We start from the raw sequence: 55979 nt of genomic DNA on the forward strand, positions 1-55979 counted from the left end.
ACTTCTTCTCTATTAGTAAGAATTAAGTCCAGTATAGCTTTACACCTAGTCCCCTCCTTCACCTTTTGAGTGACAAAGTTGTTGGCTAGGTTGGTGAGGAATCTGTTTGATTTCCCACTCATTGCAGAGTTTGTTTTCCAGTTGATATCTGGATAACTGAAGTCTCCTATTATTACTGTGGTATGCTTCCTACATATAATAATAATAATAATAATAATAATAATAATAATAATAATAATAATAATAATAATAATAATAATAATAATAATAATAATAATTATTATTATTATTATTATTATTATTATTATTATTATTATTATTATTATTATTATTATATTTATATACCGCCCTTCTCCCGGAGGACTCAGGGCGGTGAACAGGGCAAGCGTCAAAATACAGAGATACAAAAGTTAAAATGGATTAAATATATGCCCAACTAAAAACATATATTTGTTAACTGGTTGGCAAAGAGTTCATCTATTTCTTCTGATTGGTTGGGTGGCCTGTAAGATACACCTATGGCAATGTCACTTTTTATTTCTTTTATATTGACCTATTTCTTTTGAACAATTTGTATCCATCCATCAGTCTGTTCCATTCATGAGTTTTATCCTACCAGGTTCCGGTAATGCCTACTATGTCGTACGCTCCCTTGTGTACCATTGCTTCTAGTTTGCTCATTATTATTCATTTATAGTTCGCCCATACACAACTCCTAGCTATACCTAAAATGGTATAGGGTCTTCTGCTTGAGCATGGGGTTGGACTAGAAGACCTCCAACGTCCTTTCCAGCTCTATTCTGATTGATTAATTACTCCTTATTTCACTAGCATAACCAACTTGCCAAATAGTTTATACTGAAATTTATAAATTCATGTTACCACTGAGCATTGTACCTGAGCAGGGAATTGGAATTAAGTTCACAGTTCAACAATCTACCTAAAGTCCTTCAGAGAAATTGAACTACATCAGGGATGGGTCATAAAGTGCCCTCCAGGGATATTAACACAGAACTGACATAAACTGTATACCTGTAATTCTTTAAAATCTACCTTCTTTATCTGCAAAATGTATAACATGCAAAAGATTTCTGCTTCTGCATTACACTATGCATGACTTTATGTAATCCCTTACAGAAGGGAAAACAGATTTCATTATCTTAAGAAAGCATTCTTGTTGTAGCTGATGTGCTCTATAAACTTTTCATGTGATTTTTCATCAATCATCTTACATAGTCAAATGTTACAGAACCAGATATCCAATAGCCAAACTTTGTTTCCATGCTTGCCTGCAGTTTATCTAGATGCATCAGGAAAAAACAAACCTTTAAATCTTTTTTTGATATTTTATTTTATTGCCCTCTGGATATTACAGCTTTCACGCACATCTGATTCTATTCTATTCTATTTTATTTATTGAGCCTATGTGTATGTATATGATCAACGTGATGCAGTTCTCCAAGGAAGAAACTCCAAACATCTCAATCTAAAGGATATGGATGAAACTTCTTCTACTTCTTATGCATTTCCACTAACAATTAAATTTGTTTAAGGTCAATTCAGCTTGTTCTCAGCTAAGTGGGTATTAAATAGCAGTACTGCTTTCCTTCTTTCAGTCCTTTCCGCATCATCCTTTTTTTCCTACTTTAATAAGGTCAGTTGATCCTCTTCTCTGGAATGGATTTTTGAGAAGAAACCAACCCATTGAAACAATAAGAAAAATAATAATAAAAATATTATACAATTGCAACATGACTGAAAACTAGTCTTTTCAATTTAATGAAAATTATTCTCTACCAGTGCCAAACTAAAATATTGAAATCTATGGACAACAAATAAAAACTAGAATATAGAGCTCAAAAATTACAAATATGAATTTCCAGTCATAATTATAAAGATTTTTCAGGGGTAGCAGGATTTGATTATATTAAGATTCTGGACTTGTAGTTAGTCAAATTAATGATTAAGATATTTATGATTATATTAGTTTTGATGAACAAAGGAAAAATAGGGATCATATATTGTAAATAAAATATTTATTTTTCATAAGAATCTTTTTTTTAAAAAATGTAATAGATGAACTTAACAAACTGTCTGACATTATGTTATGCTTGTTAAATCCATCTACTACAGCTTACCACTATAGTTAAATCTATGTACTAAAGTTACATCTGTACTTTATATCTTGGAATAAACAGAAAAATACACCTGAACGTCTTTGGACTATATTATGATAATATTTTACTGCAAACTTTCTTTTCTGAAGATATTTTTTTCTGTAAAACTTAGTAGCAATTTTCTTTTCACTTGCTTTCTAAAAATCACAATATATCCTTTTGCCTAAATAATGTCCAATGAAAGCATGGTAACATATTTTGTATTGGTTGGTTTCTTTGATGTTCCAGAGTGGCAGAATTTCTATGCTTTGGTATTTTTTCTAATTTATATTTCAGGTGTGATGGGGAATCTACTTATCATGATCATAGTAATTCTCAATATTCATCTTCATACCCCAATGTATTTTTTATCCTAAATCTATCAATTATTGACCTGGGATATATCACAGTCACCATCCCCAAAGCCATAGCCAATTCCTTAATGAGAACAAGGATAATCCTCTATTCTCACTGTGCTGCCCAAATGTTCTCCTTGGTTCTCTTTGCAGCATCTGAATTCCTTCTACTGACAGTTATGGCCTATGATCGTTATGTTGCTATTTGTCATCCACTTCAATATGAAACTTTAATGGACACACACAGATGTATCCAAATGGCAAGCTGTGCATGGATGGTTGGCATTCTAACAGCAAACATTGCACACTGGTGCCACATTTGCAAGCACCTTTTGCTCCAATGTGATCAACCAGTTCTTTTGTGAAATCCCACAACTGCTCAGGCTCTCGTATTCTGATATGTATCTCATTGAAATTGGGGCTATTGTTCTCACTGGCTCCTTATATTTTGCCTGTTTTGTTTTCATTGTTAATTCTTATGGACAGATCTTCAAAGCCACAGTAAGAATTCTCTCTGTACAAGGTAGGCAGAAGGCCTTGTCTACCTGTTTGCCTCACCTTGTTGTGGTTTCCATGTTCTTTTTCTTTGGCATCTTTGCTTACTTACGGCCAATCAACAGGACTCCATCCCAGATGGATTTAGTGGCTGCTATAGCCTACTGTGTGGTGCCACCATGCATGAATCCAGTGATATATAGCATGAAGAATACGGATATCAAGCAGGGCCTGTGCAAACTCATTGCCTGGAGATAATGGGACATTTTTAAAGAGTTTGTTTAAATGCAGTTTACTGATAGCATGTGCATAGTTATGTATATATTTAAAGGCTAAAAGAAACATCCCAATATTGTTTCTGAAAGAGTGTAATCCATTTAAGGCAATGAAATGTGTTAGATGAAAATCTGCAAGGAGTTCAGTTCTGTATTAGAATTGTATTAATGCAACTCTATAAATAAGTGTTCTAATATAATGAGAGTCTTCTTCAGAACTGTATAGCCTGTATATGATTCTGCTATATATGGATTTCTTTGATGACCTTGTTCACATGTAGTTTTGGTAGTCTTATGTGATATTTATAATTATTCTTCATTTTTCACAATTAAAAAAAAACACTAAACGTATCTGAACTTATGTGTCACATTTGCTTTGACATTTGAAAATGAATGTTGCTATGTTCTTAATATAAACAAAGAAATTGAATGCTTTGGGCATATCCAGACATGCCAGAGGTAAATCTCTAAAGTCTTTCTAGTGCATTCATACTGTATTAGTTAGGCTCCACTATGAAATATTAAAAAAATTGAAATAATAATAATAATAATAATAATAATAATAATAATAATAATGATGATGATGATGATGATGATGATGATGATGTTGGAAGGGACCTTGGAGGTCATCTAGTCCAACCCCCTGCTAAGGCAGGAAACCCTATACCATTTCAGACAAATGGCTGTCCAGTCTCTTCTTAAAAACTTCCAGTATTGGAGCATTCACCACTTCTGGAGGCAGGTTATTCCACTGATTAATTGTTCTATCAGGAAATTTCTCCTTAGTCCTCACCCTTCTCTTCATTAAACTACACATACCCAATTCCAGCAACCGTGGTAACCAAAACTGGATGCAGTATTCCAGGGGTGGCCTTACCAAGGCATTGTAAAGTGGTATTAGTACTTCACTTGATCTTGATTCTATCCCTCTGTTAATGCAGCCTAGCACTGTGTTGGCTTTTTTGGCAGCTGCAGCACACTGCTGGCTTATATTTAAGTGATTTTCCACTAGGACTCCGAGATCACTCTCATAGTTACTACTATCGAGCAAGGTACCACCTATACTATACCTGTGCATTTGATTTTTCCTGCCTAAATGCAGAACCTTACTTTTTTCACCATTGAATTTCATTTTGTTAGATAGTGCCCAGTGTTCCAGTCTGTCCAGATCCTCCTGTATCTTAAGCCTATCTTCTGGAGTATTGGCTATTCCTGCCAGCTTGGTGTCATCTGCAAATTTGATGAGTTCCCCATCTATCCCCTCATCCAAATCGTTGATGAAGATGTTGAAGAACACTGGGCCCAGAACAGAGCCCTGGGACACCCCACTACACACTACCTTCCATGTAGATGCAGTTCCATTGAGGACCACATGCTGAGTACAGCCTGTCAGCCAGCTACGAATCAATCTGGTGGTGATGCCATCTAACCCACATTTTTCTATCTTATCAAGTAGTAGCTTGTGATCTACTTTATCAAATGCCTTACTGAAATCCAAGTAAATTATATCTACAGCATTACTCTGGTCCACTAGTTTTATCACTTGGTCAAAGAATGTAATAAGGTTTGTCTGGCACGATCTGTTTTTGACAAACCCATGTTGGCTTTTAGTGATAACTTTGTTCGCATCAAGGTGTTCACTGATTTGTTGTTTGATTATCTTTTCCAGAATCTTCCCAGGTATTGAGGTCAGGCTGATAGGTCTGTAGTTTCCTGGATCTATTTTTTTCCCTTTTGTGAAGATGGGAACTACCTCAGCTCTCTTTCAGTCCTCTGGTAGTTCCCCAGTGCTCCAGGATCTTTGAAAAATATAGTTCAGTGTTTCTGAGATCACGTCTGCCAGTTCCTTGAGAACCTTGGGGTGTAATCCATCTGGTCCTGGTGATTTGAACTCGTCTCACTTTTCAAAATTTCCCAAGCTTCTTGAGTTGTTTTCCCTTTTAGGATTCTCATCCATGGAATTCTTCCCAAGGTCTCTCTAAGTTTATTGAAATTAGCTCTTTTAAAGTCCAAGATTCTAGTTTGGCTGTATTCTATTGTTTGTGCTTCCATTATGTTGAACTCCAATATTGCATGATCACTTCCCCCCAAGGTTCCTGTGGCTTTGACACTTTCTACCATTTCATCTCTGTTAGTGAGAATTAAATCCAATATGGATAATCCCCTAGTTCCCTTCTCTACTTTTTGGGAGAGAAAGTTGTCTGCTAGGTTTGTCAGGAATCTGTTAGATCTTCCACTTGGTGCAGAATTTGTCTCCCAGTTGATATCAGGGTAATTAAAGTCCCCCATTACTATTGTGATGCGCTTCCTACATACCTTAGTTAACTGACTAGCAAAAAGTTCATCTATTTCCTCTGTTTGGTTGGGCGGCCTATAGTATACACCTATGGCAATGTCATTTTTTCCTCTTTTATATTAACCCAAACACACTCAAGTTTACAGTTTTCATCATTGTTGTGCTCTATTTCTGTAGAGATAAAGTTATTTCTTATATATGGAGCAACTCCACCTCCTCTTTTGTTTAGTCTATTTCTTTTAAATAATTTAAATCCCTCTAGCTGTGTGTTCCATTTGTGGGTTTCGTCCCACCATGTTTCTGTAATGGCAACAATATCATATCCGCCCTCATTCACCCTGCTTACTGTTCATACTCTGCGCATTGGTGTACAGACATTTGAGTCCTTTATGACTGACCCTGTGTTTACTTGCTACATAACTTGTGTGGTGCCTAAGTTCCCCTATTTTCTTAGATTGCCAAGGACAGTGATGTTCTGTATCAATTAACTCACTGTCCCCATTGTTTAGTTTAAAATTTCCTTCAGAAAAGCTGTGAATTTATTGCCAAGTAACTCAGTCCCTTTCTTGGATGGATGCAGACCATCTCTTTTGTACATTTTTTTATTGGACCAGCTACAGACATCGTGACTAATATAACCAAAGACTTCTCCTTTACACCACTCCTTTAGCCACATATCAAATTCTGCTATATGCTGGCCTTTTCCATTTTGCTCCTTATACACTGGTAAGACCTCTGAAAAAGTGATCCTACAGCCTGTTCTGCTGAGTTCCTGCCCCAAGCTCTGGAAATCATTCTGCATAGAGAGTACATCATTTTGGGACAGATCGTTAGTGCCAAGATGTACAATGGCATCCACATCACAGTCTTTGCTGGCATTGTTGACTATTTTAAAAATACGCTTCTTGTCCCTACTGGCAGTATTACCTGGAAGACACCTGACCTCTTTTGAAATCTCTGTATCCTTTCCTAAATTAACATCCCTTATAACTGAGTCACCAACCAGAAGGTGGCTTCTCTTTTGGGGTACCTTTCTTTTCTTGCATGACTGATTCACACTTCTCCCTGTCAGAAACAAGTTCATCTTGGACCATGGTCTCCTGCTTATTTGAGTTATCACAATTACCTTGATCTGTTTCCTTAATGTCCCTGTTAAGGTCAGCAAGGGCACTGTATCTGTTATGCAGGGACACAGCTAAAGCTTTGGGTTTATGGTTCACAGCTCTCACCCTGCCAGATCCCACAGTTGTCCACACTGCCCTTCTCCTGCAGGATCTTTGTGGTAGAGGGGGCTGATAGCGTGGAGGCTCAGTAGAGTAGGAGGGCTGAACTGAACACCTATTTTCTGCCTGAAGAGCGCAGATTACAGACCCTAGATGAATAATCTGTCCTTGTAGACTAGTAATTTGTGTACATATAGGACAGTTTCCCAGTTTATGCATGCATTCCCCTTTTTAGGTCCCTTTACATTAAATCTCCATGTTTTGTATGATCATTTCCCTAATATGTGCTTTTTAAAAAACACAACTACTCCATACATTTTTTTTCTATATCTCTTTCTATGGTGTGTCATCTTTTTCTTTTCAGAGTATTCCAAAATAGATTATTTTATTGTATGTATTTTATCTGAAAATGTGCGATCACCTGGAACTGGACAATACACAATTTATGAAAAACAAATGCTAAAATAAAGATACAAAATGCTAAAATAAAGATATAAAATAAAGATACAAAGATACAATACTTAAGAAGTAGCATCACTTATATAGAGTAGTTTTTTGCAAGTGGGGTGGCCTTGTACATTCAAACAAATGAACAAAGATCAATCCTCAGAGGATATGGAAGAGCCATGTGTTTCATTAGCTTCCAGAAGGCCATGAAAGTGAGCCTAAATGTACTTCAGGCAAACTGTTCTAGAGAAGGGGCCTCATATAGAGAATTAAACTAGATGGGGACCCTCACTCAACCACTCTTCCCTAATTTTTTTTATTAAAGAGTTTTACAAAAACAAGATTTTACAATACATCCCAAAATCCCACCCACCCCAAACCACCCCACTTCCTCCCCCATTTCCCAGAGCTAAATACAGGGCATAGTTAAAATAATCATATTCTAGCTAAAGATTGTCCATAATATAAAATTAACCAAATTCATAATGTGCTTTAACATATACATACAAAATACTAACACTAAAATTAATAACAATATCCCTCTAAAATCTACTCATAAGCTAAATGGAACTTTTTAGTCCCATATTTATTCTGAATATAATATATCCATCTCCTCCAAACTGAAATATATCTTTCTTGTGAATGATCCTTCAAATAAGCAGAAATCTTAGACATTTCTGCAAGATTCAAAACTTTAAACATCCCTTCTTCTTTTGTAGGCAAAATATCTTTCTTCCAGTATTGTCCCACCAGTAACCGTGCTGCTGTTATCAAATTCAACATCAAATTGGTTTCTTTAACATCACAATCTACAACAATACCCAATAGAAACAATTGCGGAGAGAACTTTATCTTTCTCTTAAAAATCTTTTGAATGTTCCACCAAATTTTAACCCAAAAAGCTTTTATATTTCTGCAAGTCCACCACATATGAAAATAGGTGGCTTCTAAACTACCACATCTCCAGCATTTAGACTGTAAGTTAGGATACATGTTAGACAACTTTTTGGGATCCAGATGCCATCTATAAAACATTTTATAAAAATTTTCTCTTAAATTTTGAGCCTGAGTAAATTTAACATTTCTAACCCAAATTACCTCCCAAGTATCCAGCGAAATTTGTTCCTGAATATTTTGTGCCCACTTTATCATACAATCTTTAACTAATTCCATTTCTGAGTCCAGTTCGATTAAAACATTATATATCCTCTTTATATGTGCACAATTTAAATCTCTAATTTGTTTTACTAAATTTTCATCTGTAATTGTGATGCCAACCTTCTGATCCAATTCCCACCTAGCTTTCAATTGAGTATATTAAAACCAAGAGTAACTTATGTTTTCTTGTCTTAACTCATCTAATGATTTAAGTTGCCAATCATTCCCTTGCAGTCTAAGTAATTCCTTATAAGAAACCATATCCAAACTCACTCCCATAGATACGCCCTCTATCGCGTGTCCAAGAATTCCCCAAATCGGTATTTTATAATTTAACTTATAATAATATTTTTCCAGACACGCAATAAAGCACTTCTAAGAATATGGGATTTAAAAGCCCTGTCCACCTTCTTATCGTAAAGCAAATATGCATGCCATCCATATACCAAATCCCAACCCTCAAGATGAAGTATTCTCTTATTAGTTAAATTAAGCCAATCACTAACCCACGGCAAGGCAACCGCATCATAATACAATTTCAAATTCGGCGCCTTAAGTCCCCCTCTTTCCCTAGCATCTTGTAAAATCTTAAATTTAACTCTTGGTTTTTTCCCCGCCCAAATAAATTTATTAATACCCTTCTGCCATTGATCAAGGTTGGCATCCTTTTTCAATATAGGTATCATTTGAAACAAAAAGAGAAACTTTGGCAGAACATTCATTTTAACAAATGCAATTCTTCCCAATAAAGATAATTGTATTTTTTTCCAATTATTTAAATCCCTTTGTACCTTCAACCATAGTGTTTCATAATTATTCTTATACAATTTTACATTTGAAGGGCGGTCCTGTCAATGTTATCTGGGAGGAGTTTGATTCTGTGACCCCTGATGAAGTGGACAGGATTATGGGGAGGCTGAGTTCCACCACGTTTATTGGATCCGTGCCCTTCTTGGCTGGTTTATGCAGTTAGGGAGAGGACACGAGGCTGGCTCCAGGAGGTTATATCTGCTTCTTTGAGTGAGGGTTATTTCTCCACCATCTTGAAGGAGGCGGTGGTGAGACCTCTCCTCAAGAAGCCTGCCTTGGACCCAGCTGTATTGAACAACTTTCGTCCAGTCTCCAACCTTCGCTTTCTTGCGAAGGTTGTTGAGAGTGTGGTGGCGCATCAGCTCCCTCTGGTCCTGGATGAAGCGGATTATCTGGACCCTTACCAATCAAGTTTCTGGCCCGGGTACAGCACGGAGACGGCATTGGTCGCTCTGGTGAATGATCTCTGGAGGGCTGGGGATAGGGGATATTCCTCTGTCCTAGTCCTATTAGACCTCTCGGCGGCTTTCGATACCATCAACCATGGTATCCTGCTGCAGCGTCTCAGGGGATTGGGAGTGGGAGGCACAGTTTTTCAGTGGTTCTCCTCCTATCTCCTGGGACGCTCGCAGTCGGTGTTGGCAGGGGGGCAGAGGTCGACCCCTAGGACTCTCGCTTGTGGAGTTCCTCAGGGACCGGTCCTCTCACCTCTCGTGTTCAACATCTACATGAAACCACTGGGTGAGATCATTCGTGGTTTTGGAGTTGGGTATCATCAATATGCCGATGATACCCAACTTTTCATTTCGACCCCAAACCACCCCAGTGATGCCCTCGCTGTGATGTCCCGTTGCCTGGAGGCGGTTCGGGTCTGCATGGGGAGGAACAGACTTCAACTCAACCCTGACAAGACTGAGTGGCTGTACATTCCGGCATCCCGGGACATTCAAAATGTTCCATCGCTTTCTATGGGGGGTGAGCTTTTACCCCCTGTGGATAGGGCTCGCAACTTGGGAGTCCTCCTAGATTCACGACTCACTCTGGATGATCATATAGTGGCCGTGACTAGGGGGGCTTTTGCCCAGGTTCGCCTGGTGCGCCAGTTGCGGCCCTATCTGGACCGGGATGCCTTGTGTATGGTCACTCATGCGCTCGTGACCTCTCACCTAGACTATTGTAATGCTCTCTACATGGGGCTTCCCTTGAAGACTACTCGGAGGCTCCAACTGGTACAGAATGCAGCCGCGAGAGTTGTCTTGGGAGTTTCCCGGTACTCCCATGTTACACCTTTGCTCCGCGAGCTGCATTGGTTACCAGTTGTCTTCCGGGTAAGGTTCAAGGTCTTGGTTATGATCTTTAAGTCCCTACATGGCATGGGTCCGTGATACCTCGAGGACCACCTGCTGCCGGCATCAACTCCCCTCCGCCCTGTGCGTGCCCACAGAGAGGGCCTCCTCAGGGTGCCTCCGGTCAAGGAATGTTGACTGGTGGCCCCCAGGGGGAGGGCCTTCTCTGTGGGTGCTCCGGCATTATGGAACCAACTGCCGGTTGAGCTCCGGACGGCATCGGACCTTCGATCCTTCTGTCGCAGGTTGAAGACCCATTTATTTGAATTAGCGGGTCTGGCCTGATAGGGGTATATGGGTTTTTTATAGGTTTTTATTATTTTATCATTCTTGTATTTTAATTGGGCATTGGTTTAATTTTCTTTTAATTTTTGTACTGTTATTTATATATGCCCTGTGAACCGCCCTGAGTCCCTTAGGGAGAAGGGCGGTATAGAAATCTCAATTATATATATATACTCCTAAATATTTAACCTTTTTCACTATTTCAAAACCTGTTAATTTAGATAACATATCCCTTTCACTCGTAGATAAGTTCTTAGATAATATCTTAGTCTTATTACTATTCACCTTGAACCTAGAAACCTTACCATACTGAGTTATAATTTCCATCAAATCTATAACCGACTGTAACGGTTGAGATACTATCACAACCAAGTCATCAGCAAAAGCTCTCAATCTATAATCATTCTGTTTTATTTTAATTCCCTTTATCATAGAGGACTCTCGAATTTTAATTAATAAAATCTCTAAAGTTAGAACAAACAATAATGGTGATAGGGGGCATCCCTGTCTTGTACCTTTTTCAATTTTAAACGTCTCTGTTAGCCCCCCATTAATTATAATTTGTGCAGTTGGTTGTTGGTATATAGCTTTAATAGAATGTAGAAATCCTTCTCCAAAATTCATCTCCTCAACAACTCTCAATAAGAATTGACAATTCAATTGATCAAAAGCTTTCTCTGCATCCAAAAATATCAATGCTGCAGGGAATTGGTTGTTCTTATCCAAATATTCAAGCAAATTTACAATTTGTCTTACATTATATTCATATACCTTCCTGATATGAATCCCGATTGATCACTATGAATCAATTGTTTCAAAACCTGCATTAATCTATTAGCCAATACTTTAGCAAAAATCTTATAATCTGTATTCAAAAGCGATATAGGTCTATAATTTTTAGGTTGAGTAAGGTCTTGATCCTCCTTTGGAATCAATGATACAAAAGCTGTCCTCCAAGATGGAGGAACTGCTCCTCCAGTCTGAATTTCATTAAACAAGATCCTTAAAGTTTCAATCATTTCAACCAACAACCTTTTATAATAAATTGCTGTTAATCCATCTGTTCCTGGGGCCTTGCCCACTTTCAACTGTTTAATAGCTAAAGAAATTTCCTCTGATGTTATTAGGCGATTCATCTCAAGTTATTGTTCTTTTGAAAGTCTCAGAAAATGAGCTTCCTGTAAATACTTATCTATATCTAAAACTTGTATATTTTCTCTAGAATATAATTTCGAATAAAAATCTAAAAAACTCCTCTTAATCAGCTTTTGTTGATAGACTTCTTTTCCATTATATTCTATTCCATCTATAGTACGTGATTTCTGTTTTTTCCTTAATTGGTAAGCCAACCACCCACCAGGCTTATTAGCATTACAAAAAGTGCTATGTCTAGCATAACGCAAATTAGTTGCTACTTGGTCAGCCAATAGCATACTAAATTGTTCTTTCAATAAATGTATCGAAATCCTTAAATTATCATCCAATGGATTCAAAATAAAACCTTTCTCTTTAGATTTAATCTCTTCCTCAAGATCTATACGTTTTTGCATTTGCTTACGCCTATAAGCATTATTCATATAAATCAAGACCCCTCTAATATAAGCTTTACTGGCATCCCAAACCATTCCCATCGATGTACCTTTATGCATATTCATAACAAAAAATTCTTTCACATGTTCTCTACATTTCTGCAAGAACGCCTCATTTGTAAATAAATTTTCATTCAGTCTCCAGGATCTTCTACTACCATCTTCAGCAAAAAAACTCCAACCAAACAGGACTGTGATCTGACAATGTCTTAGGAAAAATCTTAACGTTCTTAACCCTAGAGAAAAGATCAGTAGTAATTAAAATAAAGTCAATCCTAGAGAAAGATTTATGTCTATCCGAAAAAAAAGTAAAATCTCTGTCTTTCATATTCCTTTCCCGCCATATGTCTCTTAATTCCAGATCCTCCTTCAAATTAAAAAAAAAAAAGCTTTAGGCAATTTTGAATTAGAAAAGTTTTTGAAGGATCCCTTCTTTTCTTCAGATGGGTCCAAAAGTCCATTCCAATCCCCCATCATAATAATAGATTTGTAATCCAATTCAATTAGTCTCTGATATAAAAGTTTAAAGATTTTTTGCTGTTGTTGATTTGGAGCATATAATCCAACAAGAAGAGCTTTCTTTCCTTGTAGCATTAATTCAATACAAACATATCTCCCTTGTTTGTCCGATGCAATTAATCTAGCCAAAAAATCTTTTCTTAAATAAATGACCATTCCAGCCTTCTTGTCCAGAGCAAAATATGCAAAATGTGTTCTCAATCGGGAATTAGCGAGATACTTTTGGTCTTTTAATGCAATATGTGTCTCTTGTAAGCAAACAATGTCATTTTTATGTTGTTTCAAATAATAAAATACTTTCTTTCTTTTCTGTGGTGAATTTAAGCCATTAACATTCCATGTCAGGAACTTCACCATCTTTGGTGAACAGGAGCCTTTGGAACATAGCCTGAAGATCACCTGTTGCTCTCTTCAGACATGCTCCTCCCACAGGCTCTGAAACAGCCACATCTTGCGTAGTTGGACCAGATACAAGCTTCTGTTTTTGCGCTTGTATGCAGCCCTAGTCATCCTCTGTTCTTTCAGGTCCTCCTTTAATGCCAAACTTTGCTCCATAATCTCAGCCTGCTGCATCTCCTCAAGAGGCAATGACATTGCCCCTTCACTCAATTGTTTATCTTCTTGTCTTGCTTCTGTTCTTTTAACTCGAGGAGACGGTGGTGAGCCTGCTTTAAGGACCTTAGGATAAAAATCCTTTGCTTTAAAAATTGTGTCCAACCTGTACCTCATCCCTGCATAATTCACCACAATTCCATTGGGTATTTCCAATCTAAACTGAATTTGTCGCTTCTTAAGCTCATCAGACAGAAAAGCAAAATCTTTCCTTTTTCTAAGAATTTTTGGAGGTATCTCCTTTAAAATTATAATATCTTGGCCTGCAATTTGAAATCTTTCCCAATAGAAAGCCTGAATAATAGAATTTCTGGTTGATCTCCTGGAAAAGTAAATCACTACATCTCTAGGTAATTTTTTTTTTGCCTAGCAATCCAGGAATTAACCCTAAATGTCTTATCCATTTCTTTAAGTAATTCTTTAGGTTCACATTTCAAGACAGGAGCCACTGCTTGTGCCACTTCCCATTCCAAATCTTCTTTAGGTTTCTATTTAAGGCCTCTGATGCGCAATGCAAACTCCATATGTTTATATTGTGATATGGTAAGTTCATCTTCTGTTCTATCAACTTTAACCTCTACTCTGTCTATTTTCTGTTCAGTACTGATAATTTTATTTTCCAGATTCTCCACATACTCCATAACTGAATCCACACGAACATCCAGGCGTTCGATATGTGCAGCCAAGCTCTGGAGTGCAAGCACTATATCCTCCCTCATTTGATTGTTTCCTTTATTTCTTGCTGTAATACTTGTGTTATAACTTGTGTTGACTGCATCACAACTTGCTGAATGTCTGCCAATGTAAATGCAGGAGGTTGGGGAAAGGTGGTTGTACTGTAGGTTTCGTCGAAGTCTGCCCTGCGGCTTGTGGTAAAGGTGAAGAAATAACACTTTTAGACATTGTAGGGCCTCCCCCATGCTTCGCAGCCATCTCTTAAGTTTCAATTTCCTCTTTCACCCAGCAGAATCAAAGTTCAAAAAGAAAAAAAAAGAAAGGAGAAAGGAGAAAAAAAAGTTCCTTATCCTTCAATAAAAAAAGAACAAACTTTCAAATATACAAAGTCTGGTACTGGATGGAATCAGTTGCAAATTGTATCTCTTACTATATTGCAAAATATAACAATTTTCCAAAACAGTCAATTCACACAAGAAAGAAACGTTACAGCACCATTTTTACTCCATTTCAGTCAGCTTAAAACTTGAAGAAGATAATGAATCTGAGTTAAAGTTAAAATCCAACTTGAAAATTCAAATCCTCCTGCTTTGCTCTGCCTGCTTCTCAAAGAAAAAAAAATACTCACAATCCCATCTAAGCAGCAGATGTAGTTGTTGCGTCTTGTTACACTCCTTTGTGGAGTGAAAGCGTCCTGGGAGCGGAGAAAGCCTGGGCTCCGAGGGAACTCACTCCGTTAGCCCCCAGGCTCGTTGGGGCAATCACAGAGGAGCTCTACCTCTACCCAAACAGGCTCGCCTCTCCCTCTTCTCCCAAGGGAGAGACTTCGGCGGCACGGGACAGCTGATTTTCACTGCCTCCGGGCACTCTAACACTTCCCAAGATCAGGCGGCTTCAGAAACACCGCCATTTGGTGCGGCAGCGCTACCGGAAGTCCACTCTTCCCTAATTCTTGACATCTTTAGTGCATTATGTTCCAAATGCAGTTGCGACTGGCACATTAGCTGAGAAAAAAAAGAATCTCCTGATCAGAGCTTCTGCTTGTCTTTCAGTGGATAACATGAGTCCAGAAGGAGCACAATCCTATCAAGAATAAAAGATGGCACAATTCTGGAACCAATCTCTCAATTGGTTCTGTCTTGTATGGGTAGAGTTATGACCCATAACAGACAGAAGAGTCTGAGACAAGAACCTGCTCCAGGAGATCTAGTTCAGTCTCAGTCTGAGGGAATTCCAACCACTCAATTAACTGAGGTTGATCCCCCTGGCAATCACCAGGAGTAATTGCCTCAATTCTTAGAGCATATGGAATTGGAATTGGAAAGACTACCCAGACCCAAATTATGTCATGTGCACTTAAGAGCAAAGAAATATGCTCAACACATCTTCTTGCACTTCAGGGGCATTCCCAGCTTTGATTGTCTTCACCAGCTTGGGTTCTATTTAGGAACAATTGCTAATCTAGCTTCCTTCATTGGGAACAACCACTCTGTTCACCAAAAAGCTCTGGCTATTACACCATGAATATATGCTCACAGAAATTCTGTGCTTTTCATCCGGACTGGCTGATAGACTCTCCTCCTCATACAGGCAGTTGGACTAGATGACCTTTCTTCCAACTCTGTTATTCTATGTTCTATGACTTACCAACACTGAACACTGGACTATCCCCTTACAATGTTTTCTGCCTGCTGCTAGCAGTTTGTTTATTGAGACTTTGCCTAAAGATATTCTAAGGGATTTGGGACTGCTTAAGACCGGCTGTGCATCTGCATGTGTACCTGCCACTGAAATAATTGCTCAACTAACAATAAAGTGACACATCAGGCACACACTGTTTTCATTTGTGTGTGTGCCTGATGTGCCAGATCTGAAAAGGGCAGGTTGAATCTGAGCTTGCTTTTCCCCATAGAAATATTGATAGCCTTCATACACATGACTTCCATTACATCCCAAATGGGCTGAGGGTAGAAAAGAAGAATTTGGTACCATAATCATACTAATGATACTTTACTCTGAACTAGTGGATAGACTCTCCCAGCAATTTCATATAAATGTTAAGTGATTTAGAAGAAAGAATAGAGGGAAGAACTGAATTCTAAGACACTCCATAATGAAGTCCCCAGAGGACTTACCACACTCCTTACACAGCCATTCTCTAGAGTCACTTTTCAAAGAAGAAGAGGACTCCCCCCCAAAAAAAGGCAATCCATAAGGAAACTGTGGGTTCTCCATATACTTTAAGTCTAGATCACACTTGCGGCAGAAATATCTGCATGAAAAATGCACACAACCTGAAATGTAGGCAAAATCTGGGCTCCATTATTCCAAGAGACCAGTAAGAACAGTACATTAAGGACCTACAGACCTAGATTTAAGATTCAAAAGAATAGGTAAAGTCTATCAAGATAGTTACAGGGTATGCATGAAGGCAAAGAAAGAGTAGATTAACTGCTGTAGAAGTTTCTAATTTTCATATTTCCTGCTAACTGCATTCCTCCCCTCAGATATTTTGTTTGTGGCTTTATGTCACCTTTTCCCATTTCTTTTTCATCCTATAGATTTTCCCATTCAACTTTCATTCATTTCTTAAAAATCTTACATTGCATTGAATTGGTACTATAAATAATCAGTAATCAAATAATCAATATATAATCAATAAATGTGGATATTATATACATTTATGTACATGACTATTTATTTCATTGTTTATTAAACTGAACACTGTCTTCTTTTATTGTGAATAAAATTAATGAAAGCATGTTCTTAACATTTTTACTCCTGTTTATTCTTTGGAAACCAAAGCTCCCTATGGAAGAATGAACACATAAAATTTATCAACAAAATAATTTGCCATACAATATTGCATCCCTCTATGGAAGCTCTTGTTGACTGTACATCAGGTAAGACTAAGTGTGCATTAATTTTTTTAGAAGTTTGCTATTCTCTCCATTCCTTAAATTCTACAGCTGAAATGTTAATTATTAAACTTCTCTTGGCTTAATTCTTTTGAATTAAGGTTTAAGGTGAATTAAGGCTTTTGAATGGGACATAATCTTATGCAGAATTGACTTGGGAGGCCGGTGTGTGGTGCAGTTGGTTCACATAGTGTGGTGGGATGGAGGGTTTGTTGTCACTGTGTGTTGGGGGGAGAGAGCACAGCGGGAGGCTCAGCTAATCTCAATGTACACATGTTGTACTTTGACAATAAAGGTTTATTATTATTTAGGTATGGAAGGGAATTAAATATTTGGGAAAAATAGTTTTACAGGAACTGTTATTCTCTTGGAAGACAACAAATCCCCAGCTGTTTTCTCAGGTGTTTGAGCCAGAAAGTTAAAGCATGTTGTTTTAATATACTTTTATAATGTTGGAATCATTTGTGATGTCAGAGATTTAACTTAGTTTATTAAAGTATATGTTCATAGATCAATCATGCATATGTTAAAAAAATATTACAAAGCATCTAAAAAAAACCCTATTCATGCATGCACTAAATACACTAAGTGAAGCAATGACATCAAAAACATTTCTTGATAAAAAGTGAATAATTGCCATCTGAGAATGGTCTGAATAGTTTGTAGTTACAGGGAGATTAGTTCTGCTCTTCAAAAGTGGTAAATAGGACATTTCAGAAGCACATCTTCTGCTGCCTTAGTTTCAAAGTCTGAGCCAATACAGGAATGTTCTTGGCAAAAAATAATATTGTATCTACCCAACAATACCATTCAGGGAACAGCAGTGTTGTGAAATTCTCAAGGTCATGTATTTGAGATAGGGGCAAATAAAAATAATAACAATCCAAACATGTTAATGTGAACACCGACCTATAAGATGGGCCTGTAAATGGAATAAGTTTTTCGGAACTGCAGAATGGGAATGTTTAGTTATCGTAGCAGAGAGATTTATTATGTGAATTACTTCAATGCTTGCTTTCATTTTATACACCTCTCAAAATTGTCATATGATGGGTGCCATATAGATAGAATATATAATACATACATAAACTCAAAAAGTGGAAATGTATTACTCCAGAATCCAATATAGATATTTGGAATTGCCAAATAAACTTATTACAGAAAGACTTTTGTCATAATCAAATGAAATCACATTTTTTTGTTTTTTTTTTGTAGTAAAGATTTTTAAAAAATCAACTAACCATTGGATAATAACTGAAATGAACTTTGCAAAGGATCTCTGTATGTAATTATATCATTTTTAAATTAAAGTAAGAGGTAGGTAAAGAAAACTCAATATAGCTCTGTAATGTCAAAGTCAAGGTCATGTATTTGAGATAGGGGCAAATAAAAATAATAACAATCCAAACATGTTAATGTGAACACCGACCTATAAGATGGGCCTGTAAATGGAATAAGTTTTTCGGAACTGCAGAATGGGAATGTTTAGTTATCATAGCAGAGAGAAATCACATTTTTTTGTTTTTTTTTTGTAGTTAAGATTTTAAAAAAATCAACTAACCATTGGATAATAACTGAAATGAACTTTGCAAAGGATCTCTGTATGTAATTATATCATTTGTAAATTAAAGTAAGAGGTTGGTAAAGAAAACTTAATATAGCTCTGTAAAGTCAAATATAATGAAATATAGATGGAGGAATTGGTTCTTTTTTGGGTAACGGTCATGTATGTTACAATAGTGATGAAACACACTGGTTTAGTTGATAAGCAGGGCAAATTAAATATCAAATTCAGGGAGTAAGAATGGAAAAGATTATTGTACTCCAATCCATTCTTATGAGCTTCCTCAGTAACACTGAATAAAGAAAGATGTCACAGTAAATTTGACTTCAAGTTCATCCAGCAGGGCTATTTTTATTAAGGAAGTCCTTCTCCTCCTTTAAAAAAAAACATGCACAGACATCTTCTTAAAAAACTAAATCACTGATTTTTAATCAATAACAAAAAATAAAAATCATAATCACAATCATAATAGATAGAGATACACTGCATTTCCAAACAGAAGAATAAAGGGGAAAACAGCAAAAAAATGAATGAAATACAACAAAGAGGAAGAAAACAATATATTATCTCATTATAACAATGAACAGTTACAATTATACATATGATTGTCTAATACAAATATTATTCAAGTACAAATATATTTTAACAGGTTTATACAACTACCTTTTTTAATATTTAAAATTTCACTGTGTTTATTTATAAAAAGTCTATGTTACTAGGCAATATAATCATTAGTCACAAATTTGATCAGGTCTTTGGTCCATTGAATAAAAGAAATCATTAATTTAACATTAACAGTGTTTCAGTATTTGGAGGGCTGCCACAAAGAAGAGGGGGGGATTGTCAACCTATTTTTCATAGCACTAGAAGGCAAGAAACAATGGGTAGAAACTAAATAAGGAGAGAAGCAACCTAAAACTAAGGATAAATTTCCTAACAGTGAGAATCATTAAATAGTGGAATAGTTTGCCTTTGGACGTTGTGGGTGCTCCATCATTGGAGGCTTTTAAGAAAAAACTGGACAGTCATTTCTTTAAAATGATATAGGCCTGTATAATAAACAGTGTATTAGAAATATGATTTTATCGCAGATGGTGCCTTTTATGTTGCCTTCATAGACCTAAAGGCAGCCTTTGATTCCATATTCTACTCTCTAAGATCAGCTTTGGAATAAATTAGCAGCATAATAGATCACTGTCTTTCCTCAAAAGTTGACAATTATGTATGTCATTGTGGCATTTATTTTCTTATTTCCATTTCTTGCTTATTCACTGACCTTAAAAAACAACAACACTGTTTAGTCTTATTTGTGGTACATATTGTAATTAAGATATATTGTTTACTTTTCCTTAGTTGATTTACCCTAGAGTTAAAGTTCTTTAGAAAAGAAACATCCTCAGGGAAAGATGACAGCATAGAGTTTATGAACAAAAGAATTTGTCGTGCTATACATTGACCCAACTTTCTGTATTTCAGGTAAGACAAAATGTACATTTTTCTTAGCAGTTCTATATTCTTAACCTTTTTTAAATCAAATTTCTATAGCTATAAATGTTACTAATTTCTGTTGGTCTTGTTGTTGTTGTTAGCTGCAAAGTCTCTGTTGGTCTGACCCTTGCTAAATATGGGATGAGATTAAATAATTGAAAACCCATCCAATTTTGCAGGAATGAAAATCAAAGTAGATGGAAGGAATACATTACTCAACCATCCAATGTATATAGTTGTCAGTCCCAAGATTTTTTTTTTTCTAATAAGCTCCCTTTATGAGCCTCTAGACCCTATTTGGGGTAGAGTGGATGCAACTGAGCATTTACTAATTGGATGCCCTCTCCTACACAGAATCCATCTTTATCACATTTCACATTGTGATGGATTCACTGTGACTAATTAATAGTGACAGTATGAGCATAAAAATAAATACTATTTTCTCTGGCATCCTGACAGACTTTCTGTATACTTTCATGGTGGACTGTTTTAAAATGTTTATTCTTTTTTTCCTTCAGAAACTGTGCCATGGAAGTTCAGAATGTGACCATTGTCAGAGAAATCTTTTTGCTTGGATTTAACTTTGAACCAAGTTTGGAAATCATCCTCTTTATGGTTTTCCTCCTTATTTATCTAGTGACAATGCTTGGGAATGCACTCATAATTGCATTGATTTGCACTGATCATCGTCTTCAAACCCCGATGTATTTTTTCCTCAGCAATCTATCTGCCATTGAGATATTCATGACGACATCTGTGATGCCTAAAATGCTGGCCAATCTTCTGTCTGAAAGAAAAACTATTTCCGTTGTTGGCTGCTGCACTCAATCATATTTCTATTTTTTCATGGGTTCTACAGAGTTCATTCTTTTTGCTGCGATGTCCTTTGACCGCTACATGGCCATCTGCTATCCCCTTAGATATCCCATCCTTGTGACTGGGAAAGTTTGTGTTAAGATAGTGATTGGATCTTGGGTTGGTGGCTTTTTCTCAGTGTTCTCGTCTACTCTATTAAAAGCCAGGCTAACGTACTGTAACAACATTATTAATCACTTTTTCTGTGACAGTGCACCGTTATTGCATCTTGCCTGTCAGGATATAACTATGATTGAGGTGGTGGACTTCCTGACATCCTTGATTCTACTGCTTGGCTCTCTCTCATTCACTGCTACATCTTATATCTACATAATTAGCACCATTGTCAAGATTCCATCTGCAGAGGGCAGGAAGAAGGCCTTTGGTACTTGTGCATCACATTTCACCGTTGTCTCCATGGGCTATGGAATCTCCATTTTTGTTTATGTAAGACCATCTCAGAGTGACAGTATGAGTCTAAACAAAGCTTTGGCCATTTTCTCTGGCATCCTGACACCTTTCCTGAACCCTTTCATCTTCAGTCTAAGAAATGAGCAGATGAAAGAGGTGTTGAGAGATGTTCTAAAGAAAATGTGTTTCAAAATAAAATAAAGTCAATTTATTACTCTGAAATTCATGGTTTACATGACAATTTTATTATTATGAGGGGATCTGATTTTATTACTTATGTGACAAATGAGAGAATGTTATCAGTTGGCAGTGGGAATACGGGATCGTGGAAGACTTTCTCCTTTGCATCACATATTTTTAAAAGGAAGAAAAGTCCTTTTCTTTTCCTAAACTTTCTAATTCATGACTAAAATTAGGACTAATTCTAGCCCTGTCTAGAAAACTGAATTTGCCATGTCAATACTGCTGAATAAAGCATCAATGTGGGCTGAGTTGGTTTAGCTTTCTATTTCAAAATATTTTTAATATAAGGTACCATTTTGAGACTCTCAACAGCCATTTCACAAATTTAGTCCATGCCTAAACTCTAATTCAGATGAAATAAGGTGGTCCATTTTGACACCTTAGATCAGAACATCAGCATTGGCTCAATTTTGCTTGAATCCCATTTTATCTGCAAATGGGATCTTATAAATGCACAGAAGTTTCTTTAAAATATTTATTCAAGGAGAGTTGTTTCTTGGATTCATAAACTCATTGTGTTGTGTTGACAATAACAATAACAATAATAATAATGTTTGAAGGGACCTTGGAGGTCATCTAGTCCAACCCCCTGCTCAGGCAGGAAACCTTATACCATTTCAGGCAAATGGCTGTCCAGTCTCTTCTTTAAAACCTCCAGTGTTGGAGCATTCACCACCTCTGGAGGCAGGTTGTTCCACTGGTTAATTGTTCTAACTGTCAGGAAGTTTCTCCTTAGTTCTAGGTTGCTTCTCTCCTTGACTAGTTTCCATCCGTTGCTTCTTGTCCTGCTTTCAGGTGCTTTGGAGAATAGCTTGACTCCCTCTTCTTTTTAAAAAACACAACTACTCCATACAATTTTTTTTTCTATATCTCTTTCTATGGTGTGTCATCTTTTTCTTTTCAGAGTATTCCAAAATAGATTATTTTATTGTATGTATTTTATCTGAAAATGTGCGATCACCTGGAACTGGACAATACACAATTTATGAAAAACAAATGCTAAAATAAAGATACAAAATGCTAAAATAAAGATATAAAATAAAGATACAAAGATACAATACTTAAGAAGTGGCATCACTTATATAGAGTAGTTTTTTGCAAGTGGGGTGGCCTTGTACATTCAAACAAATGAACAAAGATCAATCCTCAGAGGATATGGAAGAGCCATGTGTTTCATTAGCTTCCAGAAGGCCATGAAAGTGAGCCTAAATGTACTTCAGGCAAACTGTTCTAGAGAAGGGGCCTCATATAGAGAATTAAACTAGATGGGGACCCTTTCACTCATAGATAAGTTCTTAGATAATATCTTAGTCTTATTACTATTCACCTTGAACCTAGAAACCTTACCATACTGAGTTATAATTTCCATCAAATCTATAACCGACTGTAACGGTTGAGATACTATCACAACCAAGTCATCAGCAAAAGCTCTCAATCTATAATCATTCTGTTTTATTTTAATTCCCTTTATCATAGAGGACTCTCGAATTTTAATTAATAAAATCTCTAAAGTTAGAACAAACAATAATGGTGATAGGGGGCATCCCTGTCTTGTACCTTTTTCAATTTTAAACGTCTCTGTTAGTCCCCCATTAATTATAATTTGTGCAGTTTGTTGTTGGTATATAGCTTTAATAGAATGTAGAAATCCTTCTCCAAAATTCATCTCCTCAACAACTCTCAATAAGAATTGACAATTCAATTGATCAAAAGCTTTCTCTGCATCCAAAAATATCAATGCTGCAGGGAATTGGTTGTTCTTATCCAAATATTCAAGCAAATTTACAATTTGTCTTACATTATATTTCATATACCTTCCTGATATGAATCCCGATTGATCACTATGAATCAATTGTTTCAAAACCTGCATTAATCTATTAGCCAAAACTTTAGCAAAAATCTTATAATCTGTATTCAAAAGCGATATAGGTCTATAATTTTTAGGTTGAGTAAGGTCTTGATCCTCCTTTGGAATCAATGATACAAAAGCTGTCCTCCAAGATGGAGGAACTGCTCCTCCAGTCTGAATTTCATTAAACAAGATCTTTAAAGTTTCAATCATTTCAACCAACAACCTTTTATAATAAATTGCTGTTAATCCATCTGTTCCTGGGGCCTTGCCCACTTTCAACTGTTTAATAGCTAAAGAAATTTCCTCTGATGTTATTAGGTGATTCATCTCAAGTTATTGTTCTTTTGAAAGTCTCAGAAAATGAGCTTCCTGTAAATACTTATCTATATCTAAAGCTTGTATATTTTCTCTAGAATATCATTTCGAATAAAAATCTAAAAAACTCCTCTTAATCAGCTTTTGTTGATAGACTTCTTTTCCATTATATTCTATTCCATCTATAGTACGTGATATCTGTTTTTTCCTTAATTGGTAAGCCAACCACCCACCAGGCTTATTAGCATTACAAAAAGTGCTATGTCTAGCATAACGCAAATTAGTTGCTACTTGGTCAGCCAATAGCATACTAAATTGTTCTTTCAATAAATGTATCGAAATCCTTAAATTATCATCCAATGGATTCAAAATAAAACCTTTCTCTTTAGATTTAATCTCTTCCTCAAGATCTATACGTTTTTGCATTTGCTTACGCCTATAAGCATTATTCATATAAATCAAGACCCCTCTAATATAAGCTTTACTGGCATCCCAAAACATTCCCATCGATGTACCTTTATGCATATTCATAACAAAAAATTCTTTCACATGTTCTCTACATTTCTGCAAGAACGCCTCATTTGTAAATAAATTTTCATTCAGTCTCCAGGATCTTCTACTACCATCTTCAGCAAAAAAACTCCAACCAAACAGGACTGTGATCTGACAATGTTTTAGGAAAAATCTTAACGTTCTTAACCCTAGAGAAAAGATCAGTAGTAATTAAAATAAAGTCAATCCTAGAGAAAGATTTATGTCTATCCGAAAAAAAAGTAAAATCTCTGTCTTTCATATTCCTTTCCCACCATACGTCTCTTAATTCCAGATCCTCCTTCAAATAAAAAAAAAAGCTTTAGGCAATTTTGAATTAGAAAAGTTTTTGAAGGATCCCTTCTTTTCTTCAGATGGGTCCAAAACTCCATTCCAATCCCCCATCATAATAATAGATTTGTAATCCAATTCAATTAGTCTCTGATATAAAAGTTTAAAGATTTTTTGCTGTTGTTGATTTGGAGCATATAATACAACAAGAAGAGCTTTCTTTCCTTGTAGCATTAATTCAATACAAACATATCTCCCTTGTTTGTCCGATGCAATTAATCTAGCCAACAAATCTTTTCTTAAATAAATGACCATTCCAGCCTTCTTGTCCAGAGCAAAAGATGCAAAATATGCTCCCAATCGGGAATTAGTGAGATACTTTTGGTCTTTTAATGCAATATGTGTCTCTTGTAAGCAAACAATGTCATTTTTATGTTGTTTCAAATAATAAAATACTTTCTTTCTTTTCTGTGGTGAATTTAAGCCATTAACATTCCATGTCAGGAACTTCACCATCTTTGGTGAACAGGAGCCTTTGGAACATAGCCTGAAGATCACCTGTTGCTCTCTTCAGACATGCTCCTCCCACAGGCTCTGAAACAGCCACATCTTGCGTAGTTGGACCAGATACAAGCTTCTGTTTTTGCACTTGTATGCAGCCCTAGTCATCCTCTGTTCTTTCGGGTCCTCCTTTAATGCCAAACTCTGCTCCATAATCTCAGCCTGCTGCATCTCCTCAAGAGGCAATGACATTGCCCCTTCACTCAATTGTTTATCTTCTTGTCTTGCTTCTGTTCTTTTAACTCGAGGAGATGGTGGTGAGCCTGCTTTAAGGACCTTAGGATAAAAATCCTTTGCTTTTAAAATTGTATCCAACCTGTACCTCGTCCCTGCATAATTCACCACAATTCCATTGGCTATTTCCAATCTAAACTGAATTTGTCGCTTCTTAAGCTCATCAGACAGAAAAGCAAAATCTTTCCTTTTTCTAAGAATTTTTGGAGGTATCTCCTTTAAAATTATAATATCTTGGCCTGCAATTTGAAATCTTTCCCAATAGAAAGCCTGGATAATAGAATTTCTGGTTGATCTCCTGGAAAAGTAAATCACTACATCTCTAGGTAATTTTTTTTTTGCCTAACAATCCAGGAATTAACCCTAAATGTCTTATCCATTTCTTTAAGTAATTCTTCAGGTTCAATTTCAAGACAGGAGCCACTGCTTGCGCCACTTCCCATTCCAAATCTTCTTTAGGTTTCTCTTTAAGGCCTCTGATGCGCAATGCAAACTCCATATTTTTATATTGTGATATGGTAAGTTCATCTTCTGTTCTATCAACTTTAACCTCTACTCTGTCTATTTTCTGTTCAGTACTGATAATTTTATTTTCCAGATTCTCCACATACTCCATAACTGAATCCACACGAACATCCAGGCGTTCGATATGTGCAGCCAAGCTCTGGAGTGCAAGCACTATATCCTCCCTCATTTAATTGTTTTGATTAACAAATTCTTCCTCTGTTTCCTTTATTTCTTGCTGTAATACTTGTGTTATTACTTGTGTTGACTGCATCACAACTTGCTGAATGTCTGCCAATGTAAATGCAGGAGGTGGGGGGGAAGGTGGTTGTACTGTAGGTTTCGTCAAAGTCTGCCCTATGGCTTGTGGTAAAGGTGAAGAAATAATACTTTTAGACATTGTAGGGCCTCCCCCACGCCTCGCAGCCATCTCTTAAGTTTCGATTTCCTCTTTCACCCAGCAGAATCAAAGTTCAAAAAGAAAAAAAAAGAAAGGAGAAGGGAGAAAAAAAAGTTCCTTATCCTTCAATAAAAAACAGAACAAACTTTCAAATACACAAAGTCCGGTACTGGATGGAATCAGTTGCAAATTGTATCTCTTACTATATTGCAAAATATAACAATTTTCCAAAACAGTCAATTCACACAAGAAAGAAATGTTACAGTGCCATTTTTACTCCATTTCAGTCAGCTTAAAACTTGAAGAAGATAATGAATCTGAGTTAAAGTTAAAATCCAACTTGAAAATTCAAATCCTCCTGCTTTGCTCTGCCTGCTTCTCAAAGAAAAAAAAATACTCACAATCCCATCTAAGCGGCAGATGTAGTTGTTGCATCTTGTTACACTCCTTTGTGGAGTGAAAGCGTCCTGGGAGTGGAGAAAGCCTGGGCTTTCTGGTGGAGCAGTGGGCTAATGCCTCCTTAAGTAACACCAGCTGCCTGCAATTAGTGCAGGTTCACATCCCACCAGGCTCAAGGTTGACTCAGCCTTCCATCCTTCCGAGGTAGGTAAAATGAGGACCCAGATTGTTGGGGGCAATTAAGCTGAGTTTGTAATAATGCCGCTTGGGGTGTGTGTGAAAGCCCTAATAAGCAGGCATATACATAGAATGAAGGCTACTGCTAAGCTTGTAAGCCGCCCTGTGTCTTCGGAGAAGGGTGGGATATAAATGGAATTAAAAAAAAATCCTCACTCCGTTAGCCCCCAGGCTCGTTGGGGCAATCACAGAGGAGCTCTACCTCTACCCGAACAGGCTCGCCTCTCCCTCTTCTCCCAAGGGAGAGACTTCGGTCGCACAGGACAGCTGAATTTCGCTGCCTCCGGGCGCTCTAACACTTCCCAAGATCAGGCGGCTTCAGAAACACCGCCATTTGGTTCGGCAGCGCTACAGGAAGTCCACTCTTCCCTAATTCTTGACATCTTTAGTGCATTATGTTCCAAATGCAGTTGCGACTGGCACATTAGCTGAGAAAAAAAAATCTCCTGATCAGAGCTTCTGCTTGTCTTTCAGTGGATAACATGAGTCCAGAAGGAGCACAATCCTATCAAGAATAAAAGATGGCACAATTCTGGAACCAATCTCTCAATTGGTTCTGTCTTGTATGGGTAGAGTTATGACCCATAACAGACAGAAGAGTCTGAGACAAGAACCTGCTCCAGGAGATCTAGTTCAGTCTCAGTCTGAGGGAATTCCAACCACTCAATTAACTGAGGTTGATCCCCCTGGCAATCACCAGGAGTAATTGCCTCAATTCTTAGAGCATATGGAATTGGAATTGGAAAGACTACCCAGACCCAAATTATGTCATGTGCACTTAAGAGCAAAGAAATATGCTCAACACATCTTCTTGCACTTCAGGGGCATTCCCAGCTTTGATTGTCTTCACCAGCTTGGGTTCTATTTAGGAACAATTGCTAATCTAGCTTCCTTCATTGGGAACAACCACTCTGTTCACCAAAAAGCTCTGGCTATTACACCATGAATATATGCTCACAGAAATTCTGTGCTTTTCATCCGGACTGGCTGATAGACTCTCCTCCTCATACAGGCAGTTGGACTAGATGACCTTTCTTCCAACTCTGTTATTCTATGTTCTATGACTTACCAACACTGAACACTGGACTATCCCCTTACAATGTTTTCTGCCTGCTGCTAGCAGTTTGTTTATTGAGACTTTGCCTAAAGATATTCTAAGGGATTTGGGATTGCTTAAGACTGGCTGTGCATCTGCATTGTACCTGCCACTGAAATAATTGCTCAACTAACTATAAAGTGACACATCAGGCACACACTGTTTTCATTTGTGTGTGTGCCTGATGTGCCAGATCTGAAAAGGGCAGGTTGAATCTGAGCTTGCTTTTCCCCATAGAAATATTGATAGCCTTCATACACATGACTTCCATTACATCCCAAATGGGCTGAGGGTAGAAAAGAAGAATTTGGTACCATAATCATACTAATGATACTTTACTCTGAACTAGTGGATAGACTCTCCCAGCAATTTCATATAAATGTTAAGTGATTTAGAAGAAAGAATAGAGGGAAGAACTGAAGTCTAAGACACTCCATAATGAAGTCCCCAGAGGACTTACCACACTCCTTACACAGCCATTCTCTAGAGTCACTTTTCAAAGAAGAAGAGGACTCCCCCCCCAAAAAAAGGCAATCCATAAGGAAACTGTGGGTTCTCCATATACTTTAAGTCTAGATCACACTTGCAGCAGAAATATCTGCATGAAAAATGCACACAACCTGAAATGTAGGCAAAATCTGGGCTCCATTTTTCAAAGAGACCAGTAAGAACAGTACATTAAGGACCTACAGACCTAGATTTAAGATTCAAAAGAATAGGTAAAGTCTATAAAGATAGTTGCAGGGTATGCATGAAGGAAAAGAAAGAGTAGATTAACTGCTGTAGAAGTTTCTAATTTTCATATTTCCTGCTAACTGCATTCCTCCCCTCAGATATTTTGTTTGTGGCTTTATGTCACCTTTTCCCATTTCTTTTTCATCCTATAGATTTTCCCATTCAACTTTCATTCATTTCTTAAAAATCTTACATTGCATTGAATTGGTACTATAAATAATCAGTAATCAAATAATCAATATATAATCAATAAATGTGGATATTATATACATTTATGTACATGACTATTTATTTCATTGTTTATTAAACTGAACATTGTCTTCTTTTATTGTGTATAAAATTAATGAAAGCATGTTCTTAACATTTTTACTCCTGTTTATTCTTTGGAAACCAAAGCTCCCTATGGAAGAATGAACACATAAAATTTATCAACAAAATAATTTGCCATACAATATTGCATCCCTCTATGGAAGCTCTTGTTGACTGTACATCAGGTAAGACTAAGTGTGCATTAATTTTTTTAGAAGTTTGCTATTCTCTCCATTCCTTAAATTCTACAGCTAAAATGTTAATTATTAAACTTCTCTTGGCTTAATTCTTTTGAATTAAGGGTTAAGGTGAATTAAGGCTTTTGAATGGGACATAATCTTATGCAGAATTGACTTGGGAGGCCGGTGTGTGGTGCAGTTGGTTCACATAGTGTGGTGGGATGGAGGGTTTGTTGTCACTGTGTGTTGGGGGGAGAGAGCACAGCGGGAGGCTCAGCTAATCTCAATGTACACATGTTGTACTTTGACAATAAAAGTTTATTATTATTTAGGTATGGAAGGGAATTAAATATTTGGGAAAAATAGTTTTACAGGAACTGTTATTCTCTTGGAAGACAACAAAACCCCAGCTGTTTTCTCAGGTGTTTGAGCCAGAAAGTTAAAGCATGTTGTTTCAATATACTTTTATAATGTTGGAATCATTTGTGATGTCAGAGATTTAACTTAGTTTATTAAAGTATATGTTCATAGATCAATCATGCATATGTTAAAAAAAATATTACAAAGCATCTAAAAAAACCCTATTCATGCCTGCACTAAATACACTAAGTGAAGCAATGACATCAAAAACATTTCTTGATAAAAAGTGAATAATTGCCATCTGAGAATGGTCTGAATAGTTTGTAGTTACAGGGAGATTAGTTCTGCTCTTCAAAAGTGGTAAATAGGACATTTCAGAAGCACATCTTCTGCTGCCTTAGTTTCAAAGTCTGAGCCAATACAGGAATGTTCTTGGCAAAAAATAATATTGTATCTACCCAACAATACCATTCAGGGAACAGCAGTGTTGTGAAATTCTCAAGGTCATGTATTTGAGATAGGGGCAAATAAAAATAATAACAATCCAAACATGTTAATGTGAACACCGACCTATAAGATGGGCCTGTAAATGGAATAAGTTTTTCGGAACTGCAGAATGGGAATGTTTAGTTATCATAGCAGAGAGAAATCACATTTTTTTGTGTTTTTTTTTGTAGTTAAGATTTTAAAAAAATCAACTAACCATTGGATAATAACTGAAATGAACTTTGCAAAGGATCTCTGTATGTAATTATATCATTTGTAAATTAAAGTAAGAGGTTGGTAAAGAAAACTTAATATAGCTCTGTAAAGTCAAATATAATGAAATATAGATGGAGGAATTGGTTCTTTTTTGGGTAACGGTCATGTATGTTACAATAGTGATGAAACACACTGGTTTAGTTGATAAGCAGGGCAAATTAAATATCAAATTCAGGGAGTAAGAATGGAAAAGATTATTGTACTCCAATCCATTCTTATGAGCTTCCTCAGTAACACTGAATAAAGAAAGATGTCACAGTAAATTTGACTTCAAGTTCATCCAGCAGGGCTATTTTTATTAAGGAAGTCCTTCTCCTCCTTTAAAAAAAAAACATGCACAGACATCTTCTTAAAAAACTAAATCACTGATTTTTAATCAATAACAAAAAATAAAAATCATAATCACAATCATAATAGATAGAGATACACTGCATTTCCAAACAGAAGAATAAAGGGGAAAACAGCAAAAAAATGAATGAAATACAACAAAGAGGAAGAAAACAATATATTATCTCATTATAACAATGAACAGTTACAATTATACATATGATTGTCTAATACAAATATTATTCAAGTACAAATATATTTTAACAGGTTTATACAACTACCTTTTTTAATATTTAAAATTTCACTGTGTTTATTTATAAAAAGTCTATGTTACTAGGCAATATAATCATTAGTCACAAATTTGATCAGGTCTTTGGTCCATTGAATAAAAGAAATCATTAATTTAACATTAACAGTGTTTCAGTATTTGGAGGGCTGCCACAAAGAAGAGGGGGGGATTGTCAACCTATTTTTCATAGCACTAGTAGGCAAGAAACAATGGGTAGAAACTAAATAAGGAGAGAAGCAACCTAAAACTAAGGATAAATTTCCTAACAGTGAGAATCATTAAATAGTGGAATAGTTTGCCTTTGGACGTTGTGGGTGCTCCATCATTGGAGGCTTTTAAGAAAAAATTGGACAGTCATTTCTTTAAAATGATATAGGCCTGTATAATAAACAGTGTATTAGAAATATGATTTTATCGCAGATGGTGCCTTTTATGTTGCCTTCATAGACCTAAAGGCAGCCTTTGATTCCATATTCTACTCTCTAAGATCAGCTTTGGAATAAATTAGCAGCATAATAGATCACTGTCTTTCCTCAAAAGTTGACAATTATGTATGTCATTGTGGCATTTATTTTCTTATTTCCATTTCTTGCTTATTCACTGACCTTAAAAAACAACAACACTGTTTAGTCTTATTTGTGGTACATATTGTAATTAAGATATATTGTTTACCTTTCCTTAGTTGATTTACCCTAGAGTTAAAGTTCTTTAGAAAAGAAACATCCTCAGGGAAAGATGACAGCATAGAGTTTATGAACAAAAGAATTTGTCGTGCTATACATTGACCCAACTTTCTGTATTTCAGGTAAGACAAAATGTACATTTTTCTTAGCAGTTCTATATTCTTAACCTTTTTTAAATCAAATTTCTATAGCTATAAATGTTACTAATTTCTGTTGGTCTTGTTGTTGTTGTTAGCTGCAAAGTCTCTGTTGGTCTGACCCTTGCTAAATATGGGATGAGATTAAATAATTGAAAACCCATCCAATTTTGCAGGAATGAAAATCAAAGTAGATGGAAGGAATACATTACTCAACCATCCAATGTATATAGTTGTCAGTCCCAAGATTTTTTTTCTAATAAGCTCCCTTTATGAGCCTCTAGACCCTATTTGGGGTAGAGTGGATGCAACTGAGCATTTACTAATTGGATGCCCTCTCCTACACAGAATCCATCTTTATCACATTTCACATTGTGATGGATTCACTGTGACTAATTAATAGTGACAGTATGAGCATAAAAATAAATACTATTTTCTCTGGCATCCTGACAGACTTTCTGTATACTTTCATGGTGGACTGTTTTAAAATGTTTATTCTTTTTTTCCTTCAGAAACTGTGCCATGGAAGTTCAGAATGTGACCATTGTCAGAGAAATCTTTTTGCTTGGATTTAACTTTGAACCAAGTTTGGAAATCATCCTCTTTATGGTTTTCCTCCTTATTTATCTAGTGACAATGCTTGGGAATGCACTCATAATTGCATTGATTTGCACTGATCATCGTCTTCAAACCCCGATGTATTTTTTCCTCAGCAATCTATCTGCCATTGAGATATTCATGACGACATCTGTGATGCCTAAAATGCTGGCCAATCTTCTGTCTGAAAGAAAAACTATTTCCTTTGTTGGCTGCTTCATTCAATCATATTTCTATTTTTTCATGGGTTCTACAGAGTTCATTCTTTTTGCTGCAATGTCCTTTGACCGCTACATGGCCATCTGCTATCCCCTTAGATATCCCATCCTTGTGACTGGGAAAGTTTGTGTTAAGATAGTGATTGGATCTTGGGTTGGTGGCTTTTTCTCAGTGTTCTCGTCTACTCTATTAAAAGCCAGGCTAACGTACTGTAACAACATTATTAATCACTTTTTCTGTGACAGTGCACCGTTATTGCATCTTGCCTGTCAGGATGTAACTATGATTGAGGTGGTGGACTTCCTGACATCCTTGATTCTACTGCTTGGTTCTCTCTCATTCACTGCTACATCTTATATCTACATAATTAGCACCATTGTCAAGATTCCATCTGCAGAGGGCAGGAAGAAGGCCTTTGGTACTTGTGCATCACATTTCACCGTTGTCTCCATGGGCTATGGAATCTCCATTTTTGTTTATGTAAGACCATCTCAGAGTGACAGTATGAGTCTAAACAAAGCTTTGGCCATTTTCTCTGGCATCCTGACACCTTTCCTGAACCCTTTCATCTTCAGTCTAAGAAATGAGCAGATGAAAGAGGTGTTGAGAGATGTTCTAAAGAAAATGTGTTTCAAAATAAAATAAAGTCAATTTATTACTCTGAAATTCATGGTTTACATGACAATTTTATTATTATGAGGGGATCTGATTTTATTACTTATGTGACAAATGAGAGAATGTTATCAGTTGGCAGTGGGAATACGGGATCGTGGAAGACTTTCTCCTTTGCATCACATATTTTTAAAAGGAAGAAAAGTCCTTTTCTTTTCCTAAACTTTCTAATTCATGACTAAAATTAGGACTAATTCTAGCCCTGTCTAGAAAACTGAATTTGCCATGTCAATACTGCTGAATAAAGCATCAATGTGGGCTGAGTTGGTTTAGCTTTCTATTTCAAAATATTTTTAATATAAGGTACCATTTTGAGACTCTCAACAGCCATTTCACAAATTTAGTCCATGCCTAAACTCTAATTCAGATGAAATAAGGTGGTCCATTTTGACACCTTAGATCAGAACATCAGCATTGGCTCAATTTTGCTTGAATCCCATTTTATCTGCAAATGGGATCTTATAAATGCACAGAAGTTTCTTTAAAATATTTATTCAAGGAGAGTTGTTTCTTGGATTCATAAACTCATTGTGTTGTGTTGACAATAACAATAACAATAATAATAATGTTTGAAGGGACCTTGGAGGTCATCTAGTCCAACCCCCTGCTCAGGCAGGAAACCTTATACCATTTCAGGCAAATGGCTGTCCAGTCTCTTCTTAAAAACCTCCAGTGTTGGAGCATTCACCACCTCTGGAGGCAGGTTGTTCCACTGGTTAATTGTTCTAACTGTCAGGAAGTTTCTCCTTAGTTCTAGGTTGCTTCTCTCCTTGACTAGTTTCCATCCGTTGCTTCTTGTCCTGCTTTCAGGTGCTTTGGAGAATAGCTTGACTCCCTCTTCTTTGTGGCAGCCCCTGAGATATTGGAACACTGCTATCATGTCACCCCTTACTCTTCTCTTCGTTAAACTACACATACCCAATTCCAGCAACCGTTCCCTATATATTTTAGCCTCCAGCCCCCAATCATCTTTGTTGCTCTTCTCTGTACCCTTTCTAAAGTCTCGACATCTTTTTTACATCGTGGTGACCAAAACTGGATGCACTATTCCAGGTGTGGCCTTACCAAAGCATTGTAAAGTGGTATTAGTACTTCACTTGATATTGATTCTATCCTTCTTTTAATGCAGCCTAGCACTGTGTTGGCTTTTTTGGCAGCTGCAGCACACTGCTGGCTCATATTGAAGTGATTGTCTACTAGGACTCTGAGATCCCTCTCACAGTTACTACTATTGAGCAAGGTACCACCTATACTATACCTGTGCATTTGATTTTTCCTGCCTAAATGTAGAACCTTACTTTTTTCACCATTGAATTTCATTTTGTTAGATAGTGCCCAGTGTTTGAGTCTGTCCATATCCTTCTGTATCTTAAGCCTATCTTCTGGAGTATTGGCTATTCCTGCCAGCTTGGTGTCGTCTGCAAATTTGATGAGTTCCCCATCTATCCCCTCATCCAAATCGTGTTCCTATACAGCAGTTTCTTTGAAGGATCACATTAATCAAAACTTCATTGTTTCAAAGGATCTATTTGAAATTCCATTTAGTCCTTTCACAAATATTGTTTATTTCTACAATTTCTGAAATTTCTAACTTGATCTAATCTCATGGACATTAATAGAGATGACATTTAGTCATGTTAACTAGCTTTCTGAAATAAAAATGAGTTTAAGCAATACAACAAAGCTTATTCAGTATCATTTTTGCAGTTTTTTAAAAAAAATATTCAAAGTATACAGTATATGGCATCTAAACTACTTCTCCAAGTGTAATAATTGATAAAAAGCAACTAATTAACATGACAAATACATAGAATTGTACATTGTGAAAAAATCTAACCATTTATCTTGCTTTGATTTTATACTGCACAGATGTACTGTATCATACCATACCTATTATACCTAATTAGTATATATTCTTTGTGACAATGTTGATGTCAGAATCCATTTATATCATATTCATAAATGGACATTAATGGACATTATTCTCATGGACATTAATAGAGATGACATTTAGTCATGTTAACTAGCTTTCTGAAATAAAAATGAGTTTAAGCAATACAACAAAGCTTATGCAGTATCATTTTTGCAGTTTTTTTAAAAAAATATTCAAAGTATACAGTATATGGCATCTAAACTACTTCTCCAAGTGTAATAATTGATAAAAAGCAACTAATTAACATGACAAATACATAGAATTGTACATTGTGAAAAAATCTAACCATTTATCTTGCTTTGATTTTATACTGCACAGATGTACTGTATCATACCATACCTATTATACCTAATTAGTATATATTCTTTGTGACAATGTTGATGTCAGAATCCATTTATATCATATTCATAAATGGAATGTTTCAAACATTATCCCATGGATTCTGCCATCTCCCGAAGAGAAGAGAATAAATGTGTATTGAACCGGCAATAGGCATTTCAAAGGAAAGGAGAAGCCTTTTGAACTGGGGAAACAAAAGGGGGGGGCTAGCATCTGGGTTTTGTCACGGAAGACAGCAATAAACAAAAGGGTCCTAACTTCCTTTTTCCCACAAGATGGATGATACAAGAGGAAGGATGGGGGACTGACCAAATGGGGATTAAGGGGGGTTAAACCGGGAACTCTTTATAAGGGTTTACTTCATGGAAATATTAAGTCCTGTCTCACCTCCTACAACCAAGCATGTCATAGTAAAGATTCCTTTTGGACTAAGATTTGGCTCCAAGAGTTTTGTCTTTCTAAGACGTGGTTTGGGGTGGGTCCTGACAGTTGATGTATTTTATTAAAATTTAGTTGTTTTAAATGAATTAATGCCAGATATGTCATCTATAATATGTGATTCTATGCTGAATTTTTAAAATACTTTCTGACAGAAATATATTACTTTTCTTTTTTAAAAAAAACTATATAGATTTATTTTATGTTATCTTTTTACACCCTTGTAATCCTTTAATTTGAGATAGAGTCAGGATGACTGGATGGACCTGAGCATTTACTGGCTGGATGCCCTTCTTGACACCATGCAGAGTTCACAGCAGATATATTTTTTTTCTTGGCACCTTAGGAGAAAAACATATGCTGCTACATAGGATCGAACACTTAAAGTTCCAAGTGGTAGGTGAGAATCTTCACCACTAGACCACCATGCCACTCTGTATACCAGGGGTGTGTCAAACTCAATTTCATTGAGGGCCACATCAGCATTGTGGTTGCCCTCAAGGGGCTGGGTGGGTGTGGTCTAGGTGGGCGTGGCCTACTGGTGGGCATGGCTAGAGTGCATGTGGCCTACTGGGTGGGCATGGACAGCTCTACATCATTCACATCAAGGGTGCCTATGGGGGCCTGGGCAGGAGTGGGACAGTTCTGAGGGTCTCTGGCAGAAGGAGGGTCTCTGGGCTAGGGCCAAGGCAGTGGGGGCCGTTCCCTCACTGTTTCCAGGATGGCTTCATGGGCCACATGAAACCACTTCGCGGGCCGGATCCGGCCCCCGGGCCTTGTGTTTGACATGTCTGCTGTATACTGACTTATTTTTACCAAACATCATTTTCCTTATCCCTCTTTATAATTTGTCAATAATTTCTGCTTATTTTTGTACTGATTTATTGTACAAATAAGCATGCTTTTGTTTGGTAAATTTACATTTGGGAGATCTTGAGAAGTTACTGTCAGGTTCAAGAAGTTAGGAACCAGGATATAGTTCAAAAGTATTACAAATTTATGTCATGCCAGCTATACAACAAGAATCTGAACTACTAATGGTCAAGGCAAATTGATCCCAGATAAGAGTAAGCAGACTTCAGGGAATTAGGTTTCTTATGAGCACATAGAGATTCCAAACTGATGATGTATTTGACTCCACCTTTGGGCTTAGCCTGATCACCTCTTACGTTACAAAATGCAATCAAGAGACTATATTTTCTATTGCATTGACCATGACATATAACCCTCAATATTCAAAGAAGCATTATGGGATTTCATGAGCAATGTTGCTTTTTAGAAAATATAGTTTTAAACTGATTTACTACAAAATGCAGTACTACATTTGGATAGTTTTCATATTACATTTTATGCTCTGCTCTTCCACCGGACCTGTTCAGAAGGGATCTTTGATAGACATAGAATTTATTTTGAATAGTGAACCCTTGAAATAATTTTAAAACAGAAGCAATCTAGAATTCATTGGTATTTTAATCCATATTTTATTAATCCTATGAATTTGGACAGTGGGGGTGAGGAAGAATCAAAGAGAATTTTGCTGAATCTCCTTTGAGTTTAGATAAAATTAATTGGACACCTGAGAGTATCTTACTATAATAATAAAGTTGTCATATGCAAGAGTTGTTAGTGACATCTTCTGAATCTGTATATTACTGATATGGGCAATATGTGGGTAAATTGCGTTATTTAATCCAGTTCCAATTATTTCCTTAAGTACTTAAATAAATAGAATGCTGTAAGAAGTCAGTCATATTCGAGGGTACTCAATAGATGATTGGTTTTTAGGAGGTCTTAAGTATGCTAAATATTCTGTGCTTTTTCTTTCTCTTCCTTTTCCTCTTCTCTTTCAGTTTCTGTTACAATATACAAATAACTTTTCAGCTTGAAATTATAAAATTATTAGTGAAATTGTCTCATAATTTATGGTATCCATAAGTATAATATATGTGTTCTTTGTTATAAATAATTAATATACTTAATGCCTTGATTTATATATACTCTATCTATCTATCTATCTATCTATCTATCTATCTATCTATCTATCTATCTATCTATCTATTATCTATCTATCTATCTATCTATCTAGAGAATGAATATCCACAAAGGTGAAAGGGAGGAAAAGAGTGAAAGAAGAAAATAAATCTTGATATAATATAATTTGCTTTTGAAAACTCACATATAGCTGATTTTTGCAACTTCTCTTAATTTTGAAACATCATAGCAATAACTCTGACTGCATAGCAATAACTCTGATAACATGATATCTACAAGTACGTAGGGCAGAACTGCAACTATCATTAGCTACTACCGTCATCACTGTTCTCATCATTTCTCATCTATCTTCAACTAATAGCAATGACAAAGGTAAATAAAACTAATGAAAATATCCTGTATCTTTAATCCAGCAACAATTGGAGCAAGATTAGCTTTCCATCCCTGCTACATAAAATATTTGAAGCAGCTCTTTTCCCCCATAACAATAGTATATAAGTTAGACTAATGTTTAATCATAAGTTGTGTCATGCTTTTCAGAAAAAATACATTAGATTTATGCCATGGCATATATTTTTAATATATGAACAATTTGGTTCAATAATATATAAAAGGACTAGATTTTTTTAAAAAAGGATCATTAATCTCTTGCTCTAGTTTTGCCAAAAGTATGGTCTATGAATAGGAGAAGAAGTAACTATTTAGTAATATTAAACAAAAAGAGGATGAAAATAAATTGCCAGTTGCAATTTCCAGGGAAGTGGAAAAAGATGAAAAATAGCTAAGCTGATGCTGTTTTAACTATCAGAGTATTGCAATTTTATTGTTCATACTGTTTTTTTATTGTAGAGGATTTTTTTAAAAAAAAATGCTGTTCATGGATAAGTTTAGAAAAGCAGTTTTATTATCCCATAGAAAGAAGATTGCAGTGCTACATGCAGTTTCTTGGGGAGTGGGGGGGGGAAAGAAGTCTCTTAATATAGCTAGATTTATTTCTATGTAAGCATGCCAAGAAAAAAAAGAAAAGAAAATATAATGCAAGATCAGACTGTGGGTAAGTAAATACATTACAGTAACATAGTCTCTCACCTAATGAGAAGGAAGGACTCACTGGAGAAGAGCCTAATGCTGAGAAAGATTGAGGGCAATAGAAAAAGGGGACAACAGAGAATGAGGTGGCTGGATGGAGTCACTGAAGCAGTAGGCGTGAGCTTAAATGGACTCCAGAAGATGGTAGAGGACAGGAAGGCCTGGAGGAACGTTGTCCATGGGGTCGCGATGGGTCGGACACGACTTCGCAACTAACAACAACAACATAGTCTCTGCTTTTATCTGTCTAAATGAACAAAGTTGCTGTTTCGGATCAAGATTAAATCAGTAGCCCTTACTGAAATTCATGGACTGTATCAGTTATTAATTAACAATGTAGTGGGAAGCATGTACAAATGAAACAAATACTCCACTTTCCTTCCTTCTTCTCCCCATTTTTGCCTCTTTCTCCCTTTGCTGTTTCTCTTTGTTATTATGGCATTCTGTGCTATGCTTTGCAGCATAGAAATCAATGCCACTTCTGCAAATTAGAATGCAACAATCAGGATGTTGAATGACTCTATAGGGTTGAAAGGCACATTCAGTTTGAGTAACCATGCACTGAAGAAAATATTTCTATTAATCAATGATTTAGTCTTAAGTTAACATTCCATAATGGTAGTGCCCCTGCTTTCCACCACCACCCTCCCCAATCATACCAAATTCTTTATTTTTCATGCTGACTTTTTTTTCCTTGTTATTTTCCAAGTTTCCTCAATAAGTGGAATACAATGAACCAAGTGAATCACACTGAAGTCTGGGAATTTGTTCTTTTGGGGTTTTCCGATTACCCCACATTGGAGCCAGTGCTTTTTGTCATCTTCCTCTTCATCTATCTCCTTATCCTGTTTGGTAATATTGGTATCATTATCCTGGCTGCTATAGATCCACATTTGCAGACTCCCATGTACTTTTTCCTTCAAAATCTGGCATTTCTTAACCTTTGCTATACCACTGCTGTGATCCCCAAAATGTTGTCCAACATGATATTGACCAGGAAAATCATATCCTATCACATGTGCATGGCACAAACATACATTTCTCTCTTTATGGGAGCAGCAGAATGTATCCTACTGGCTGTGATGGCTTTTGACCGCTTTTTAGCAGTATGTCACCCCCTGCGTTACACCATAATAATGAATTCCCAATCCTGCATTAGAATTTCAGCTGCTTCTTGGACTGCTAGCTTTGTAGTTTCTGTTGTCCCACTCTACCTTTCTTTGCCTCCACTTTGTGCTCCATATGTCATTAACCATGTTTTCTGTGAGGCTCCTGTTTTACTGCACATGATTTGCACTGATACCTCTTTAAATGAATTATTAATGTTAGTTGGGGGCCTAGGCACACTAATGCTGCCCTTTATCTTGATTCTGATTTCATATGGCTATATTATTGCTGCAATAATGAGGATCCACAGTACTAGTGGCAGATGGAAAACCTTTTCAACATGCTCTTCTCATTTGACAGTGGTGATAATCTATTATGGGTCAGGGATGTTCATGTATATGAAGCCAAAATCCAGTTACTCACCAGAGCATGATAAGCTAATTTCTGTATTTTATTCTGTTATCAATCCACTGCTGAACCCTATAATATATAGCTTTAGAAATAAGGAAGTCAAAGAATCATTAAGGAGAGCCTTTGGAATAAATGCATTGGACAAGTCATACTAAACACAGAGTTAAGAAAAACAAAAGTCACACTATGTTTTCCATATTATATAAAATTATATGAATTTAAATAAATAAATAAATAAATAAATAAATAAATATATTATTATTATTATTATTATTATTGTTGTTGTTGTTGTTGTTGTTGTTGTTATCAAAAATAATAAATATGAATATCCAGTGATATGAGAGTTGTGTTGGGAGTCTCCCGATACTCTCATGTTACACCTCTACTCCATGAGCTGCATTGGCTCCCAGTTGTCCTCTGGGTAAGATTCAAGGTGCTGGTAATGGTTTTCAAAGCCCTACATGGCATGGGTCCGAAGTACCTTAGGAATCACCTGCTGCCAGTGTCAACGTCCCTCCGTCCAGTGCGCTCCCACAGAGAGGGCGTCCTAAGGGTTCTGCTGTTCGGAGAATGCCATCTGGTGGCTCCCAGAGGGAGGGCGTTCTCTGTGGGTGCGCCTGACCTATGGAACCATTTACCGGTTGAGCTCCGGATGGCTCCCGACCTTCACTCCTTCCGACGCGACCTAAAAACATATCTGTTTGAGCAATCCAGTCTGGTCTGACGGGTTCTGTTGTAATTTCATTTCATTCATTTCATTTATTGGATTTCTATACCGCCCTTCTCCCTAGGGAATCAGGGCGCTTCACAGGGCATATATAAATAGGTATACAAAAATTAACAGAAAATTAAACCGTGCCCAATTAAAATACAGCAATAGTAAAATAATAAAACCAATTAAAAAACCCGTATTCCCCTTAAGGCCAGACCAGCTAACTCAAACAAGTGGGTCTTCAACCCGCGACGGAAGGATCGAAGGTCCGATGCCATCCGGAGCTCAACCGGCAGTTGGTTCCATAGTGCCGGGGCACCCACAGAGAAGGCCCTCCCCCTGGGGCCACCAGTCGACATTCCCTGACTGGAGGCACCCTGAGGAGGCCCTCTCTGTGGGCACGCAGAGGGCGGAGGGGAGTTGACGCCAGCAGCAGGTGGTCCTCGAGGTATCCCGGACCCATGCCATGTAAGGACTTAAAGATCATAACCAAGACCTTGAACCTCACCCGGAAGACAACTAGTAACCAATGCAGCTCGCGGAGCAAAAGTGTAACATGGGAGTACCGGGAAACTCCCAAGACAACTCTCGCGGCCGCATTCTGTACCAGTTGGAGCCTCCGAGTGGTCTTCAAGGGAAGCCCCATGTAGAGAGCATTACAATAGTCTAGGCGAGAGGTCACGAGCGCATGAGTGACCGTACACAGGGCATCCCGGTCCAGATAGGGCCGCAACTGGCGCACCAGGCGAACCTGGGCGAAAGCCCCCCTAGTCACGGCTACTATATGGTCTTCCAGGGTAAGTCGTGAGTCTAGGAGGACTCCCAAGTTGCGAGCCCTATCCACGGGGGGTAAGAGCTCACCCCCCATAGAAAGCGGTGGAACATTTTGAATGTCCCGGGATGCCGGAATGTACAGCCACTCAGTCTTGTCAGGGTTGAGTTGAAGTCTGTTCCTCCCCATCCAGACCCGAACCGCCTCCAGGCAACGGGACATCACAGCGAGGGCATCACTGGGGTGGTTTGGGGTCGAAATGAAAAGTTGGGTATCATCAGCATATTGATGATTCCCAACTCCAAAACCACGAATGATCTCACCCAGCGGTTTCATGTAGATGTTGAACAGGAGAGGCGAGAGAACCGACCCCTGAGGAACTCCACAAACGAGAGACCTAGTGGCCGTCGCCGCCAAGATGACTGACAGTCGCCCTCTCCACCGCCAAAATGGCCCGAGGGCGACACCGCCCCCGAAAGCGGCCCAAGGTGACCTGGGGCAACATGGGGACCCCACCGCCAGCGAGAGGGCCAAAAGCCCAAAAAATGGCAAAGCCAGCCACCGGCCACCGCGAACGGGCCACACAGTCCCAGGAACGTAATTATTGTTTTAAGGTAACTATCTTCTGCATTTGGGCAAAATTAGGGTTTAATTTGTTTTCAATATCTGTATTTGTGCATTCTGTTATTTATGTCACTGTTAACCGCCCTGAGTCCTTAGGGAGAAGGGCAGTATACAAATAAATAAATAAATAAATAAATAAATAAATAAATAAATAAATAAATAAATAAATAAATAAATAAATAAATAAATACACTATTGGAAGAAGATCAAAAAGAGAAAAAAAACAAAATTATTAATTATATTACGTATAATTAACCAGGCAAAAATATTAACACAAGATATACTGGCTTAAAACTGGGATGTCTTTAAAAAAGGGTAGGCTAATAGAAAATTAATTAATTAAGTTATCATGACTCTCATATAATAATTCTAAATGGCTACCGTTTTAAATTGTTTTAATGAGTCCACCTTTTCCAAAGTTTTGCTGTATTGTTTGCATTGTTCATTTGTGTTCATTTTGGATTATAGAATTTTGGGAGAATTGTGTACATTAAGATTACATTAAAGGAAGATGTGATGACAAAAAGTTTAGGAATCCTTGTCGTAAACTAGTAAGAAAATCTATCAAGTGCATTACAAGAAAGGGTTTACATTTGTAAAATATGTTATTATTTTCTTCTCTTGATCCATAGCATTGTTACAGTTGTCTCAACAGCTAAAGATGTATTTGATCCATTACCATGATTTTCCTTTTTCAGCTGTATTATTAATCTATCCTGCAGAAAAATATCATTGTAAGATTAAAGCTGCCATCAGATGCTTTGACTCAGTTTGACTGATGATTATCACAGTTGGCAAGAAAGTGCCAAAATTAAAGAAGCTCCTGAAAGTTTATCCTGCTGGCTTAATATGTTACTGCCTGTTAACATAGTGATGATCTTGGAAGTGTTTAGGGATTACTGGGTAATACAAAGGGCAGGAACAGATGAATCAATCTGTTTCTGTCTATGTCAGAGGTCTGCTCACTTGTACTTCTGTTTCTTATCACTCCCAAATTAATGTGCATATTTAAATATGGTTTTTAAAATATTTCCCTCTAAAATGTGGGGGTTTTTTGTTCTCAACTTTCTAAATTAATATAAGCCTTAATCATGATCTTTGAATAGGTTTCTGGTGTGATGGACAAATTATGTGTTTCTTGGGCAAAAAACACAAATTAAGCCAGAATGAAAAAAAAAAATACTGTCAAATGACATTTTCTTCTTATTCATATGTCATAACTGCAATTCCCAGCTTTATCAGCTGGAGACTGAATAGACAGCAATACAACCCTCTTCTTGTTTCAGATTAGTTAAAAGAATAAAAGGATAAAATCAAACAGACAAAATGATTTGTCACATTATAAATATTTTGCATATAGTTTTAATTTACTCTCTAGCTTCTCAAAATACCTCTTCATTTGGAAAATGTAACATTTTTCTTATTTAAAATTTCATTCTAAACCTGATGTGAAACATGAGTAAAGCCTTGAAGTAAAGCTTTCAAAATCTATTTTGCCTACAGTTTTACCTTATTCACTGTCATCTTCACTCCTCTAGATTAAGGATAAAATTCAGTAACTACAGTTGGTTGTTTTTTTTTTTTCTTTAATGATTTTGATACTCTACTTAAGTTTAAAAATTTCAGCCTGTTATATGCATGTCACAGTATGATGTATCTTAGAGTTCTGAAATGTCATTAGATTTAGTGTAATAATTCCTCTGCTTGTTTAAAAATTGATAAATGTTATTTATTCAGAAATATGAATCTATGTTAATATGTGTTTTCTATCAATATAACAGACAAGTCATTTAAACATCAGACAACTTATGCAATGTGAAGTGAAATTATATTGTGTTCATACAATTTAGGCAAAAGCGACCATCACCTAGGTAATAAATCAATGTTGTCTGAAAGTTCATTGTGACTGATCACAGAACACATATTGTACTGGACTGCTAAAAAGCATGTACAAAATGTTTTCTTATGCAGCATATAGTATTTATGCAATACATACAGTATTTTCATATTTTTAGTCTCCTAAATTACTGGCAGCAGTGTCCTAATTAATGCTCAAAGGATAGTTTGATATTTTTGGCAAACACCCATGACACATACAAGAAAAAAAGAAGCAACAATTATTGTTTTGCTGTCAGCAATACTTAAGGAAGTGCAGAAGATTCTTTTTGAAAAATCTTATATAGACAGTAAGAATATCACTTGTAAGTCTTCCTATGCATACGTTACTGCAGAAGCAGTATTAAATTGTTCCTTAATTACATGCAGCACTTGGCAAGAATGCTTAAAAGGTAACTATCTTTCTAAGGAGATTCAATACATATCAATAATAAGCACTTTCTTTAAAATGCCTTAAACTAAAGATAATGAGAATCGGTGGACTTTTCATTTGTTCAGTATCTTTAGAATTAAGATCCATTAATATGGAATCTCGCTGAAATGTCTTAAAAATTTTGAAGATATAATTTTTAAAAAATCAGATTTTCATTGTTGATTCCATTGCTTTTCATTGCTGTATTATTGAAGGTAAGTGTGAATAATTCCCACCATGTTGATATAATCTAGCATTCTAAGTTCTTTATTAATTTTACAAATTTAATTCATCTTCTTATATCTTACTGTTTCTTTACAGACAGCTAATAACTAATTTTGATCTTTTCATTTGGAACTATTAGTTAGAAACATTTAGGATTTCACACACCAGCCATTTTTTCCTGTATAGCTTCACAGGTTTTTGGTTCATATAGGGTTAGAATTAGTCTACATAGGCAGAATTAAATTAGGGGTAAAAGTGATGTATGTTCAGGTTTAGTGTATATTAAATGTATATATTGTGCCAATATTATCTCTTCATTCAGTATCACAATTTGGATAAAGCCAGTCAATCAGCTTATTAACTTAATTGTTATTTGATAATTTCACATACTTAATCAATTATTATAACATACATACAACATAATATGTCAGTCAGATTATACTCTGTATCTGATGCCATTCAACCCATTGTATCACATCTTCAAAAAAGTAATGAGGTGATGTAATTTGTCAGGGGTCAGTAGAAAGGAGAGTAAAACAGAGATACCATTAGGTTATTTGCCAAGCAACAGACTTAGAGACAGTTGCAACAACATTCCAAGGAGTGACAGTTGACTGCAGCAACATTCCAAGGAGTGACAGTTGACTGCAGCAACATTCCAAGGAGTGACAGTTGACTGCAGCAACATTCCAAGGAGTGACAGTTGACTGCAGCAACATTCCAAGGAGTGACAGTTGACTGCAGCCTATATAAGGGACTTGGTTATTTATCTCTTTCTCTTTGCTGAAAACAATGTCTAGCTTAGATGTGATCCCTGTTTTTCATTTTTCTCTTTGAAAAACACATTTGCAGGTAAGTCTTTGCTTTCTTTAACATGTAAGACAGTATGAATTGATTGTTGTGCCTGTTGCCTGAAAATGAAATTGATAATTTCTCCAGCAATAGTCTGAGTGTATGAGGTTGAAACTAGAAGCAGTACATAATTAATCTGAATATTTAATCTTATAAATAACTTTGCTTGATGCATCTATTTGTCTACTAATCTACCTAATTCTTCATTTTTACAGATACATCAATTGTGGATCTGACTAATAGTTCTATTTTCTCTCTCCTCCATCACTCCTTCTTTTCCTCTGTTTGTCTCTTATTTTACTGCAGTATTTGTTAATGAATAGCATAATATTCATCAAAGTATGAATTTAGTCAATAAAACTCTTGTATCTGAATTCATTCTCCTGGGATTTCACACCATTCGTTCAATTGAGATTGTCATCTTCCTTGTTTTCTTCTTTGCATATGCATTAATTATTATAGGAAATGTCACATTAATTATATTAGTGGTGGTCAATCACCATCTTCAATTGCCAATGTATTTTTTATTGGGTAACCTCTCATTCCTTGAACTTATGATCACATCAACTGTAGTGCCTAAAATGCTAATAAATATGATCACAAGGAAGAACACAATCACCTTTGTGGGCTGTCTTACCCAATCATTTTTCTATTTTCTAATGGGATCAACTGAATTTTTTATACTGGCTGTCATGTCCATTGACCGTTATCTTGCAATTTGTTACCCATTACGCTACACTTTGATTATGAACAATAAGACTTGTTTCCAGTTTTTATTGGGGTCATGGGTTGGTGGTTTCATGATTATTTTAATTCCCAGCATTGTGACAGCTGGATTACCATTCTGTGGCCCAAATATTGTTAATCACTTCTTCTGTGACAGTGCACCTTTACTCAAATTGGTCTGTAGTGACATATCACTGGCTGAAAATATTGATTTTGGGACTTCTTGTATATTACTCTTGGGATCACTTTTTGTAACTACTGTATCTTACATGTATATTATTATTACTGTAATGAGAATACCTTCAGCACAAGGTCGTCAGAAAGCCTTCTCAACCTGTGTATCTCACATCACTGTGGTTTCTCTATATTACGGGAGTTCTATATTTATTTATGTCCGCCCAACCAAAGAAAATGTGCTTGATTTTAACAAAATGGGCACAGTGCTGAACACAATAGTGACTCCCATGTTGAATCCTTTCATATACAGTCTTAGGAATGAGAAAGTGAAGGTTGGACTAAGAAATGTCCTAAAGTTATTCCTAAACACTGAAAAGTTAAAAAATAAAGACAAAGTAAAGAAATAGCAATAAAAAATCCAACACAGTACAGTACAATCTATTTCACATAATATTAATAATAATAATAATAATAATAATAATAATAATAATAATAATAATAATAATAATAATAATAATAATAATTAATAATAATAATAAAGTTGGAAGGGACCTTGGAGGTCATCTAGTCTAATCTCCTGCCCAGGCAGGAAACCCTATACCATTTCAGACAAATGGCTGTCCAATCTCTTCCAGTGTTGGAGAATTCACAGCTTCTGGAAACAAGTTGTTCCACTGATTAATTGTGGCAACCCCTGAAATATTGGAACACTGCTATCCTGTCCCCCATCATCCTTTTCTTCATTAAACTAGACATACCCAATTCCAACAACCATTCCTTATATGTTTTAGCCTCCAGTCCCCTAATCATCTTTGTTGCTCTTTTCTGTACTCTTTCTAGAGTCCCAACATCTTTTTTACATTGTGGTAACCAAAACTGGATGCAGTATTCCAAGTGTGGCCTTACCAAGGCAATGCAAAGTGGTATTAACACTTCACGTGATCTTGATTCCATCCTTCTATTAATGCAGCCTAGCACTGTGTTGGCTTTTTTGGCAGCTTCAGCACACTGCTAGCTTATATTTAAGTGATTGTCTTCTAGGACTCCGAGATCCCTCTCACAGTTACTACTATTGAGCAAGGTATCTCCTAAACTATACCTGTGCATTTGGTTTTTCTTGCCTAAATATAGAACATTACTTTTTTTCACCATTGATTTTCATTTTGTTAGATAGTAAGCAAAGTTCAAATCTGTCAAGTTTCTTCTGTATTTTAAGCCTGTCTTCTGGAGTGTTGGCTATTCTTGCCAGCTTGGTGTCATTTGCAAATTTGATGATTTCTCCATCTATCCCCTCATCCAAATCATTGATGAAGATGTTGAAGAGCTCTGGGCCCAGAACAGAGCCCTGGGGCACCCCACTACTCACTTCCCTCCATGTAGATGCAGTTCCATTGAGGCCCACACACTGAGTACAGACGGTCAGCCAGCTACGAATCCATCTGGTGGTGATGCTGTCTAACCCACATTTTTCTATCTTATCAAGTAGTAGGTTGTGATCTACTTTATCAAATGCCTTACTGAAGTCCAAATAAATTATATCCACAGCATTCCTCTGGTCCACTAATTTTGTGACCTGGTGAAAGAATGCAATATGTTTTGTCTGGCATGATCTGTCTTTGAGAAACTCATGTTGGCTTTTTGTAATAACATTGTTTTCCTCTAGGTGTTCACTGATTCATTGTTTGATTATCTTTTCCAGAATCTTCCCAGGTATTGGGGTCAGGCTGATAGGTCTGTAATTTCTTGGATCCATGTTTTTTTCATTTTTTTTTAAAGATGGGAACTACATCAGCTCTTTTTTAGTCCTCTGGTAGTTCCCCAGTGCTCCAGGATCTTTGAAAGATATAGTTCGGTGGTTCTGAGATCACATCTGCCAGTTCCTTGAGAATCTTGAGGTATAATCCATCTGACACACAATGACACACATTGGGAGGTGTAGCTTTTATTTATTTATTCATTCAGTTGGATCATACAGAACTGATATAACTCAGGAGGGGTTAATATTATTTGACTCACTTTTCTGGCATACAGTGGCTGTCACTGCCATCTACACACCAGACATTCTGATGTCAACTGTATCCAATCCCTCATTTTGAACAGCAACTTTATTCTAAAAAAAAATTCTTCTGGCCATTTTCTCAGTAATGTAAAATATCACTGATAGAAAATGGTGGTAGAGAGTGAAGTATGGGTCCAATGTCTTACTTTGAAGAATTCTTTGGCAATTTAAGAGAGCTGGGAGCTGTCTTTGGGTGAATTTTGTCCTGTGTATTGTGCCTTGCTCTTGCCAAGTTCTTTTTTTAATGGAAGAATTGAGCAGAAAACATGAGGCAGCAGAATTCTATCCAACAGTAGAGCATCTCTCTGATGTGAAGAATCCTTTTTCAAAGCTAACTATTGCCAATCAGTCCATGCTCTTACTGCTGCCATGTTAAGCAGGGAGTTGGAGATGGGGCAGCTGTCTTATGCTAATACTTCATTTTATAAGGGCATATAAAAATCTTTGCAGGATAGTGCTATAGACCCAATTAGTGGGTACATATACAGTACTGTCCACTCAGAAAACCCACAATCTGTGACTAAAGAGTGGCAGCCCCTTTTCCCCTTCATTTAAGTCCTGCTTCTATAATTCAGAAGATAGTAAAAAACAGCCAACAATATCAGGGAGTTTGATAGCTTGATCATTCATGAATCTGTGTGTGTTTGTATGTATGTATGTATGTATGTATGTATGTATGTATGTATGTATATTCAACTTTTTACCATCAAGATGAACATACTTCAAGTAAAAGTTTCCTTTTTACTATGAAAAGATCACTTGAACACACATAGGTCACTGGAGTAGAAAATAAAAGTTTTCAGATCTCTACCCAGTGCTTTTTTTGTAAAAGAAAAAGGTGCCGGAACTCACACATGTTATACAACCCGCCTTGCCTAGCCTACAAGGTTCCATCCAAAAAAGGTACCGGAACTCTGTTCTGGGCATTCTATGGTGTTCTAGATTCTACCTATCAGCATTTTGTGGTGTATCTTTGTTAGTGATCATTTATATTCTGTCTTTAAGTAAAACAAAAATACCATAATAATAATAAATTGAATTATTTCAATCTTCTAAAACTCTCTTAAGAATTATGTCTTAACACAAAAAAGATTTGTAATAGTATAATTTTGCATGGTGGCATGTTCTAAAATGGTGTCCTTTAGGCAACTAAAGCAACAATTTTAATGGATAGGAAACTTTACTTCATAAGTTTTAATTCTCTAACATGTAGTAAGGAGATTTTCCAACCCATCCACACTCAGTCTAATTTTTAATAAATTGCAAAAACAATTCTAGTTACTTTAATGAATCCCTGAGTTTGGGATTTAAAAAAAAGTAATCAGTTAATTGCTACAAGATCTCCATACAGAAAAACTTTGAAGATTCACTGACAGTTGTTTTCTTTGATGCCTGAGGATACTTGTACATTATATTAAGGAAAGTAAAACTAATATATACAGTATGTGCATAATGTTGTTTGTGACCAAATAGCCAATTTACATTTATGACATCAAACACTTGATTGTTTATTATGGAAAGTTTTATATTTTATAGTCGTAAGTGAAGAAAGAAAGAAAGAAAGAAAGAAAGAAAGAAAGAAAGAAAGAAAGAAAGAAAGAAAGAAAGAAAGAAAGAAAGATGGATCCAGGCTTTTAATATTTATTTTCTCAATGCCATTTGAAATCAGATGCTCCTTTACTTTTTGTATATGCATTGAAGAGGACAATCAGTAACTTTTCCTTAAGAGACAGCATAAGGAACTGTGCAACCAGCATAAGAGTAGCACTATACTGGACCTAGAAACTTTGCGCCAGTTCAGATTTTTAAAGCATCAATTGAGAAGAATTCTAGGTGTCTTAAAAATCAGAGCATGTGTACAAGTTTGACTGCACTGCAATCCTTTTACCTTGTTATTAATGTGATATTTTACAATGCAGCTGTAAAACAAAAGTATTGCTTCTATCCAATTTACTTTTCTTAGTAGTTTGGAAATTCATACTAAGACATAACATGAATACAAAAGGAAGGTATTTAAGCTGATTTGATATTACTCTTGTAGTTGCTTCCTACTTCTTGGTAATTTGTCTCACAATTTCTGTAAATCATTTGCACTATTTCTAAATAGTAACAGTTATAAAATATTATATTATAAAAATCATGAAATTGACTAGTTTTGTGAGTAAAAAAGATGCTGCGAATATATATCTAGAACTAAACAACTTATAGTTTTAGCAGAGCATTTGAAGTTATCCCAAACAGAAAAAACTGCTGCATCTTCTGTACAATCCTGCTGATTTTTAACCTCAGCTATCATAAAATAAAATAAAAAACATCACAGTTCTTGTACGGAGATACTGGAATAGACTCGGGAACCCTAAATATTAATAAAATATTGTATGTGAGTAATTAATCCAAGTATTGAGACCACACTCCATGGATTTTGAAGCTTAAAGTAAATCATGCAGATATACTGATTAAAAAAAAGATATATAACCCATTCTATGGGTTAAGTTAAAATAAAGGACCTGAGCATTAATCCCAGCATCTATCTTATAATAATATGTTAAAAAAAGATCATATAATTCAAAGTCCACAATTGAGGATTATATACAGGACAAAAATACAAAGAAGTATGATAAGGGCTCTCTTTAGCACAAATGAAAACAAAATTAACCATTCATGAAATCCTTTAAATAATAATAAAAAGCATAATTCATCTTATTTTTAAATTATTTAAACAGATTTTTTTCTATATTTTCGAAACTTTGGCAATTCTCTCTATAATGATTCCTTCTTGTGTGAAGCCCAATAACCTGCTTTGTCTTTTTGTTGTTTTTATTTTCAATTATTATACTAAGCAGCCCTGAGATTCCTTGGTTCTGAAGCATGGTAAATAAATATATAAAAAAGAAAGAAAAAGGATGCACATGTGAGTGTTTTTGGTTTTTTTTTAACATTAGAAGACATATGTAAGACTAGAATCCAATTTTAGCCTTATTCTTGAGTGTACAAAGGTTACTATATGCTCAAAGATGAATGAAATTCCCAAAGTGAATTGTGAAAATGACTGAAATTGCTAAAATGGCAAAACTGACTTATCTAATCAAAGCAACAAAAAAAATCTTAGGTGGACGTTTTGATGGAAAAAAAATGTTGATTTATGAATTTGATGATTAAAAAAAATCCAGATCGAGTGAAGGAATATAGAATTTTATAAAGCATCCAAAAGAAAGGAAGAATGATAAGATTACAATTATCTCTTGAAGAGATGGTTGGAAGTAATTACATTTGATAACTTATTTTCATTTTTTTTCTACTTATCTTTATATAAAATTCTTCACAAATATAAATAAAAAAGACATACTGCACTAGCCTATCCGAAATGTGAATAAGGTATAAGTTAATGCTGCTAGGGATTCTTGCTCCAGGAAGGGCAACAACTAGAATATGAACCAAAATTGAGCAAAGTCACAATAAAGGTTATCTTATCTACCAGAGTTAATAAAGACATGGTTTCTTAATAAGCAGCAATTTCAAAATGCAGGGATTCCATTTCAGCTGATTTCTTCCTATCCAGTACCTGACAGCTTCAGATACCAGATCAGGAATTCTACAGCATATCTGGTCCAGTACAGAATAGAAGTATGTTTTTGAATATCATTAAACTATTAGAGATATTCCATTCCAAACTTATGAGCATTCCTAGTGGTTTTATGCAAATGAAAAACAGAGGGAACAGAAAGAAAGAGGCAAGATTGAAGGGTAATATCCGATATGGAAATAATTGATCACTATACCAAAAAATAGCAGTTCTAGCCCAGGGGTAGACAACTTTGGCCCTTTTATGACTCATGGACTTCAACTCCCAGATTTCCTGAGCTAGCACAGCTGGCTCAGGAATTCTGGGAGTTGAAGTCCACAAGTCATAAAAGAGCCAAGGTTGCCTACCCCTGTTCTAGCCAATGGGAGACTACACAGTACGGAGTAAAAATGCTGTAAAATTATGTCCCCACTCCTAACTCTTAAAAAAGCCTTTTTACACTGATTTTAGGCCTGAAGTCTGAGTGCAAGGTACCTAGATAGTATGTTTCCACTAATGCTCTCCATACTAAGAGACTGTTACCACTTTCTCAATGAACCTTTTTTAAAGTGGCAATCTTAATCCCTTTCTCCCTTGTGAGAATTTGATTACCACCCAAATCCAATGGTACAGTATTTAACCAATGCAGCTAGGCAGAATAGAAGTATTAAGAAGATTAATGAGGGTAACCAGCAGTCTGTAGACTTCAAGCAAATGTTTTAGAAACTGACTTCCAGATTCTTCCAATCTATATAATATACTGAGACCAGGTGATATAGATACCTTTACCAGTTGTTGACTATTTCATGGTCTAGTTTAAACCAGTTGTTTTTTAAGGAATCTTTTGTCCTACTATGACTTCATTAAGATATTAACTTCTCAGGAACAGCCTTTCCAAAGAGCTCATTATTGTCAGATGCCGTAATCAGGTCTGAATCACAATAAAAATTGTGGAATACAGCCTGTTGAATTCAGCAACAAATTAGATTGACTACACTTATGAGTAGATATGATACATAACTGTATGACTTGTAAAAAAAAAAACCCTTGTGAATAGACTATTTCGCTAATGAGACTGATATAGGAATATTAAGCATATTTCTATCTATCCAGCATTTTAATGATATCTCTTGTTTTTTGAATCTCTAATTATTGAATTATGACTTTCACAGTTTACTCATAACACCTTGATGATTGGGAGATTCAGGTTATTCTGGGTGAGATTTAAATGCTCCCCTTGGATGTGGGTCCTTTGTATTTTTTTTTAAATGTTGTGGTACACCAAGTCCTTATTCTGATGCTAATAATCATGGAATTATTTTCCTTCTTTTAAAAACAAAAGTAATAGCTTTAGTCAGTAATTGTTCAGTTACACAGTTATCATAATAACAGGCATATCTTTTTGAATGTAAATTGGACATTTTTTCTCTCAATGTTACTAAATTTGAGGCAAAATGTCATAAAAGTGAGTTCATTCAAAGAAAATGAATATATCAATAAATCTCAGAATTGAAATGAATAAGAATTTCTTTTACAAATTGTTAATGTTCAGTTCTACTGTACTTATTTGTGAGGTTAATAGATGGTCAATGCAATTTAATTTATAGATTTTGGTTTGGCTAGCATTGTGTCTTATTTTTTATAACTATAATTCTTTTATCAAACAAAAATATATCTGCACTTTTTGGGTGCAATTGTGTTTTTGAAATAAAATAGAACACTGTGAAATAGACATCTTTCAAACATTCACCTATAGAATAATAATGATTTCATGGAACAATTTCTGTAATGATTTAAATAAATTCAATACTGAATTCAAGTTTAGTATAAAGCCTTATTTATTTAATACCAGCTATTAAATACCAGCTATTAAATACCAGCTACCTGACAGTTGAGAAATAGAGGAGCAAGAAATTAAATGCCAGCCTCAGGCTGATTTATCTAAACTCCGGAAACATGTAACTAATACATATCATTTTACAATTACTACAGATACTTATGTACTGGTAAGTATAGTTTGATCAAAGATGCATTTTATAAATATTTATTAATTCATACTTAGTCATTTTGAAACAATTTATAATTATTCATTCCCATATAATGATATCATTTATAATTTATTTATTAGATTTGTTTGCCACCCATCTCACTTCAAGAAAACTCTGGATGGCTTATAAATATCCTATTTCTTAAATAATGAAAGAGGAAAAAATAATTGGATATAATGGGTATAATGAGAACAAGTGTGACATTGTGGTTAAATTAGGAGATCCAACATGCTGCCCTCCTTTTGAGATGGAAGCCAAGTATTTTGAGGTAAGATGAGGTGTCACTCTCTAAACTTTAGACTGGGAACTAAAAAATATCCATGAAATAACTTACAATGTATCATCATGGTAGATATTAATAGTTCATAACCTTCAGTAAAGATACCTTCATTCTGCAATGGACCAATTTAAGATTTAGACAATGAATATTTCTTACCTGGTAACCCAATGTGTTAATGGTAGTTTAGAAATAATAATAATACTGATCATCATAGCAGTAATAGTATGGCTATATGTTTCAATGCCCACCTTTTTTCTTATATTCAGAAAATATGTAAAGACTTCAAGACTTATTCGGTCATTATGACAAAAAAAAAGAGTTGGTTTGATTATTTCTGAGCAGTGAGTTTGCCTTCTTGTAACTGTATATTTAGATTGCTAACATATGTATGGCTCTACGTGATGTATATTTTTTTGCTTTTGATTGTGTATTGTTTGTCTATTTTTTCTTTTCTGTTCTTAACCCCAGGTATGGCTCTCAGGAATTTTATACCACTCAGAGTAAGTTTGATTGGGCTGGCTCATAACTATAAATAAAATTGCATGATGAAATTAGAGCTGCTTCAGTCCTTCAATATCCGTTGAATAAGATATCTCCTGATATTAATAAATTCAAATTTGAATTTGGATTAAGCAATATATGGCAAATGAATTTGTGTATGACTTTTGGCATATTTGAGTACTGACTAATAATCAGTTACAGCAACATTTCTCTATGACAATACAGTGACTGTCAAATCTGAGTCAATCTATTTAAATGATATATGAAGCCTGTAACTAAGAAGTTTATTTTATAATAAATTAAGATATATACAAGTGAGTGTAGCTTAATTATATTTTTTATACATTCAGACACATTTTTATGTCACAATATCCTATATATTTATGCATTACCATGACAGGATGGTCATATATT

The 55979-nt window shown here is 35.9% G+C and overlaps 4 protein-coding genes and 1 pseudogene across 5 annotated transcripts; all 5 read left to right on the forward strand.

Moving 5' to 3' along the window:
- Positions 1-2458: 2458 nt before the first annotated feature.
- Positions 2459-3265, forward strand: LOC310649228 (olfactory receptor 14A16-like; annotated as a pseudogene). Its single transcript has one exon. The product of its transcript is annotated as an olfactory receptor 14A16-like (transcript).
- Positions 3266-20740: 17475 nt separating this feature from the next.
- Positions 20741-21679, forward strand: LOC310650094 (olfactory receptor 6M1-like; the record flags this gene model as incomplete). The annotated part of the gene is made up of 1 exon (XM_083378928.1): positions 20741-21679. The coding sequence occupies one exon, from the start codon at positions 20741-20743 to the stop codon at positions 21677-21679; it is 939 nt and encodes a 312-aa protein (XP_083235054.1).
- A 10765-nt stretch (positions 21680-32444) lies between these two features.
- LOC310650095 (olfactory receptor 6M1-like) lies at positions 32445-33383 on the forward strand (the record flags this gene model as incomplete). Its single annotated transcript, XM_083378929.1, has 1 exon — positions 32445-33383. The coding sequence occupies one exon, from the start codon at positions 32445-32447 to the stop codon at positions 33381-33383; it is 939 nt and encodes a 312-aa protein (XP_083235055.1).
- A 6549-nt stretch (positions 33384-39932) lies between these two features.
- Positions 39933-40874, forward strand: LOC310650096 (olfactory receptor 2G3-like; the record flags this gene model as incomplete). Its single annotated transcript, XM_083378930.1, has 1 exon — positions 39933-40874. The coding sequence occupies one exon, from the start codon at positions 39933-39935 to the stop codon at positions 40872-40874; it is 942 nt and encodes a 313-aa protein (XP_083235056.1).
- A 5679-nt stretch (positions 40875-46553) lies between these two features.
- Positions 46554-47522, forward strand: LOC310650097 (olfactory receptor 6M1-like; the record flags this gene model as incomplete). The annotated part of the gene is made up of 1 exon (XM_083378931.1): positions 46554-47522. One exon carries the CDS (start codon positions 46554-46556, stop codon positions 47520-47522), a length of 969 nt encoding a protein of 322 aa, XP_083235057.1.
- Between the last annotated feature and the right edge of the window lie 8457 nt (positions 47523-55979).

The sequence above is a fragment of the Vipera ursinii genome, assembly GCF_947247035.1.
Source record: "Vipera ursinii genome assembly, chromosome: Z".
NCBI classification, from domain to species: Eukaryota; Metazoa; Chordata; class Lepidosauria; order Squamata; family Viperidae; genus Vipera; species Vipera ursinii.